Here is a 72,089-nt window from a genome sequence, read left to right on the forward strand (position 1 = left end):
TCTGACGGTAGAAACATATCACAGCATTAGCACCCTTCCGAGACATTTTACTAAGGTATGGTGACACAGCAATTAAGAGTGCTGCAGTGTAAAACTCTCTAGTGTCGGTCACCATTCATTTGATCCCATATTCAATAACTCCCCACCAAATAAGCTAAGATATAGGTTTAGGACCACCATTTCTTCAACCAAAGCGTTCTCCAAACAACAAGAGGATGGTAACAAATCAGCCAAGGAGTTCAAGGACTCTATTTTGTTTACAAAACTTGAAAAATTTAAAAAAGATCTGGCTAGATTTGCTATGGATAAAGTGTATCCCTACACCAGTGAGCACTTTGTACCCCCAACAAACACTAGGAATGGACAAAAGGGAGCATCCAATTATGGGAGCACTAGTTCAGATGGCATCTCAAGTGACTCGGAGGGCTCCACCTCTGGTAACTCACCACACCAGCAAAGAGGAAGAGGTAACAACAGAAGAGGTTGGAGGGGCTATAACCAAGGCTTTGCCTCTCAGCCACAATATCCACCTTGGTGGCAACCCACTTCTTGAGGGCCACCCCTTACCCTCCTATGGTGAATCCATATGGTCCACCACAATTCTTTGGTATTTACAATCAACAGCCTTTTTTAGGGTCAGGCAGGAGAGGCCGAGGCCGACAAAGAACACCGGGGCAGGGACAAGTTTGACCTACCTCCACAGACCATGGACCTGAGGAGCGGGAAAAAGATCCCGCAGGACCAAGCAGGGAGCTCAGCAGCTCCAGTCTAGTTGTAAATTTGAGCTCCGATTCCATCACAGATATTCAGGAACAGACACTGAACAAAGGGCTGGGTTTTGTTTCTACCAATATCTACGACACTTTCCAGGCACAGATCGAAATGGGCAAATTTTTCAGAAAGATCCGACTCCACTATCTTTTTGCAAACAAATCTAATGAAATAGAACAGTCTAATTCCAACGACAATACAGGATTAAAGAAACCATCAACATTCAACCCAAGCACCATGGGTTTACCACCTAAAGTTCTGACATTTGAAGAGGCAGTTGACCATGATTTACAGGAATTGTTTAAAACTAATCAGAAGGTTTTTTATAATCTCTCACGACAGGAACAAGAATCAATAAAGGCACTTGCTGAAAATCCCTGTATCATTATTAAACCTGCGGATAAAGGGGGAGCGGTAGTGATCCTAGATGTAGAGACCTATCGTGAGGAGTGCCTACGTCAGCTCAGCGATAGTAGATCCTATCGCAAACTCTCAGTTGATCTAACCGAAAGGTTGACAAACACAATAGGACACATCGTTGAAGAGGCGCTCAACGAAGGGTGGATTACACCCAAAGAAGGACAATTCCTTCGCACATCCAATCCAATTGTACCTTACTTTTATCAGCTGCCAAAAATTCATAAAATCCAACGCCCACCGGTGGGGCGTCCCATAATATCTGGGATAGGCTCACTTTTGGAACCACTTTTGACTTTTGTCGATGTATTTTTACAACCAATGGTGCGAGAAATGCCAACCTTTCTCATGGACACAAAAGATGTATTGAGGTTATTACCTAATATTGATTTTAATCCTCAAACTGATATCTTAGTGTCATTTGACGTTGAAAGCCTGTATACGTCAATCCCTCAGGCAGAGACATTGGAAGTTATAGAAACATTACTGTCAGCCAGAGAACTGAATTCTATAACACCAGTCAGTGTCATCATGACTTTAGCCACTTTGGCGATGACAGAGAACTTCTTCTGTTTCGAGGACAGTATCTACTTGCAGATTAGCGGGACTAGTATGGGCAGCGTTTTTGCCCCTAGTCTCGCTAATCTGTACGTGCATCACTTCGAGCAGGAGCACGTGTTCGCAGACACCAATCTCCATCTTAGTTGTCTGCGAACCTGGAAACGTTACATTGACGATATTTTCGTGGTGTGGCGTGGAAGTGAGAAACAGCTAAAGGAGTTCCACACTTGGCTCAATCTGAGGAACTCATTCTTGAAATTCACCATGGAGTACGACACTCAGAAATTGGCCTTTTTGGATTTGCTTATCCGGAGTACACCTACCGGCCTTGCCTCGGAACTTTACCGAAAACCGATGGCGCGCAATTCTTTGCTCAACTACAACAGCTGCCACCCGAAGGCCCTACGGACAATCTACCCTATGGGCAATTTTTGCGCATACAAAGAAACTGCTCAAACCAAACGTCCTTTGAGACACATGCCCAGCAACTGTCTCTAGATTTGTCACACAAGGAATATCCCAAAAGACTAATTCAGACATCAAAAAAACGAGCGGCTAATAACAACCGAGCCGGCCTTCTTCAAATCCTACCACCTAAGCCGAAAACTGAACGCATGACCTGCGTAAGCACATTTGGAACTTTCTCAAATCAGATCACCAAGATTGTGAAGAGGCATTGGGGTATACTAAACACCGGCAAAGACACTCTGCCCCTTCCCTTCTTTGCTTACAAGAGAGCACAAAATTTGAAGGACAAACTGGTCCATACGAGACCCAAAAACGAGGGACCAAGAGCAGTTGGAACCTTATGGAACATGCCGGCAGTTCCAGGGCAACACCCATGTGGACAATGTGCAGCATGTCCCCAAACAGCAAGAACAACAACCATTGACATCGGGACAGAGCGAGTTTGGGAACAACGCAGATTCACAAACTGCAACAGTACAAACTTGATATACTTAATCAAATGTCCCTGTAATAAGATGTATGTGGGCATGACCACTCGTAAGATTAAATTACGAATATCAGAACATAAAAGTTCCATACGATGTAGTAGACAGGCTACCAAGCTTACAAATCACTTTTTACTGGCAAAACATCTTCCCACAGATATAAGGTGGACAGTCTTGGAGCAACCCACAATACCGGCACACATTGCGGACATCAGTACATTTCTATTTAAACGTGAACAAAGATGGGTTTACAAGTTACAAACTCATAAAACAGGATTGAACGAAGACATCCCATGGATGTCATTATGAATCACTTCTCTGTTGTTTGCTCTCAGTTGCAGGAGATTGCAGTAATCTCTTCTACTTAACAAGTGAGTGGACAAGGTTAAAACTGAAGGTTTATGCAACATATGTGCACCTGGTCAATCCGATCGCTATTCAGATGGGGTCCACATTTTAGAAATGCCTATATGGTTAACATATTACAAACATCAGGCACCCCTTTGACATGAAATTGGTGCATTATTCACTGTACATGTATATGTAAGATACAGTGAACAAACAATAACGTCATAAACACCACCTAACATACAGACATCATTGAGACTTTATTTATCCTAGATGCTCCACTCCATACTAGACAACAGCATATTGATACACCCCGTTTTCAAGGGGTCTGTCACATCTTGGAGTAAAAATAGTTCTTTTTTGCACATTGCTACTACATTTCCCATCATAGCCGGCAACCACTACGTTGTCTTGCGTGATGCTGGTCCCTCCGTAACACCACAAGACGCGTTCCTCCAATCGCGTCCCTGATGCTCGGCAACCAGGAAGTACAAGACGCGTTCTTCCAATCGCGTCCTCAGTGCTAGGCAACCAGGAAAGAAAACAACATTGCCTAGCGTGACGTTGCTCCTGACGTAACACCACGTGACACGTGCACTCAATCGCGTCTTTGACACTCGGCAACCAGGAAGGATAAAGACCCGCTCCCTGTCCGTCACGGTACCTCCCTCCATGACAGCCAAGACGGATGTCCGGAGTACCGACGGACAGGTAAGCAGGGTAGGGGTGTGTGGTCTTTTCTAAATATATCGAGAAAGGGAGACGCCTTGTGCAATAAAGCTCGCACTACCCTCCCTGTAGTGTTCTAGACATGCTGGATGATCGTTTCTCCATCACCTCATAGACTCAGGACGTGCATGCAATTTATGACAAGCTTAAAAAGCAAAACACAGCCTTGTGTGCCAGAACTAAAGACAAGCGCTGCAGACAATTTTCCGTCCTCTCATTTTATAGACATCATTGATAAGTGGGTACAAATGACTGGGTGACTATCTTATTAGCTACCACCGTTTTATACTCCCAGATACTATGAAATATACGTTCTATACAGAAATGCTATGGACTTCCTGTCTTTGATTATCGTGCTACCAACACAGATGCTATGATCACAGTTTATGCATCTTTCCTTCTTTATTTCCTTCCTCCTTCTCTCCCTCAGAGCGGTGCTCCGTTTTTACCTGAGCTGTAGCCAGGTGAGGTGGAGCGTATATTCCCCACACATTGGGTGAGTAAAAGATAAATATATCTTTTCTATAGGTCCCACATTAAAAGGGCAACTACATCTTATGGTCTATTTATTGAGACTAGCTGACCAATAATGATTGGCTTTAAGTAAATAACACATTCACTATGTGCCCTGTAAACTGTTGACTATAATTATGTGTTTCTTTTGTTTTTCATTTGTTTGTTCGTCCCTCGTGATTGTATGAGCATGCGAATTTCAGGTGACATTCATTTCACTTTTCAGTAAATGTTCACACTACGCAGTAGCATTGACACAAGGTCCTGATGAAGCTGGAGGAGATCTCGAGACTCCAACTACCGCAGAAACATGTTGACCTTTAATACATCTGAGTATTTATATGTTTAATACTACCATGCACTGTTTTTATTGTTGGGTGTGGATAGGATATTATTAAAATAGTTTTTTCCACTTCTACAACCCAATCTTAAAATCACTCACTGTTCCAACACTGTTACTTTAACACATTTGTGCACTGCTATATACTTTTACCCTCCTTATGCCATACAGACCAACCCATCACATTTGAGTTTTTTCCACTTGATTAGGTTACAGTTCACCTAATCTTAAGTGGTTTTACATGACTTCCTTCGGGTGAAGGATCCCAAATGATGTAGGGCGGCACAGGATGGGTATCTGATGGGAATCATTTGATGGCCACCACGTACTATTTAAGTATGGACTTGGTGACTGTTCCCTAATCAACACATTTTTTAGACAGTTTACTTTCTTTTTCTTCTTGACCTACTGGTATCTTTTGTTATAATTATGGTTAAAAGGTACCCATAATAGGATCATGTAATGCCAGATATGTGGGACACCAAATACACACAGCATCTCACAATGTGAACCATGCACACTACTGTCACAGGGTGGACACTGTCATGTTGTCATGTCTGCAATACACATAAAATCACATGCACAAAACATGAACAATGTAGGTGTTGCATATATAACACCATCATCCACTTAAGTCTAGGACACAAAGATACACTAGTAGTTCATATCACAAACACAGGCTGATGTGGTTGCATAATGTCACGGTCTACTCATTCAGAGGTAAATGCTTTATCCATGCCTTGAACACCAAATATTTACAGTCAGAAATCACACAGATTGCGTACTGGGTAACACAGTCCCCAAATGCAGTGAATATCTCAAGAATGGACTTGTAAATCCCTTAAAACACATTGGCACTGAGACCAAGCCTAGGGCAGTAAATGAAGTAGTTTTGTATCATGTTGGTATTAGCCTCAAAATCAGTGTGTCATGTGCCCTTCAAGGTTAGCTCTTTATGGGAGTGTGAGCTATTCATTTAAAAGGCCCATTTCATCTTGAAAATACTGCCATTAAAGCATCAATTCCAGGAGTGTCTGTTCTAACCAATTCGGACAGGGTCATAGGCTGCAAGTTGTTATGGTGACAGACGTGGGTGAGTATTTAAAGGACACGGTAGCCACATCCTAACCGATTCGGAGAGAGCCATTGGCGGCAAGTTGTTATGCTGACAGATGCGGTGTGTATTCGAAGGACACGTTTTTAGGATTGTGTCCAGTTGAAACCGACTCAGTAAACTTCCATCACCAATATATCAAAGTCAATCACTGTCCGATGATGAGTTTTGGAAGGTCGCAGTAGGCGTGTCATCTGCAAGCAATTTTATGCATTGGACGGATTCAGAAAATGCGATCAACGCGAGCCTATCGCTTTGGCCTCATGGAATTAAGACAGTCTCTGCTGTTCAGATAAAATTCTATCTGTTCCTTAGAGACTTCACTTGCCTCTACTACCTGCATCATTCCTGCAGCTCCCCATAACTCTGCTGCCAGGTCCACATATTCTAGGAGATACTATGGCACGTACAGTTGGCAGGGCCCCAGATTTCACCGAGGAGGAGAACAAGGTCCTGCTGTACACCTTCCAGACACTGTACTGTACATCCAGCTGTATGGCAAACCAGAGGAGCAGGGGAGTGATGATTACTGTCACACTGCATTTTTGTTGGACATGTGCAAATACCACGCACAACTAGCATTTGGAATCTCATTGGCAAGCATGTAAACAGTTTTTTGTAAGCGTAACATTGTATAGGTAAGTGTTCTGGGCAGGTACACTGCTGTTGAAGTGTGTGCACTGGGGTAAACATCTTATCACTATTCTCATGGGACGAAGTCATCATTAAACACAGGCAAACTGCACATCATGCCATTTGCCTACCCCGTAGACATTGTTGCCAATCTGACCATGACCTATGTGTGTAAGTGTCTGACTCATAAACATGCTGCATGTGAACTAAGGGTCTGTCACCATGTCATCCTTACAGGTCAACTCGCATAAGAAGGCCAAACTGTGGAGGACCATCTCCTGGAAGGCGGGCTCCATGGGCTTGGAAACACGGCTTGTTAGTCATTGCCGCAAGAGGTGGCAGGAGCTTCGAGGCTGGACCAAGAAGATCGCCGATGACCAGCTGGGCCTTTCATTTGCAGACAAGAGGGGTGGGTGCCAAACCCTGACCCCCCACATGCTCCGCATCCTAGCTGTGGTCTTCCCTGGTCCAGTTGGGAAGTTGAAAGTCACACAGTAACAAGGAGGCACACTTTGTAAAGCTTACATTGCTCTTTTTTCAATCTTTTTTAGTGAACTTACTCCAAAATGATGCATATTTGGCATCTCTGCATATGACAGTGATGCATCATACACATATAAAGCCCTCAAGTATGAATAGTCAAGAGGATTTACACACATGTCAACCGTTGTGAATGTGCATCTAACATCATACCTTACAATTTCTGCCATGTTTCCACCAGTGAGCATCTCTGTTTGACAGTGAATGGCATGTGTTGTCACTGGTATAGAGTCAGACACATGGACTCACTCTTTTGGATGAAGTGAATGGAATCTTACACACAATCATGTGAAAAGTCAATGCGACTGGCTACCAAAGTTAGCTTACCTGTAATTGGCCCATGGGACATGTTTGATTACACTGAGCACCACGGCTGGGACCTAAAATTGGCACACTGAACAAGCAAAACTCACCAAGGCATCAACATTGACGCCACTTGTTGCCGGAATGTATTGCATAGGATTTTCACACTTGAGTGCTCCAATAACACCATACTTCACAGATTTGTTTAAACCACATTGAGAACAGGTCATACATTAGACAATGTTCTGACACATGTCGAACAATGGCATTACTCATGAATGATATCTCCATTCACATGTTGTTGTAATTTGTGCTGAACACATGAGCATGGCACTACATTCACTACCCTGAACATGACTTCCTCATATGTCCCTGATAAAAGGGGCATAACCGGGCATCTAATAATCCTTGAACATATGCATCTTTTAAAACTGAACAGTGGTTTTGGCTGACTTCTGACCTGTAAAAGGGCCAGCAGGTTAAGATACTACAATATGCATGTTCAATATGTCTAAGAGAAGTGAGGGACATTCAGCCTCGGCCTAAACAAATGGGGACTTCTGCAGTATAGACAGGATTGGTACACATTGTTGACTGGACTCATGAAGAATAGAGGTTCAGTACTAATAGTCTGTACAGACAATACACCCAGATGGGCCATTGCAGGGTGTTCCACCAGAAGCATTGTGAAGATACAGTCATCAGACCTGGAAGCGTGTTGTCCATTGTTCACATCTGAAAATGGTGAGCTGTTTACAATGTGCACAACATACTGATTCATCTTCATGACTGTGTGTATAGATGACACAGCTCAGTGTGCCACATGCCTCTCACCCTAGCTATCACTACTACCTTGGTGTCTCCACATTAAGAGTCAGATATGTGACTTGACAGTAGAGAACCTAAGTTGCAAGACAAAAGAGCACAATCACTGTTATCTGTGTGACATGACTCATGCAATGACTATGCAGGCTTACATTTTGACAAGGCAGTCATTTGACCTGCAACATTAGAGCAAATGGTTCCCAATTTGATGAGTGGGGACTGCAAAATGGATACCATGTCTCAATATAATTTTGTGAATCATATTTCCATTGTGAGCTCTAAACTCTCTTGCAGGAGATGAGACAGGTATGTCAGGACACAAGACCATCAAGAGCAAAAGACGATACATTTCCTGCTACATAGTGAAGTAGCTGACATTGTGTTTGTGGCATTTAATGTTGATACACCCAATGTTGCAGACAACATAATGTGTGATGGAGCAATGGTTAGCTGGCAGACTAACAAGTGCCATGTATGTAAATGTATCAACAGGCAATAGCAATAATTAAAATGATGTATTTGTTTGATCTGTGAAAATTTATGATGTTACCTATGTGTCAAGTACATACGGATTACTTATGTGATTCTTTTTCATTCTTGTTCACAGCATCAGCACTGGCCAGCAGAGGAGGTAGTGCCATGAATGAAGGGGAGCAGATTGCCAGTATGGGTCCAGTGCTAAGTCTGAGGAGGAGGGCCCAGTGGTGCTAAGGGTGAGGGGAGCCACACTGAGGACATGTCAGACACAGGAATCCGATTGGCGCAGGCATACTTTCACTGAATATACCAACCCCGATGTATGGATACCATCCCACGACTTATCTGCCTCAGGGCCCCATGTGGTATTGGGGCTTCCAAGGACCACCTCCAGGCTACCCCCAACTGGGCTACCCTCAACCTTTCTTTCCGAACCCACCACCTCCTTTTCAGTACGGAGGCAGGGGGCGAGGCAGAGGAAAAAGAAGAGGGCAGAAGCAAAGGCATTGGCAAGACGGAGGCCAACAACAACAGAGACAAACCAGGAGCATGACATACCAAAGACCTTAGTGGTCAACCTGTCCAAAACAATTCTGAGTCAAGACGAGATCGCAGCCCTGGAACTAGGACTGGGCTTTGTCTCTACCCCAAAGGAAGACAAATTCAGAATGAATCAAGAGCTCCACCAACTCTTCAGGAAATTCCAGCTGCAAACTTTTTTTCAAGGCAGACCGGCCCCTGAACGTACGGATTTAGGACTATGTCACCCTTTCAAATTTACACCAACGGTGTCGATGGTCCCCAGCGAGTTCTTGACGTTCGAGAAAGCGGTCCTTAAAGAGGTCCACCACTTGCAACAGGTTAGTACCTTTAACAACCTCCCTAACACAGTACGGCGAGGTTTGGAAGCACTGAAAGAGGACAGGACTATCACCATCAAACAAGCGGACAAGGGGTGAGCTACAGTCCTCCTCGACACGGACAACTATGAACAAGAATGCATGAGACAACTGACCAACACCAGATACTACATGAAGATGAGGGATGACCCTACAGAAAAACTATCACAACAGATCCATATCAAGGTGAATGAAGCAAGCACAGAAGGATGGATCTCTACACATGAGGCAGACTTCTTGGTGAATGACAACCCCACACTGCCATATTTTTACATTCTTCCATAGATACAAAAAGGTGTCATCCGGTAGACCTATTGTCTCCGGCATCAACTCTCTCCTGGAACGCCTCAGCCAGTTTAGCGACCATTTTCTCCGCCCACTTGTACAGGCAACCCTAGTGTACCTCAAGGATGCACAAGATGTATTGAATCTCATCAACACCATCAACGAGGACAACATCGAACCCATTGACCTCCTCCTCACCTTGGACGTGGAGGCACTTTATACAAACATTCCTCAGGACGCCACCATTGACGTGATTGGGCAACTTCTCAGAGACACTGATCTACAATCAGACACCCCAGCAGACTTCATCCTGGACCTGATTACCTTAGCCCTCAAGAACAACCTCTGCATGTAAAATACCTCCATATATCATCAAGTACAGGGTACCAGCAGGGGCAGTACATTTGCGCCGAGCCTGGCGGGCCTGTACATGTTTTCCTTTGAGGCTAGGAACATCTTTTCCAACAACAACCCTACAAAGAGAACCTGATACCATATAAAAGATATATAGATGATGTGCCGATCCTTTGGAAGGGACCCAAGGACATCTGTGACAACTTCCTCGAGCGGATCAACGGCCTCGATGAACACCTCCGTCTTCACATGCACCATGAGTGATTCTGACATCCCTTTTCTGGACCTAAGAATCGTACTGGAAGAAGGGTTGTTAAAAACCACACTGCACAAGAAGAATACAGACCGCAACAGTCTACTGGATTACCAGAGCCACCACCCGAAGGCTCTACGCGAGAACCTCCCGTATGGCCAGTTCTTACAGATACGCCGCAACTGTACCACCACATGAGAATATGAAACAGAGGCTGAGAACCTGGAACAAAACCTGTTGGACAGACACTACCCGTCCCGCGTGGTAGAAAGATCACGTAAACGTGCCAAAAATAACAATAGACAAGCTCTCCTGGAGACCAGAGAAAAAGAACCCAATCACACTCTCACATGTGTGACCACCTTCACACCCCTATCCAACAAGGTGAGGAACATCATCAGATGGAACTGGAGAACTCTTAACAGCGATACGCTGGAACTGGCACAACCACGTTTTGCTTTCAAAAGGACGGCCAACCTCCAGGATACATTGGTTCACACACGCCCCCTGAGAAGGTAAAGACTACTGGAGACACCACCCTATGGAACTTACCCCGGGTATCGGGTCACTACCCCTGTGGTAATTGCCACGCTTGCTCAACCACCAAACAGACAAAAAACCTCTGTCTAGGGAGTTTTAGATGGGAACAACGGAACCATACCAATTGTAACACCAAAAACTGTATATATCTCATTACGTGCCCATATGTCGGCATGACATCATGCCCAGTCAAGACAAGCATTAGCGAGCACAAGAGTACCATCAAACGAGAGAGAATGGCGACCAAACTCACTAACCACTACCTAGAATCCAATCATAAATGTGAAGAGATGGTCTGGACCGCCCTAGAAGCAAGACCATGCTGGGACCAACGGGCACTGCTTCACCAGGAACAGCAATGGGTGTTCCGCCTCCAAACGCACATTCATGGACTTAATGATGAAATACTGTGAGCGGAACTATAATCCTTGCCCACCTTTAACTTTCGCTTCTTTTACAGGTTAACCTAGAGTAATCACTGACCGAGCAGGGTGTTAGTTTCCACCGGCACCCTAGTGTGGCAAGAGGTTACCGGACACCCACCAGCTGGCCTACATCCATGATACCCATGGCAGCTTCTCAACCTTCCTAATATGTTTGGTGCCTGTAGTGTGCCTTTTTAACTTCCTTTTAAGCCCAGCTGACACTTCCCTGCAGCCACGGTAACATGGGCATTATATATCATACTTTGGGCCCAGTGCAACATTTTTTTACTTTAACACCCGGGATCTTCACAGACCCCGTACGTCCACCCCGGGGCTGTTCTCAGCAGTGCTTACCACAACCGGCCCAGCTTTGCACGGGACATCACGGTAGCACCCCACTCTTTCACATCAGGCACTTAGCAACGCTCCCGTGAATACCATGGCCCGCACTTTCATGTCCATAGTAGCTGTGGGAAACAACCATCACAACACAACTTTTACAACGCACTACCATCACAACGCAACTTTTACAACGCAGGATCCATTACAACGCATGCCATTACAAAGCATGCCATTACAGTGCAGATGCTATTATAACGCATGCCATTACAACGCAAGTATAGGTAAGCATAACCAGCGCAGCTTAGCCTGAGGAGCCAGAACCTTTACTAAGAGGGCAAGCCACGCCACTATCCTCATACGATATATTATGTGTCGGAATATGGTATGTCAGTAACTTTGCCGGTTTAACTTCCTCACAGCATGGTCCCTCCCGTCCCCAAGACAGGAGGCCCGCGTGCCGGACGGGGGTCGCTGGGGTTTCCGCGTGGTTTGGTTTCACGTACCCTATTACATTATCAGAATGCCTGTGTCCTGCAATGGACCAATCTGCTAAGAAAGTTTTTTCATCAGCAAGTATGGCCCTCAAATCTACAAATGCCACTTGCCTCCTGGGTCATTATATCCATGCCTTAATGGATACTGTAAAGCAATTGTCCCCTAAACTTCCTAAAAAGGACAGAACATTTTTTAATGAGGTGCTTGCTAACACTCAGGCTGCTGCTCGGCAGATCATTCAGAGCGGAATGGACACAGAGGATTCAGTGGCTAGGGTCATGGGATCTTCGATTGCCACAAGAAGAGCTTCATGGTTAAAGACTGCCGAATTCTCTACAGATATTCAATTCAATTCAATTCAATAATTTATATAGCGCGCTACATACCCAGAGGGTCTCAAGGCGCTTGAAGAAGGGGGAATTACATGTCGAATATCCAGGTTTTAAGTTGCTTTCTGAATGCTAGGTGGTTCTGAGTGAGGCGAAGGTGAATGGGAAGTGAGTTCCAGGTTTTGGCCGCTAGGTAGGAGAAGGATCTTCCTCCCATGGTGGTTTTGTTGATGCGAGGAACAGCAGCAAGGGCTTGGTTGGAAGAGCGTAACTGGCGGGTGTAGAAGGAAAGTCGTGTGTTGAGGCATTCGGGTCCAAGTTCATAGAGTGCTTTGTGTGCGTGGGTTAGGAGGCGGAATGTTATCCTCTTATTGACGGGGAGCCAGTGGAGGTCTTTCAGGTCACCAGAAATGTGGTCTTTACGCGGGATGTCTAGTATGAGTCTAGCTGATGCGTTCTGGATGCGTTGGAGTTTTTTCTGAAGTTTTGCGGTGGTACCGGCGTATAGGGTGTTTCCGTAGTCCAGGCGGCTTGTAACCAGTGCGTGGGTGACTGTTTTTCTAGTTTCGGTGGGGATCCATCGAAATGTCTTTTTGAGCATGCGAAGAATGTTGAAGCAAGATGATGAAACGGCGTTGACTTGTCTGGTCATCGAGAGTGATGAGTCCAGGATGACGCCCAGGTTCCGTGCGTGGTCTGTCGGGATGGGTGCTTTTCCAAGGGCCTCTGGCCACCAAGAGTCGTCCCAGGCGGAGGGGGAGGTGCCTAAGATAAGGACTTCTGTTTTGTCTGAATTCAGTTTCAGACGGCTTTGCTTCATCCACTCGGCAACTTCTTTCATTCCTTCATGTAGGTTGGTTTTGGCGGTGTCAGGGTCGTTGGTGAGTGAGAGGATCAGTTGAGTGTCATCGGCGTAGGAGATGATGTTGAGGTTGTGTTGGCGTGCGATGGTCGCGAGGGGGCTCATGTATACATTGAAGAGGGTGGGGCTGAGTGAAGATCCTTGTGGCACACCGCAAATGACTTCAGTGGCCTCTGACGTGAATGGTGGGAGGCGGACTCTCTGAGTTCTTCCGGTAAGGAACGAGGTGATCCATTCCACTGCTTTTCCTTGGATTCCGATGTTTCTGAGGCGTTGTAACAGGGTGCTATGACAGACTGTGTCGAAGGCTGCGGAGAGGTCGAGGAGGATGAGGGCGACTGTGTCTCCATTGTCCAGTAGAGTTCGAATGTTGTCTGTTGCTGCGATGAGTGCGGTCTCAGTGCTGTGTTTGGCTCGGAAGCCAGACTGTGAGGAGTGGAGGGATTTGTTGGTTTCGAGGAAGGCGGCGAGCTGGTTGTTGACAGCTTTCTCGATGACTTTGGCCGGGAATGGAAGGAGCGAGATGGGGCGGTAGTTTTTGAGTTCGGTGGGGTCAGCTGTAGGTTTGTTCAGAAGGGCGCTGAGTTCGGTGTGTTTCCAGCTTTCCGGGAAGGTGGCGGAGTTGAGGGAGCAGTTGATGACGTCTCTAAGGTGTGGTGCTATGATTGAGTCTGCTTTGTTGAAGATGTGGTGAGGGTATGGGTCTGTTGGGGATCCTGAGTGGATGGAGTTCATCAGGCGGATGGTGTCCTCAGTGGAGATAGGGTTCTAATTATTAAGGATGTTCAAGGGGGGTGAAGGTACGGCAGAAGGTTGGGTGGGTTGGTCTCCGGATTGGTTGTCGAAGCTGTTGTGGATGTCTGCGATTTTGTCGTGGAAAAACAAAGCTAGGGAGTCGCAAAGTGTTTGAGAGGGAGTGATGTCGTTGGAGTTGGCAGTAGGGTTGGTAAACTCTTTGACGATGCTGAATAATTCCTTGCTGTTGTGGGCGTTGTTGTCTAGTCGGTCTTTGAATGCGGCTTTCTTGGCAGTCCGGATCAGTTGGTGGTGTATGCGGGTGGCATTTTTGAAGGCGTCCCTGGTGCTGGTGTTTGGGTCTTTTTTCCAGGCCTTCTCAAGGGAGCGACAGAGTTTCTTGGATTTCTTAAGATCATCGTTGAACCAGGGGGCGTTTTTGCTGCCTAGTTTGATTTGACGTTTTTTCAGAGGTGCTAGGTTGTCGGCGCTGTTTGTTAGCCATTGAGTGAGGTAAATGGCTGCTTGGTTGGGGTTCGTAGAGTGGGCAGGGGGGTTTTGAAGAAGCGATGAGGAGATCTGGTCAATGGTGATTTTGTTCCAGTTTCTTCGCAGAGTAGGTTGAGGATGGTTGTGGGTTGTGGCCTTTTTGTAGACAAAGTGAACGCAGCTGTGGTCCGTCCAATGGAGAACTGTGGTGTGACTGAAGGAGATATGTTTGCTGGAGGTGAAGATAGGGTCGAGTGTGTGACCTGCGTAGTGAGTGGGGGTATTAACAAGTTGTTTGAGTCCGAGGTTGGCGAGATTGTCCAGAAGGGTGGTGGCGTTGCTGTCGTTGCTCTTTTCCAGGTGGAAATTGAGGTCTCCCAGTAGAATGTAGTCCTCGGAGGGGAGGGCGTGTGGGGTGATAAAGTCAGTGATGTCTTCACTGAATTGTGCACGGGGTCCTGCTGGCCTGTAGAGGAGGGTGCCTCTGAGTGTGGTCTTGGGGTCGGTGTGGATCTGGAAGTGAAGGTGTTCGGCGTTAGCAAGGTTGACGTCTGAGCTGGTTGAGATGCGGATGGAATTCTTATGTACGATAGCGATGCCTCCTCCTGTTTGGTAGGTGCGGTCTTTTCGGATGATCTTGTAGCCTTCCGGGAGGGCAATGGTGATGTCTGGGGCTGAGGAGGCGTTCATCCATGTTTCTGTTAGGAAGGCGACGTCCAGAGAGATGGTGTCAAGTAGATTCCAAAGGTCGATGGCGTGTCTGTGGATCGAGCGGGTGTTGAGCAGGATGCATTTTAGGTGGTTGGTGTCAGATCTCTGTTAGGTGTTAGTGGATGAGGAGTTGGTCTTGGTGCTGTCATACTTGCAGGAGTTGCATGTGAAGGGTCCATGGGTGTGTCCAGGAGCGGCTTGGGCGCAGTTGGGGAGTCGACCGGGGTTTAAGGCTGAGAGGGTAGAGGCGTCGTATGTAATGCGGGTGGGGTGGGTGGGACGGGGACCAGGGGGTCTGGCGCTGGGCGCGGTCCAGGCGCGGATGGGCGTAGATGGGCTTACCTTTGGCGCACCTTCGGCGCAACTGGGGCGCAACCGCTGCGCGCAATAGCATCTGACATAAATGGATAGTGGAAGGGGAGGGGCGAGGGAGGAGCAACTGGGAGGCGGGTGCGTCGTGTAGGGAGCGGGCTCCGGGCACAACAACAACAACTGTAGTAATGGCGGCTAAGAGGGAAGTGCAGACCGGGTTGGGGAGACAGACTTATTTATTTATATTGTGGTGGGTAGCGGGGCGCAGAAGCAATGGTGTGCCCACAGTAACAAGCAGACAAACGAAGAGCAAATGCAATCTAAACACAGGTCCTCTAAATTAGTGAATCAATGCAGGCACTGTCGAGCAGATACACCGGGCGCGTGAAAATAATTAATTAAGCAGCTATGTTCAAGCGCTAAAGAGGTCAGCAGAGCAGCGCTAACGATACCCAGCCAGCGTGGTCAGGAGAGAGCAGGGCAGAAGGGAGCGACCGTTTCCGACAGAGTCAGGACGGTCACAGCGCCTCGATGTCCAGGGAGAAGCCTTGCCTCTTAGTGGGAGGGAGGAGCAGCTGGGAGGCGGATGCGTGGTGTAGGGGGCGGGCTCCGGGCACAACAACAACAACTGTAGTAATGGCGGCTAAGAGGGAAGTGCAGACCGGGTTGGGGAGACAGACTTATTTATTTATATTGTGGTGGGTAGCGGGGCGCAGAAGCAATGGTGTGCCCACAGTAACAAGCAGACAAACGAAGAGCAAATGCAATGTTCAGGCTGCTTTAACCTTATCACTGCGGCGCGAATTCCGCCGCAGTGCTGAACATTCCTATCGCTGGCGTGGTCATTACGGCTCCCGGCCATCATCAGCACACGCCCACCGTGACTCATGACGACCGGGAGCCATCATGAGCATCGAAGAGGTTACTGGTGTCATATAGATGCTGCTTTTCTATATACTGTGTTAAGTTAGCATGAGTTTCTTAAGTGTTTAAACAACATATTTTCCTTTGGCTTCAGTTTGCACACGACACATAATTGTTATTGTAGCTTTCAACCTAGACGAAAGATGTGATTTATTTGAGAATAATATGTTATTGCCCCGATATCAGTTGTGCTTGGTACACTGTCTGAACAGTGAGTGCTGAACCCTCTAAGAATAACCTAACACAAGGTTGCTGGGAGCTCTGATCCTCGCACCACTAGACATAACACAAATACAGTTGCTGCCAACATTGGGCTCTAAGCGGGTTTAAGATAGAGTTACTGAGAATGCAAAAACACACTTGATGGTGCTTCGCATGCAGAGAGCTGGTAGCTGATGATGTGATCCTCTCCTCCTGACATTTAGAGGTATGGGGCCGCCCTGCTAAAACCCAATTGAGACCTTCTTAGATATAATATAGTATGCTAAATAGGGAGCGCGAAAAATAGGTGATACAAATTTCTATTGATTTTTGCATTATAATATGCTAGCACCATTTGCTTATTATGGATTAGTGATTATGCTGATAACTCTGGTTTTTATAATATGTCTTCTTGTATTATATAAGATACTGCATTTGAGAACTTTGCATTGAATAATATATATTTCAAAATTGCACGTGTCCTCTTTTACTCCACGTTCTGGTTTGAAATAATTATAGAGCGAAAGAGTGTTCATGTGTTCCACAATACCTGAGGTAACCTAAGTTCATGTTCTGGTTTGTCTAAATCATTGGTAGTTTGTTATGACCAATGAGACACTGTAGCTAGCTCGGTAAGGGGATTTTGGATACTGAGGTGAGTTTTGGGTTACCTTAATTCACTGAGGTTCCTGATCTCTATGCACAGTTCTGTAACAGAACGAATCTCTGCGACATGGCGCCCATACGTTGTTGGCCTTATATCATGACACTCGAGTAGTATATCATTCAAACCTTAACCCCTTCATTCCTGTTTCCGGAAAACGGTGGTGTCGGAAAAACCTACCTATTTTTGGAATAGGTCTTTTCAAGCTTGAATCTTACTAAAACGGTTTCCTTGAATTACTACCCAGTTGTGCTACAAAGTACTCTTTGTTCTTTCTCCTTCCTGTGCAGTCATGGCACAAGCCGTGGACATCCCGCTGCATAGTCGCATTGCGGTGCGTGATCATTTGCGGGCTTATGATGTTCCTGTTGAAGGCTTGGCTGTGGTTCTGGTGGTGAGTGCGGAACATGCTTACCCATACGAACTGTTTTATTCGTGGGTGACATTTCCGGCGGTGGACGCAAATTCTGGTGTGTTCCACTCGTACACTGCGTCACCTGTACCTGCTGAATATGCTCTGTACAGAGCACAGGAAGTACCTATTGATGTTTGGCAGCATGGAGTTTGGTTTGGTGGCGCCCTACCCCACTCTTTAACCGCTCCGAGATTAGGTCCTTTGTCCATTCCGAGTGCAAATTGGCCCGCTTTGGCTGGATTTACTCCTCACCCTAATCACGGCAATTGTAACTTAGGTGAGCTTCGGCGACTTCATGTAGTTGCTATTGCCGTGATTAGAGCCCTTGTGCATTACACAAGTCGTAATGTTCATGGGGCAGCCCCTAGAGGTGCAGCCCTTCCGGCAGGGCAGGTTGGTTTGAAAATCAGTCCTGTCATGGTGAATTCTGTAATGGGCAAGAAGCCCCAGGATAAGGATGATTTTCCTTTCTGACTTGCCGAGAAATTCAACCAGCTGGAAGCGGTATTTCCGAATACGACTCCTGGTGAAAAACACCGGATTCTAACGCTTAGCTTGCCGAAAGATTTGGCCCCTGAGCTTGTTGACTGTGAGTCCTGGGGTAAGACTTTTGCAGCGGTCTATTCGAGGTGCTATGGCACCCCGTCTATGTCCAATCTGTCTACGGTCCTTATACGTGTTCAAGATGATCACGGACCGGAGTCTGCGGTTGAATTGGGTATGCGGCTGTGTGGCACCTTTGATGTAGTTTGCGATCTGATCCTTGCAAATGTCAAGGGAGATGCAGTGAACTTTCAGGTGGCTAACGAGTTAAAGGCGATTCCCGATCCCGAGAAACCCCGACAGTTAGCAAGGATAATTGTGGCGGCTTATAAAACTGTTGGCCGCAATGCAAAGGGTCTCAAGCCTTTTTCTGATAAAGAGAAAAAGCAGCCCCAGGGACAGACTTCGATGGCGGCGGTTCAACCCAATTCCAATAAAAAACAAAACAGAAACAGGGTAAGCAACAGCAACAACAGGCTCAGACATCTCGTCCTGCGTCTCCCTTGCCTGCGGAGTCGGAACGTGTTTATGATTTGCGCGACCGTGCGATGATTAAATCTCCTGATTGATTTCAGGCTTCTGGCGCTCTCCTCGTTCCTTTCAGGACTCATCGGCTCCGTCAACCGGTGGTGGAGGGGGCGGCAGGGGCCGGGGTGGCCAGGAAGGACGTGGTCAGCCCCGCCCGCGCAACGGTGCAGACAAGCAGGAGGGCTCTACTCCTCAGAGACCGCAGTTTGCCAAAAAGAAAGTTGCAGCCTTAACAGCGCATCGATATGCCCCAGATTGTGAGAACGCGGCTTCGGAATCTGACGTGGGCTCTGACCTTGCTGGACAGCGCGACGGAGATTACCATAGTAAAAGAGGCCCTCCGTCCACTACTGAAGGTGACAGCGACTGACACTTATGTTGTGATTTAAACAGCTGATACAAGAGCTGCCCCCCCGATAGACTTTTTGAAATTGTCCTGTTAATTGAAGGTGACATACAGCGTACCATAAAAGGGGTATTTTGGGAAAATCTTTCGTCTACGTATGACATTTTTTGCTTTCAGAGGCTGACTGGCCCCCACCTTTTGTGCTCGCAGCTCCGAGAGGGGAGGAGGTAATCCTCCCCAGTTTCGCGAACACTGTGTCGAGAGTGGAAGCGCTGCACTTTGCAGAAGAGTGGGCTCTGGCGCTTGCACCGGCTATGTACCGCAATCAATGTGGCTGGGATAAATTGTCCCCAAGCCACGAGATTCCTTTACGGTCTCAGCCGCAGCCTCAACCTCAATATCCCATACGACGTGAAGCCAAAGCTTCGGTCGCAGCGATCCTTGAACAATTGGAATATCAAGGTGTAATTGAAACATGTGTGTCACCGATGAATAACCCCCTTTTTACTGTGAACAAGCCGGACGGCTCATATTGTTTGGTTTTGGATTACCGGCATTTAAACTCGCATTACCGTAACTGTGCAGTACAGAATACTCACGGTTTTGCCCTTGTAAATAGTCTTGTGCGTAAGCGGTTCAAAACCACGCTTGACATTTCCAATGGTTTTTATGCCCACTCATTGGACAGTCTAAGTTCCCAATGGACTTCATTCACATGCGGCGGTGTCCAAAAAATGTTTCGGCGTCTCCCAATGGGCTATAAGAATAGTCCTGGAGTATTTTCCGCCCTCATTGTCTCTCTGTTGGAGAGAGTCGACCCAGATGTTTGTTCTTATGTGGATGACATCTATCTCACAGACGAACTTTGGGAGCATCTGTGTCGAGGGAACAGTATTATTTGTAACTTTGCAGACATGGGTTACAAGTTTAACTTTGCAAAATCGCACATTGCAGAGTACACAGTGTTGTTTCTAGGCTATGAACTCCACAATGAAGGAAAAGGCTTGGCTCCTCACTTCCTGGAGAAATGCGCCAAGTTGCGCTCTCCGACAACACTGAAAAAATTACAATCTCTACTGGGCTTTTTGAATTTCGGAAGAACATACATTCCGGAATATGCCCAGCGTATCAAGCCTTTGTATGCTTTGATACAACCATCTTTTTCCAAATCATGCTGGCTGCCTGAGTATTCAGCTATTCTGCAGTCTTTGCAAGCTGATTTGCTCGCTTCTGAATATTTACATACTCGTGATAACCAGACCAACCTGGTGATAAGAATTGTCCCTGGGACGGTAGATTTCACGTACCTAACTTTTAATGAAGGAGATACAGTACCTATGGCTTACAAGTCACACTTGTACACTTCGGCGGAAATGCGATTTTCCACTGTGGAAAAAGTTTTGACGGCTGTGCAGATGGCAATTCTCAAGGAACGTGCCCTGTCACAGGGAAAACGCATGTTGGTTGTTACCCCGTGTCCTGCCTTGGAGGCAGTTACGAAAGCCAGTGTACCAAATTCCAAAGCTTTGCACCCTCGGTGGATTCAATGGGCTGCATCCTTGACATCCCAGGATGTCACGTTCATTTTTGACGCCACTTTACGGTCGCAGGAGTATTTGCAGTATGAATTTGTTCATCCTGCTCCTTTAGCAATGCGGCCGTCGGAGGATTTCCATTGCATCATTTACACTGATGGTTCAGCGCAGGTTGCGCATGGCTCTAAACATGCCTACGTTTCCGCGTGCGCCATTGTGGTCGGTGCCATGGTGAACGATGAGTTCAAGTCCAGTGTCGTGCACACGCAGACACTTGGGGACTGCACAGCACAATTGGCAGAGCTTTGTGCTCTGATGCTTGCATTGGAGTACGCAGATCCTAGTGTGACGACTTTGATTGTAAGTGACTCTTACTACTGTGTCCAGTCTTACAATGAAAACTTGTTCTTTTGGATTCAGAATGAATTTCGTGATTCCAAAGGTAGCACAATAAAACATGAAATGATCTGGGTTCGAGTGGCGGAACTTAAAGAAACGTTGCCACTCGTGTTTGTGATTCATACTCTTGGCCATCAGCGCGTGGGAGTCCACGCTGTCGGTAATTCGCTTGCTGATGAAGCGGCGAAGTCAGCAGTATCAAAATACTTAGTTGCAGCAGTCACGAGGTCCAAAAGTAAGATAGATGATGACATCTTGGCAGCTGTTGCTGCCACTGAGAAGGGAGGTAAATATCCGGCGGGGTTCCCTTCGAAGTACACATACCACTTAAGTCCCGATAAGGTTCCTTATGTGAAAATTCCTGATGTTGGCGAACGTTAATTTCCCAACTCGGATCGCAGAGCTACTTTGATTACAGCGGCTCATGAGGGTGTGGCGTCTGCGCATGCGGGCGTCTCAGCCACTGTAACTCAGCTACAACAGAGGTTCTGGTGGCGGGGACTGTAGAAACAGACGCGCGATTATGTCCTTCAATGTGACATTTGCCAGCAGATTAAGCCTTCAACTGCTGCGCGTCCACCTCAGACACAGTTGTACATTTCTAATAAACCACTGGGGTGCGTTTATTTAGATCACTGCGGTCCTTTTTCTTCTGATACTGCGTATAAGTACATCTTAGTAGCAGTCGATTCATGCACACGCTTTGTGTGGGTATGGCCTCATCGGAGCGCTGATTCACGGACTGTCATAAGAGATTTGCGTGTCTTTGTAGGGATTTTTGCCTGTGGTACCTTCCATTCGGATCAGGGTCCAGCTTTCACCTCTAAGGCGTATAAGGATGCTATGATTTCGTTGGGGGTCCAAGTCAAGTTTTCATCTCCGTACAGACCTGAGGGTAACAGTGCAGTGGAACGAATGAACCGTGACTTAAAGCAATCTTTGACAGCTCGAGTTATAGGCACTGTCAGAAACTGGTTGGCCCATCTCAATGGCGTGCAGCGTGCGCTTAATAATCTCCCTAGAAGGTCTCTGGGTGGGCGGACCCCATACAAAATGCTCTTGGGTATCAAGATGTATGTCCCTGACCTCGACGGTCTAGACTGCAAGGCCCAGGCCGCGGCCTTTGACGTAGATGAACATTGCAATGTTTTACAGGATCTACAAAAGACCAGAGACAGTCTAGCTAAGGAACATTTGCCCTCCACATCGGATGACGCGTTGCAGATCCCGGTAGTTGGCTGGCTACCCCAAGTTGGAGAACTGGTTCGAGAGAAGATCGATAACAAGAAAGAGTTTGGTCCCTCATATCGTGCACCGGTTCGAGTTCTTGGAGTGAAGGGCACGAGAACAGTCATATTACCACCACTTCCAGGTCGTAAGGAAAACAGATTTATCTCAATTGACAATGTCAAAATACACAGGGTGGCCGATTCTTCATAGTATGACACCGGCAGTATCCTGTCCTTCAATGGTGAGGCACTCTGTGTTGGCTATTACTTCTGGTGCTGAACCGGAGGTGTCCCTAGAGATGCCTGCTATTTCCAGTCCTTTATTAAATACTATTCCTGTTACTAACATTGATGAGCTGAACTACACCTATCCAACTGATTTATCAATGCCAGATTTGCAGACTCGTTTGGCCGACCAGTCCATTTTATCTTTTTATGTCAATTGTTTTTGTGTTTTATTTTTTCCGCCTGATCGATGGCCACTATGTCAAAGAAAGAACAGGAATTCGGTACCTTAATGGAACATTGGCTCCTCTTTCCTCTTCACATTCAGCACACAGACTGAAAAGAGACTTGAATACAGTTAACATCACTGCTTGGCCTGTCCTTGATGGGATTGTGTGGGATGCGGTTAGGTTTCAAATACATGGCCCCACTGAAGTGATTAATGTTCCGAATGTGCTTAGAGTAAATATGGAGGATGTGGTAAAACAAAATATACGTTCTGATGATAGGGATATTCAGGCCGTTGAAGCATTATTTTCTGATTTGAAATACTATGCTGCATTTGATGCTGAGGATTTATACTTAGATTCTGTGAATTATGGTGATTTGTTTTGCTTTCAACATTATGGTAATCATTTTCTACATAAAACAAATTTCAGGAGGTTTGCTGTAAATTACACACAGTGGGAACATTGCCCAGCTCCATTGGGAAGCAGCTCCAGTAAATTCCCTCATATCGTGCACCGGTTCGAGTTCTTGGAGTGAAGGGCACGAGAACAGTCATATTACCACCACTTCCAGGTCGTAGGAAAACAGATTTATCTCAATTGACAATGTCAAAATACACAGGGTGGGCGATTCTTCATAGTATGACACCGGCAGTATCCTGTCCTTCAATGGTGAGGCACTCTGTGTTGGCTATTACTTCTGGTGCTGAACCGGAGGTGTCCCTAGAGATGCCTGCTATTTCCAGTCCTTTATTAAATACTATTCCTGTTACTAACATTGATGAGCTGAACTACACCTATCCAACTGATTTATCAATGCCAGATTTGCAGACTCGTTTGGCCGACCAGTCCAGATTCTCTTTTGACTCTGTTTCGGAACATTCAAAGAAACCCTCAACTATTGCAAAATATGCCACTTTATTAAAAAAACATTTTTTAATTCCCCCTTGGACATACATTTGGATGATTCTATTTTCATTTTATCTTTTTATGTCAATTGTTTTTGTGTTTTATTTTTTCCGCCTGATCGATGGCCACTATGTCAAAGAAAGAACAGGAATTCGGTGCCTTAATGGAACATTGGCTCCTCTTTCCTCTTCACATTCAGCACACAGACTGAAAAGAGACTTGAATACAGTTAACATCACTGCTTGGCCTGTCCTTGATGGGATTGTGTGGGATGCGGTTAGGTTTCAAATACATGGCCCCACTGAAGTGATTAATGTTCTGAATGTGCTTAGAGTAAATATGGAGGATGTGGTAAAACAAAATATACGTTCTGATGATAGGGATATTCAGGCCGTTGAAGCATTATTTTCTGATTTGAAATACTATGCTGCATTTGATGCTGAGGATTTATACTTAGATTCTGTGAATTATGGTGATTTGTTTTGCTTTCAACATTATGGTAATCATTTTCTACATAAAACAAATTCCAGGAGGGTTGCTGTAAATTACACACAGTGGGAACATTGCCCAGCTCCATTGGGAAGCAGCTCCAGTAAATTCCTGAAAAAATACACTTACTTTACAGACTTTAATCAATCAAATCATGAGTCATTTTATTTCAAAATGACACAAAAGTCCATGTCCAAAGTTAGACTTACCGATACAAAATTGTTTTATTCAAAGTCCTTTCTAGACAAGTTAGCTGTAGATGGCTACGAGCTGTGGAAAGGAACAATTGACCTTAAATCGGTTTGGGGTACCAAAGATTGGCAGGTACAAGGCACTGAGGCTTTGCACCGTGCATGTCTCGTCCCGAATCACATGTTGTTTCTAAATTCTACTATTTCCCAAACAACATGCTTTGGATTGGCTACTTCTAAAAAATTAAATACACCAATTATCCCCGAATTGGAAGAATATTCAGGTTGGGGTAATTATACTGAATTGTCCATTCGTGAGTTACAAACTCTATTGCATAATTCATCCTTTTATGTATCCAGTTTGGATCCGAAGGGTTGGCTGATGTGGCATAGAAGTGCTGATTCTTGCCAACGTTGTTTTCTGGGTTTGGCTGAAGGGTTTACACAAGTAAGACCTGATCCCCGTTTTGAAACTGATTATACTGTCAAAACTTACTCTGTGGGGAAACTGTGTCAGAATTGGTTACAACATTCCACGTTAGCTGCAGTTAAACTCCATCAATCTCAGTTAAATGATAATGTGGATTTAAATGATTTTATAAAAGGCCCGGCTAATGGTAGGTCTAAACGGTGGATTTATGCGGTTTACAATGAAATTTAGAAATTTTCACAAATTGAGGCTGCTAAGCGCCTAAGGGCGATTGACCAAGCAAATTTGGAAAAAGTGCTTGCAGTTGTCGATAACAGTATTAACATGCTTTCTTCCCGAATTTACACGTTGAATAATATTGTTTCTTCTGTAGTTGACATTGTGAATGATGAGGTGTCTGTATTGTACCATGGTCAAAATCAATTGCGTTCTGTAATGCAGTTTGCGTGGACACTACAGACTCTTAAGGCGGGCCGCGTGCCCTGGAGTTACATGAACGTGTCCTCCCTATTTGCCCCTTTTAATTTGACTGACAAGCAGCGCTTGCTTTCGATGCGAGATGCATCATTTTCCATGTTACATATTGAAAAGTTAGAATCTTTACCCTTTTCGGTAGCTGAAGCCGCTGCTGCAACATGGCTTATCCCTGGAGTTATTACGTTACCATTTGCTTTGTATAAATTTACTAATTGTATGCGGTATATTGCAATAGGGCGATATGAACCACTAGGCAGTGCATTCCTCCATGAGGCATGGTCTTTACCATACACGTACAGATGTCTGAAAGATGGAAAGGAAGTGAATCTGAATGGTGAAGAATGCACACAATCGCCTGACCGTTCACTAATATGCAGACACATCCAGTTGCATGGTTCTTGTAATCAGGACCGGCCTAATTTGGCCTGTGTTTTGAAAGGCACGCCAGTTCCAGCAATAGTTCCCACATTTACATTATTGACAAATGGTAGTTATTTACTTTTGAATAACGAAGAGTGTTGTGGGTTAATGGTCGGTATCGCTTATGTGGTTACTGTATCAGAACGTGTGGTGTGTTGCAAAAATGTGCTATATCCTCCCGCACATGGGAATTCAGATGTTACCATCTGGCCGCGCATCCCAACCTTGAAAGCGGAGTTCAATGGTATGAGCAGAATAAGGGCTCTTTTGTCTCAAAAGGAAGTGGCCCTGAGCTCGGCCCGTGAAACTTATGTCCTTCACATAGCTAACACAAGCACAGAGGTGCAGGCACTTTTAAATACTGACTTGCCGTTTCATTTCTGCAAATTAGTTCATCAAATCTTTAATGCCTCCTCCACGTCTGGCTTAGCTCATTTTTTTAAACTGGTTAGCAGGGGTCTCGTGACTACATTTGAAAAGATTTTTGGTGTCATCCCCGCTTTCTTCCATTCTATATTTTCGAGTTTGTTTGGCGGATTCCCTGTTTTGCTGGCTTTGGCTGCAGGCGTTTTGATATTATTCTGCTTCCTAAAACATAGATGCCCATCCTGCACAAGAAGCCGCTCAGTTCCTTCTGACACTTTTTCTGAACATAACTCTCTTATCAAAGTAACATAAATTTGTGCAAAAAGTTAATAACAAAACCATTAAAAACATATCAATACAATAAAGCATATCATTGCATTAATGCTTTTGTAGATTTTACAATAGTTACACCAGTCAATATTATAAATCGTCTGCCTGCCTGTGCTAAGATTATTCACACTTTATTGTTTTACGAAGCACACAAACAGACTCACTACGGGGAATTACACGCTCACATGAGTCCCACTCAATACGGTTCTCTCATAGGCGAAAAGGGAAAAAGGCTGACGAGTTTCCAATCCCCTTCTGAATTTAGTGATTACGTCAGGGCTGAACCACGGTGTAATCTGTATATTTTAAATACAAAAATGGGGAGGGTAAAGAGAACCAATACCATAGATTAGAGCTCTGTTTATACCCTTCTCTTCTATATGTAATCGATTGTTTTTTAAAAGACAGTAGATGTTCCTGTTATTCTTTAACTTAACTCACTCTTGTGGTACACATTCTTTCTGTTGCTTGTGTAAACCTAAACACATTAAAATACATTGATAAGTGAATAAGTGAGTCTGGGATTACATATAGTGATTGTCATGGCAGATTAATCTGAAACGTAATAAATATTTTCATGTGTGTTACATTCCGTATTTCCGGTGGATGTTTCTTTTTGTTTTTGATAACGGCTTGAAGTCCGCCCTACAAGATATGTATTATATTTTATTACCTTATCTGTTGTTCAAAATGTATTACAGTTAGGTCAAAACAACATTAGCCACCCCTCTTACTTGGAAGTGGCTTCCTCTTTTGTCCACTATGTCACTTTAAGCTGTCAAGACGTACATTTTCGTTTGGGACATTAGTAGAATGAGCGTTGAACCATCGTTACCTGCCAAAACAATTGAAGTGCTCATGAATGCGTGTTTTTGTTTTGGCCACCGTTTTAGCTATCAATGCGCGCTATGCACTACTTCAGCAATGTACTGCTTGCTAGAATCTCTTATGGAATTCACCACTGTTCGTTGTTAACACACGCCTTTGTTCTCCGTAGTTATTCAACAGTTTAGCAAATGCCCGTTAATTATTCTGGGAATGTGACACTGTTTGATGTATGTTGTGTTTGAATCTGTGGATGCATATTTTTTAGAAATGACAATCTGTAGAAATTAAGTAGAGTAGGGTGGGTGTATGGTGATATGCGAATGACTAAAGACATATTCATTGAGCGATGTAAGTGTCTTGTTGAGAGATTTGGTGATGTGTTAAGAGTGCATGTCAGACTGGGCTGTAATGCTCCTCATTGTGATATGAGTGTAGTCCAAGACATTACTGAGGGTGCAACTTGGGATGAGAGGGGTCCATTTGACATATTACGTTTGACGTCTGCTGAGGAGGTGATGAGTACAGTACATTGTGTACATATCATGTATATGAGAGGTGTTGTGTATATAGTCATAAAAAGTGGTGCTGTGAATGTGGGTGTGGATTTAAGAAGGGCAGTGCCAGTGTGAGATTGTAAGAATCAGGTTAGAAGAGTTTGAGTGCAAGGCTGAAGCTTGTGGGGCAGACATGATTTTCTGACTAGCTGCACCAGCAGAGGCTTATGACGTGCTTGTGTGTGTATGATAGTTTTGAGAGATGAGCATGTACTTTGAGGTAGATGTCAGAGGGGTAATGCCCGCACAAGTAAAGTTCATGCAGGCCATGAGGTATTGTTGAAATGTACCTATGTGTAGATTATGTGTGTTAGAAACGGGATCCCTGGCCGGCCAGGGCTCGCGCCAAAGTCAGTCAGAGATCACCATTCCTAAGTCAGGGCAAGGGAGTTACACACCAAGATAACCCCTGCTCACCCTCTAGGTAACGTGACCCGAGCAGCAAGGCTAATCTCGGAGGCGATGTGTAAAGCGTTTGCGCACGCACCCAGTAACAACACCCAAGGCCCACCATAAAGGAAACTCCACACAAGGCTATATAAAAAATAGCCTTTGTATTATAGCAAAACATATTAGATAAAAACACACACTTTACAATGAGCCAACAGGAACGGTCAGAATTTACAGGGGATTATGTACAGGACAGGGCCACATGGACCAATGTCAGGAGTATGCACTTTTAGAACTAGCACTTGTTGTAATTAGCACTTTGTAGGAATAATAATACTTGCAGGTATAACACTAGTACATAGAACATATAATGACTGTAGCACCAAAATAGTACATGTAGGACACAACCAGTAATCACTGGTAAAAGGTAAGTACCTCCTACGCAACCCTAACTACCTTAGGAAAATCACGCAGGGAACCAGGACCTTACTAGCAGGACCTATAGAAGGAAAAACAATCACCTAAGCCTATAACACATAGCAAAGGGAAAGAAGCAAAACACATGATGCATAAAAACAATCAGAGGTGTAGGTAATAACAATTGCGCAGAAATCACATTAGCAAGTAAATCACAAATTGCGCAAGGTGCACATAGGCACAACACTAGAACTGTCCCCTAGGCCAACTGGCCTCTCAAGGGCTCAAATGCCCTTGGTCCAAAATGTCAGGGCAGGCTACGCAGGCAGCCAAGAACAAACCTAAACGTGGAAACTCCCCACTAAGTGCTGGGCAGCTGTAAGGCAATGGGAACACACACGTTGGAGCCTCGTGGGCTCAAGAACAACACTGGGGCCAAAGCACTCATGTCCCCCAAGAGCCTCGTGGCTCTAAACAAACAGAATGGCCCTCAAGAGCCTCGGGGCTATAAAACAACCGTGGCGCCTGGAGCCTCTCAGGGCTCGAAGAACAAATGGGGAGCCGGGAGCCTCTCTGGGCTCGAAGAACAACTGTGGTGCCTGGAGCCTCTCTGGGCTCCTCAACAAAGATGCCGGGTCTGAGCCTCGCAGGCTCTGAAGAACAAATGCCCCCAGCAACATAGGAGCCCAGCTCGGGGGCTCGAACACAAAGATATGCCCCCTGAGCCTCTTAGCTCTAATGACACAAATCTGGGCCCTGAGCCTCTTGGGGCTCAAACAACAAATGCCCCCGGGATCATGGAGTCCCGCCTCTGGGACTCAGAATGACAATGGCCCCGGGATTCGTTGAAGCGGCCCGCTGCCTTCCGGGGCCGCTCGACAATGGGGTCAGAGCTTCCCTCCCACTTCTCCGAGGCGCCTGCACCTACCAGGCCTCTGCTGGGGGGCTCTTCTCTTTCGGCAGGGGCTTCCTGGCGGACACACAGGATGGCTGGCACTGGTGCGGGGCTGACAGGCGGCGGGGCAGGTACCGACAATGTACCTCGGGCCCCCATTCCACCTTAGTTCCTTGTTTGCTGGCAGCTCCTCCTTGCCTGCAGCTGCGGGGCTCTCTCCACACCACGGGAGCCCTGCTGCAGGACAGGCGGCTTCTTCCCTCTCACCGGAGCGCGTGGTGGGCTCCCGTCAGCTTCCGGTTGTCCCGCTTGTCCCGCCCCCCGGCCTTCCTGACTTCCTGGTCGCGGGCTGGGCGGCGATTTTCGGCTGTCCCGGGATGCGGCGGTGATGCGGGGAGACACACGAGGGGTAGGCTCCCTCTTTAATTAAAATATAAAGCGAGGTGGGCACTCGCTTGGGGGGCACAAAAATGGTACTGAAAATGGGTCAAATGCCGGGTAGGCACCGGCTGAGAACGAGAGAAGCGCTCTCAAGCGCTAAGGACAAAATAAAAGCGCTCCCAGGCGCTATAAGTAAAATAGAGCGCTCCCAGGCGCTATCAGCAAAATAGAGCTCCAGCAAAGTTATGGAGGCAGGCAGGGGGGCAAGGCTGGGCCCAGAGCCAGCTCACTGGGCCTCCAGGCAGGGAGGCAGTCCAAGTGGCGGTCCTCCTGGTGCCCAGCAGCAGCAGCAGCAGCAGCCCCCCTCAGATAGGATCCTGGAAGAGAACAAATTGTAAGGGGACACAACCCCTTCTTATACTGTAAAATCCTTTGTCTTTGCTCATGGTGAGGGGAAAAAACAGTCGCAGCTGGTTTGTGAGCACTCTTGATATGCTCAGCCCCTCACTCTATTCACTGGCAGGGCTAGGGTTATTAGACGCACGGAGCCAGCATTGTGTGGGGAAAGCCCAGCCCTATTCAGGACCCAGGTGCACCCCTCCCTCACATCACTCATGCTAATCACTCCACTCACCACCGGGAAGACCCATCCAGACTCCTGGAGCCAGGCTCACCAGCCAGCTCTAGCCAATCACACGCCAGCACCCTTACTGCACACACACACCAATGTCTAGAAGTGGCACTTCCACACTAGACACATACACGCCGCACACATCATTGCGCACATTCAATCTCACGAGTTCGCACATACCAAACTCGAGCCTGCACTCCCCACACATCAGAAATTAACATGGACACACACATTCCCAATGCATTCCTATGGGAGGGCAGGCCAGCCTCACTACACGCACGCACTTTACTCTGGGACACAGGGAAAAAGTGCGCAGAGACCAAAAATCACTAACACAGATCACAGACTTAAAGCAAAATGTTTAGGGGTGAACCTGCCAGAAGGGCCAAGTCCAACACAACCCCTTTCCAGCCAAAACGCAGGGCAGACCAATCACCACCGTGATGGGCTTCCCTGCTTGGGGCGATAAAACACGGACGCGGGCCCGCAACTGCAGGGACACCCTCCTGTTCTACACCACGGAGAACCCCTGGGATTCCTTTTAAAACTACTGTAGGGACTAACGGGGCTACCCCACTGGTACTCCCCAGCTGTCCTCGGCCAGGACCAGGCCCTAGGCCACCCAGGTGCCACTGGTTCCTGCCTAGTCCCAGAGTGGGGGGTAGGAACCCGTGGCACATAGTAGCCACTCTCCACTCTTCCTGTCTGCAAGACAGGGCTAGACTGCCACTGGTTCTCCAGCCTATGGTCTACAACCTCAGTCGGACCAGGAGTCTCAGGGAAGGCTCTCCTCCCCCTACCTCTTCTTCTAAGGTTCCTCCTCCTCCTGCGAGGGGTACCCTCAGAAAGCCATTCTCTCAACCTAGGGTTTAACCCCTCAGGTTGCACCGGGGTCAGAGGTGGGCTCTCCCACTCTCTGCACCCCCTTCCAGAGTCCTGCTCCCTCCCAACCGGGGCGGTACCTCTGGAAGAAGAACTGGTCAGGACACTGATTACAGTCGTCCCACCCTCCAGGTCAGGCTGAACCTGAACCTGGCCTCCCAACCTCCGGTCTAAAACCTTTGGTGGAATAAATACCTGGCACTCCAGGACTTCTAGGAACTCACACACTATTCCCCAATCAATCCTTGTGCTGGACTCCTGTACCCTTCCTACCGGAGCCGTACTGCCAGACTCTTGAACCATAGAAGCTCTGCTTACAGATGCTCCAGGTCCTTTACACACTAGGAGATCTCCCTTAAGTGGACTAACAGGAAAGCCTAGGTCCCCAACCTGGTGTCCCCTAAAGAAACCACCCAGGCTCTGAGGCAGGGCTTTGGACGTCTGGGGACTCTCGGTAACACACTCACTCCTGCTCCACTGAGACAGGTAGTAAGCCCCTACACCCTCTTCACTATACTGGGACCTAGCTGGGCTACTCTGACCCTCCTCTACCACGCTGGGCTGGAGGACACCTGAACCACTATTGTTGGAATCACTCACTAATGACTCTATAGAACCTCTCGCACTTTCCAAGCGGTCTGCTTCCTCTGCAAGGTCCCAAGGACTAAAACATTCCAACCTCAACAGGTGCTGGCGCAACTCTGGACAACAAATACTGAGGAACTGCTCTATGAGAATCATATACATTGCTCCCCCATCCTTCCAGTCTGGCCTAGTCGCCAGCCAATCACACTGTGCATCCGAACAGTCATCCACAAACTCCACCCAATCCTGGTGAGGCAGTCTCCTAAGGTTCCTAAACTTCAACCGATTACTCCTCTTCTCGGGAAACAGGTGCCATATTTGGGGAACTGGGAGTGGGACCTCCTATACTGAAATCTAAATAGCTGCCACCACTGGACTCAACCCTCCCTGGGGAATCCAGAAAATTAAAACTGTGTGAAGGGGATAGTCTACCCTCCAGAGCTACTCTCTCTGGCGAGGGCCCTTTTCTTCTCCTCTATCCTCTCCTGCACTAAGACCCTCTCAGTCTCTACCTGTTGCTTCTTAACACCCAGCTGCGCCATAGCCTGGGCATGCTCTAACTTGAGTTTTTCCATGGCCAGCTGATGCTCCCTTTCTTTCATCCTATCTTCCCACTCCTCTGGGGACAGAAAAAGGGATGGGGCGCTGGTACTGACACTGGACCCAGCAAGGGACTCCCAATCTATGGGGTCCTCCCTATCTGCTGGTGCCCATTCACTGTCATCTTCATCAACTTCATATTTTTCAGGGCTCACCTCAGACTCACCACCCTCATGGCGTGCGGCCCGGGCCCTATCTTCCTCACTGCGCTCAAGATCCTATTGACCCTTTTGCCATTGGATCAGGCTGTACCTAAGCTGGGACTGAGTATCCGACTCACTCACCTTCATGCCTCCCTCTTCACAGAATCTGACCAGCTCTAACCTACTGTATCTAAAAAGACTACAGAGATCAAAAGCAGGCTCCATTTTGGCGGACGTTCTCAAGAAAAGTTTTACACAGGGAACCTAGGGGTCTGAGCTTAACAGGAGTCTACAATTAAAAAAAATCAGCAAGCTTCCTAACTCAGAGAACTCATACTCACTTGTCCAGCGCAACACACCATTCATCCACACACACCCTCCCCTCGGACTGGTAAGGCAGTTTCTACCACCCCTGACTTCTCAACCTGACCATAAGGGACACAGGTACCAAACTCTGGGAGCAGGGCTGGGAACAAATGTACAGGACACAATTACAAAATGACACTCTTCCGGAGAAGAAATACTGGAACTTCAACAAAAACAACAATCCCCCAAAATGTGGTTATGCCGAGTTTTGTAGTGCGGCCAGTTGCTACTGCGGTACAGCGCAAACGCACGTCCATTCCTCACCGCTTGCCACCAATGTTAGAAACGGGATCCCTGGCCGGCCAGGGCTCGCGCCAAAGTCAGTCAGAGATCACCATTCCTAAGTCAGGGCAAGGGAGTTACACACCAAGATAACCCCTGTTCACCCTCTAGGTAATGTGACGCGAGCAGCAAGTCTAATATCGGAGGCGATGTGTAAAGCGTTTGCACGCGCACCCAGCAACAACACCCAAGGCCCACCACAAATGAAACTCCACACAAGGCTATATAAAAAATAGCCTTTGTATTATAGCAAAACCCATTAGATAAAAACACACACTTTACAATGTGCCAACAGGCACGGGCAGAATTTTCAGGGGATTATTAACAGGACAGGGCCACATGGACCACTGTCAGGGGTATGCACTTTTAGAACTAGCACTTGTTGTAATTTGAACTTTGTAGGAATAATAATACTTGTAGGTATAACACTAGTACATAGAACATATAATGACGGTAGCACCAGAATAGTACATGTAGCATACAACCAGTAATCACTGGTAAAGGGTAAGTACCTCTTACACAACCCTAACCACCTTAGGAAAATCACGCAGGGAACCAGGACCTTACTAGCAGCACCTATAAAAGGAAAAACAATCACCTAAGCATATAACACATATCAAAGGGAAAGAAGCAAAACACATGATGAATAAAAACATTCAGAGGTGTAGGTAATAACAATTGCGCAGAAATCACATTAGCAAGTAAATCACAAATTGCGCAAGGTGCACATAGGCACAACACTAGAACTGTCCCCTAGGCCAACTGGCCTCTCAAGGGCTCAAATACCATTAGTCCAAAATGTCAGGGCAGGCTGCGCAGGCAGCCAAGAACAAACCTAAACGTGGCAACTGCCCACTAAGTGCTGGGCAGCTGTAAGGCAATGGGAACACACACGTTGGAGCCTCGTGGGGTCAAGAACAACACTGGGGCCAAAGCAATCGTGTCCCTCAAGAGCCTTGTGGCTCTAAACAAACAGAATGGCCCTCAAGAGGCTCGGGGAACTAAAACAATCGTGGCGCCTGGAGCCTCCCGGGGCTCGAAGAACAAATGGGGCGCCGGGAGCCTCTCTGGGCTCGAAGACCAACTGTGGCGCCTGGAGCCTCTCTGGGCTCCTCAACAAAGATGCTGGGTCTGAGCCTCACAGGCTCTGAAAAACAAATGCCCCCTACAACATAGGAGCCCCGCTCGGGGGCTCGAACACAAAGATATGCCCCCTGAGCCTCTTGGCTCTAATCACACAAATCTGGGCCCTGAGCCCCTCGGGGCTTAAACAACAAATGCCCCCAGGATCGTGGAGTCCCGCCTCTTGGGACTCAAAACGACAATGGCCCCGGGATTCATTGGAGATGCCCGCTGCCTTCGGGGGCCGCTCGACAATGGGGTCAGAGCTTCCCTCCCACTTCTCGGAGGCACCCGCACTTACCGGGCCTCTGTTGGGAGACTCTTCTCCTTCGGCAGGGGCTTCCTGGCAGACACGCAGTATGGCTGGCACTGGCACGGGGCTGACAGGGGGCGGGGCAGGTACCGACAATGTACCTCGGGCCCCCCTTCCTCCTTAGCTCCATGTTTGCTGGCAGCTCCTCCTTGCCTGCAGCTGCGGGGCTCTCTCCACACCACGGAGGCCCTGCTGCAGGACAGGCGGCTTCTTCTTCCCTCTCACCGGAGCGCGGGGTGGGCTCCCCTCAGCTTCCGGTTGTCCCGCCCCTGGCCTGCCTGACTTCCTGGTCGCGGGCCGGGCAGCGATTTTTGGCTGTCCCGGGCTGCGGCGGTGATGCGGGGAGACACACGAGGGGTAGGCTCCCTCTTTAATTAAAATATAAAGCGAGGTGGGCACAAAAACTGTACTAAAAACGGGTCAAATGCCGGGTGGGCACCAGTTGAGAACGAGAGAAGCGCTCTCAAGCGCTAAGGACAAAATAAAAGCGCTCCCAGGCGCTATAAGTAAAATATGGCGCTATCAGCAAAATAGAGCTCCAGCAAAGTTCTGGAGGCAGGCAGGGTGGCGAGGCTGGGCCCAGAGCCAGCTCACTGGGCCTCCAGGCAGGGAGGCAGTCCAAGTGGTGGTCCTCCTGGCGCCCAGCAGCAGCAGCAGCCCCCCTCTTATACTGTAAAATCCTTTGTCTTTGCTCAGGGTGAGGGGAAAAACCAGTCGCAGCTGGTTTGTGAGCACTCTTGATGTGCTCAGCCCCTCACTCTATTCACTGACAGGGCTAGGGTCATTAGACGCACCACAGGTGGCAGAGCCAGCATTGTGTGGGGAAAGCCCATCCCTATTCAGGACCCAGGTGCACCCCTCCCTCACATCACTCATGCTAATCTCTCCACTCACCACCGGGCAGACCCATTCAGACTCCTGGAGCCAGGCTCACCAGCCAGCTCTTGCCAATAACACGCCAGCACCCTTACTGCACACACACACCAATGTCTAGAAGTGGCACTTCCACACTAGACACATTCACGCCACACACATCAATGCACAGCATTCAATCTGACGGGTTCGCACATACCAAACTCGAGCCTGCACTCCCCACACATCAGGAATTAACATGGACACACACATTCCCCATGCATTCCTATAGGAGGGCAGGCCAGCCTCACTACACGCACGCACTTTAATCTGGGACACAGGGAAAAATGCACAGAGACCAAAAATCACTAACACCGATCACAGACTAAAAGCAAAAAGTTTAGGGGTGAACCTGCCAGAAGGGCCAAGTCCAACAATGTGTATGTAAGTAGGCAACAAAAAGGAGCCAGGGGAATTATGAAGATGTCGAATGTGTTTGCTGCAGCTTGCGGACTGCCAATGAATGCTCATAACTGATTGTTTTAATGCCCACTTTGAGTACAATGGCATATATAAAACCTATTGACATCACAGGACAAGTAGCCTCCAGCTAGCTTGCGTTGTCTGAGTTGTGTGTGTGCATAAGTGGCGAGTTACCCTTTATAGGTAGTTGTAGTCACTGATTGGTCACTCTGGCCCTTGGATTCTTCCCTGGGATGAAGGTGATGATTGCTTATATTGTAATGTCATGATGCTGAAACATTGGATGGCAGTCCATTGCTTGAAGGGCAATAGCCCCCTCAATCGAAAAGTCAAGAATGCGTGTTGTTGTGCCACTTGAGTCAGACTATTCCAGAAACAAATCCCCACACTTCCCAGTAGACTGCACACACATGGGTATTCATGGCATTCTGACTTTAAATATCTGAGGTATAGAGACACCAAGGGAGATGTACTCATTGTGATGATATCGCTGGTTGTGCTGATGAAAACACTGTAAGCAAGCACACAGGTGACACTGGAACAGTACACCCAGTTTCATAACTCTTTGCATTGTCAATATTTTTTTAACCTCTGTAACCTGGTTTGGCAAGGGCAACCCTAGTGTGTGTCAATTAAGGCTCCCATTTTAACCATTAAAGCCTGAGGGCAATATGTCTTTGTTGAAGGTCTCCTTAATGCTTTCATAGATTTTGAGACAGTGTTTTAGTGCCAAATGTGGACAAAGCAGACTTCATTCTGCACATATCCCTCATCCTCACAAGAAGTACCCATTTCCCCTGGCTTGAGGATGGCTATGTCAATGGTGTGTGACATCCACAGATTGAGCCCCCCCCCCCTGGCATCCTCACCAGTGCTGGCAGCCTATCTAACACAATAGGCTGTGCACTAGACCCTCCAACACTATTGGTGGATCCTATGTCCTGAGACGCATGCGTACCCCTACTTCTTTGCATGACACAATCTGCACATTCAAAGTGGGATTATTATTTTGCAGCACACACTTACAGCCTGAGAAGCTAGATGCTGAGTTTCTGTGAATGACATTCTCCGAAGATGACCATGTACACATACAGATTGGAAGTTGTGTGCAGCATCCCCAGTCCATACTTGGTGACTGTATTCTACATTGTTGCTGGCCCATGCTTTTTTCAAAATCAAGATGGATTTTGTCTACAAACATTTCTATGATGACTGTGACACAACCACATCTAAGTTGTTGTAGTGGGAGGTACTGAAATTAGTACTGAGTGGCTGGGTCTGTGTACTTGTGTGTTGTCTGGGCTAATATCATCTGGGCTTTACTGTACACAAAGGCATCACAATGTCATACATTTGTGAGTACATTGGAGTTCTGATCCTCTGTGATGTTAAATTGTCTGTTGTGATGGACTGATGCATTCACTTTGTGATACATACATACATGTGGCTATCTGCATTCCTGTTCCATCATCAAATGTTTGTTTCTCCCAGCATTTAGTGGGCTAACTGTGCCTAGCTAATAATGGCATTTCCTGATTGTACATACACAACATACTATGTAACCACGGTTGGATTGGGATCACAATGATGCTCGGCAGTCGGGAAGTAATTGGCACACATTCCGTGATCATCTCTTTGATTGTAGTCTCTGTGCTTTTACCTGTAAATGGGGGTTTCAAAAAGCACACTGCTGCTCATCAAGGGGGCAGGGGCGATAGGTCAAATGAGAATTGCCTCCCTCAAAGGCCCCTACATTCAACGCAACCTCCCTGCACCTGCCATGATGTAAAAGTAATGGGCAAGTGGGGAAGATCACACTGCGTCTGGCAAGGCACGCGAGGCAAGGCGCCAAGGTGAGTATGCGCCAAATACGTGCCCTCAGCCTCAATTTGCAGAACAGCTGGTGAGTGCACAACACTTTGCAGTGGTGGCCTGGTGGGGACTGAGGAAGTGAGTCAGTCTCTTGGTGTGGTTTACAAAGCCCCCAACACCGCAGGTGACCCTAGTCCACCGGCCCATTGACCAATGTCCAATTGCCCGCATAGCCAATCCAAGCCAATACAGAACACTTTCTGATCAAACTCAACACCCATAGGGCTCTATGGGCTTAAAACCCCCCACCTCCCCCTTCCCCCACATACAGTCCTTGAGCTGCTCTGGGTGGTTGGTCGGTCATCTTTGCTCATCAGCACCCAAGCATTTCACAAGTTTTTAAGGGACCATTTACTAGATGTTTAGGCATTGTTTGTTTTTCAACAGTCCCTAGAGCACCTGTATCTCTACTCTGCCCATTCTTTAAAGTTGTCAGTTACTTTTGCTGCCACAGTGTGAGAATGCATTTCCAGCAAAGTGCCATTTGGCTTTGATTTTGGGAGGTAGGTAGGCATTGAGGCACTTAGCATGAGCACCATTTACATTGTACAAGTACAAATTGCTGGGAGTGTTAGCTCCCAGCCCCCAAATTGGCTCTTCATTGCTGGGAGTATTTGTCCCTTGACCCCCAAATTGGCACTACATGGCATGGATTATTAGCCACCTAACGCCCAATTGGCACTAAATTGCTGGGGGTATTTGCCCCCAACCCCCAAATTGGCTCGACAGTGCTGGGGGTATTAGCCTCCCAGGAGCCCAATTGGCTCTACATTGCTGAGAGTTTTTGCCCCCCAACCCCTAAATTCACTCTACATGGCAGCAGGTATTTGACCCCTGCTCCCAAATTGGCTCTATGTGGCTGGGGGTATTAGCACCCCAAATCCCCAATTGGCTCAACATTGCTGGGGGTATTTGCCCCCAAGCACCAAATTGGCTCTACATTGATAGAGGTATTTGTCCTCACTCCCCAAATTGGCTATACATTGCTGGAGGTATTAACCCTCCAAGACCCAAATTGGCTCTACATTGCTGGGGTATTTGCCCCCCAAACTTAAAATTGGCCCTACATTGCTAGATGTATTCCCCCCCCTAAATGTACCTGTAGTTTTGACCCTGTTTTCTCTTGTGTTGTCTTTCATGGGGTAGTTGTGTTATTGTGTAGTGGTAGGTGTCTAACTTACTTTCTGCGACGACTGCATCGGTTGGGGTTGTAGTATTCATCATAGATGTAGAGTAGAGGGATGACATGCGTAATAGGATGCATAGCTGGACAGTCTCAGTCGCAGTAATCGCGTTGTGGCACGAATCGGAGATGAAATACTCCCCTTCCGACCGCTCTAACATGTTGTTTGTGGCGTCCGATTCGGCTCATAGGAAGCACGCATCGTACTTGGGTGGTGAGATTCGGACTGTCAAGTGCCTCCGAACATCTTCATTCTGCACTTCCGGAGGCTTCTCGTTATTAAAATCCAGTCTGATTCGGAGTCGTCGAGTCGTTCGGTAAGTAAACAGTTTAGGGCATCGCAATGCATTGTTTGGGAAACCGGATCCCAGTACGTGTTTGTTGGAAGGTCCGACTCCGGAAGGCTCTGGGATGGCCTTCCTGACGAGATCGTAATCAGCCCCATTGTAGCGCTTGGACACCCTTCCAGCAGACAGACCATAGGAGTACACACAATTGATTTCTTTTTTGTCTCATTTATACAGAATATTACTTCCCTCCAGTATTCCACTAATAATGTGAACGACTGTACCATGTGCAACATTTCTACACCATGTTAACCACATCTTGAGCATGCCACATTTGTCTGATAAATTCGAGCAATTTTTCCCAGAGTTAGATACACTCTGTGCAAGTAGAAAAAATATATAGTTTTAAAATTCATATTTCTAGACATCTGCGCTGGGTACAAGACTACAGTCGGTGTCCCTGGCCATACCCTGTGTGTGGTGGTGGTACTGTACTGCGTACTTTGTGATCAGGAGCTGAACAGTCCTTTTTACCTGTTCAGGGATATGTGCGCAATGCGTACAGGCCAGCTCTAGTAAAGATCACTCATGTTTCATGACCAGAACATGCCCTGACATCCCTGGTTTAATGACGACTGCATGCACATGTATTCGCACTAATGTTGCATGGTAGCACAACACCATAAAGTTTGCGTGTGAGTAGGTATACTGTTACCAGTAGGTTCCATTTCGGATTACTCTTGATATGGCACAAGTTGGAGGTTGTGAAGAAGCTCGTAGGCAGTGCGAGTGTATTGACTACATTCCTGTAGTTGAGAAGTGTTAGAGGATGGAAACAGGACTGACTTTGGAAATTCTATGTAACCATTTTAGTAAGGGATTGCTGAATCCTTCTACCTGGGCACTGCAATTTAGTTAATGGTGTGGGTTTAAGGTGTGTCAGAAGAGAGAGTTTCTAGTGAAAGAAAAATTTCGAGGGAGAGTCTGGGTCCTTTGTTTCCCTTAGAGTGGCATATCTTGGAAGCCTGATGGAGCCAAGTACAAAACTTCAATCAATCAATCAATCACAGCATTTATATAGCGCACTACTCACCCGGAGGGTCTCAAGGCGCTAGGGGGGTGGGTCCGCTACTGCTCGAACAGCCAGGTCTTGAGCTGCTTCCTGAAGGCGAGGTGGTCCTGGGTCAGGTGGAGGTGGGTCGGGAGGGAGTTCCAGCTCTTGGCGGCCAGGTAGGAGAAGGACCTTCCTCCTGCGGTGGCTCTTCGGATGCGGGGGACGGCGGCGAGGGCGTGGCTGGTCGATCGAAGTTGGCATGTGGGAGCGTAGAAGTTGAGGCTGCTGTTGAGGTATCCTGGGCCTTGGTTGTGAAGGGCCTTGTGTGCGTGGGTGAGGAGACGGAAGGTGATTCTCTTGTTAACCGGGAGCCAGTGCAGATCTCTCAGGTGTCCGGAGATGTGGCTGCGACGGGGGATGTCCAGGATGAGTCGTGCTGAGGCGTTCTGGATCCGCTGGAGTCTCTTCTGGAGTTTGGCGGTGGTTCCGGCGTAGAGGGAGTTGCCGTAGTCCAGACGGCTGGTGACGAGGGCCTGGGTGACCGTCTTCCTGGTCTCGGTGGGGATCCATCCGGAAGATCTTACGTAGCATGCGCAGGATGTTGAAGCATGATGAGGAGACGGCGTTGACTTGTCTGGTCATGGAGAGGGAGGAGTCCAGGATGAAGCCCAGGTTGCCTGCTTGGTCTGTCGGTTTGGGTGCGCTGCCCAGGGCGGGGGGCCACCAGGAGTCGTCCCAGGCGGAGGGTGAAGATCCCAGGATGAGGACTTCCGTCTTGTCCGAGTTCAGTTTCAGGCGGCTGCTCATCATCCACTTGGCTACGTCTGTCATCCCTTCGTGTAGGTTGGCTCTGGCGGTGGCGGGGTCGTTGGTGAGGGAGAGGATCAGCTGGGTGTCGTCGGCGTAGGAGATGATGTTGAGGTTGTGTTGGCGTGCGATGGCTGCGAGGGGGCTTCGGGGCATATTAGCAAGAACCTCGTTAAAATTATCACTGTTTTAGCGGCAGGAAAGTGCCGCTAAAACGGCAATAATGGGCTTGCTAATATGTGTTATAGAATTCCAATAGAAGCCCAGGTTAGATGTCCTGCATATTCGCTGCAAGGAAGTTCAATAGGAAGATACGCCTCTATGTGGACCTTAGGTATCTTAACGTAACTAGTGCATCGTGGTTGAAAGATATCCCCTCCCTAATATCTCTGAATTCATCTTGCTGTTGGGAGGCACCACTGTCTTCAGTACCATTGACTTAACTAGTGCATACCAGCAGATCGATCTTATGGGGATCTTACACGTTTATAATGCCCTTTCGTACCTTTTGATTTGTTTGCCTGCCCTTTGAGCTCGTATACAGCCTTCTGTCTTTCAGCGTGCCATTGAAAGCGTTCTTGATGGCACAACTGATGTTTGTGTTTATCAGGATGATATCTTGATTTTTTTAAAGAATTCTTGGAGCACAATGTCAGACTAAGTGAGGTGTTGAACAGGTTATCTGAGTGGAATCTTGTGGTGAAAGCTGAAAAATGCAAATTGGTACCAAGTCTATAATATATCTTGGTCGCATTGTGTCCAGTGTGGGAATTGTTCCCAAAGATGAGTTGGTCAGCACTATAATGCATGTGAGTTCTCCCACTTCTTGAGAAGAGTTATTGACATTTTAGAACTGATTGAGTTTCATTCAAAATTTATTGAAGGATTGGCTGGACTCAGTGCCAACATGAGCTCACGGTTGAGGAAAGGTTCTGGGTTTTCTTGGGATTCCTTATGTGAAGAAGAATTCCAGTCTCTCAAACTTCTTCTCAGAATGGCTCCAAAGCTAAAGAATTTTGATCCCCAGAGGAGGTATTGTTACTACTGATGCTAGTCGCAAGGGCTTGGGTGCTGTCCTCCAACAGGAGGGAAAGTTTGGAACGGAGACCATCATGTTACTGTCTAGAGTATTAAAGGACACAGATGCCAACTACTCTGTTATTGAAAGGTAGGCTTTTGCTGTGTTTTGGGTATGTGAGGAAATGTACACATGTTTTGTGAGGGTCTTCGTTTGTCATATGGACTGATCACAAACCTCTTGTAGAGACCTTCACAGAGAAGGGTGTGGACATAATACACAGTTGTATTACCAAGTGGGTCATTGCTTTACAAGAGTATGATTTTGTTGTTGAGTACCTGTCTGGTGTTTGTAACACAGTCGCTGACACTCTTCCTAGGTTGGTCCCCTGTTTTGAATGTGGTTTGGATTCTGATGAACTTACAGATGATGACTCCGTCTGCGTTTGTGCGGTCAGCACATTTTCTGAAGATAGATGGCATGAGGAGTTAGCTAAATACGATGTGCTGGTTGAGGTAATGAGGTGCACGATTTAGAGTTGGAGCAAGAAAAAGCAAGTCTCTGATTTGTGTTGAAATTACTGGGTTGTCTTTTCACAATGGCCTGTTGTTCAAGGGGGCCAAGCTTATTCCACCCTCTACCCTCAGGTGTGAAATAATGGATCTTACTCACGAGGCACATCAAGGTATGACTAAATGCAAAGAGTGTGCCCAAATGTCATATTGGTGGCCTGGCATGGACAAGCACATAGAGTGTTTTGTGCGTCACTATTTCATATGTGCTTGGAGCTACAAGTCAAAGCAACCAAGGGTTTAATCCATGGTGGCGAGGAATTTGCCTTCCAGTCCTTGACAGGATATCGCTTTAGAAATTGTGGGCCCTATTCATGATCAAGGAAGGTTATCCTACCTGATTGTGGTACTGAATATGTTCTCCAGATGGTGTGAGGTTTTCTTCACAAGCTCTACAGAAAGCAGAGATGTAATTAAATCTTTCAACTATTTGTTTGCTAGGGAAGGGTTTCCCCACTCTATCCTTACTGACAATGGGCTGCAATTGTCATCGAAGGAGATGGTTGATATCTTTAAGTAAAGGGAATTACTCACAACAAGTGTGCATTGTACCGTAGGAGGAACGCCTCAACAAAGTCATTAAGGAGACTGTCTCTTTGGCGAAATTCAATGCTATGGATTGGAAGGCTGAGATTTGCAAAATGAGTGAAATGTACAGGGTTACTCCACATTGCACAACCAGGAAGACCCCATTTGAGGTGCTTCGAGGAAGGCCTCTCAACACCTTCATTGAACCTTCATGGGTGACTGTGTATACTTTACAGTCCAGTCGTTGTGTGGGTGATTTAGATTGGTGCAAATGCAAGGAACGCAAAACTTGTTCAAAGAAGGTTGTCTTTGATTCCAGAAAGCCTGTGAAAGTAACAAAGGTGTGTGTGGGGGACCTCGTCATGATTGAAAAATCCCAGGAAGTGCAGCCTTTCAAAATTTTCAAAACCTATTTGTGTCATTAACATTTTTACCAATGCTGTGAAAACCTGGGGGTGTGGCCTGGACAAATAGAAGGCTAGAAGCGTTTGCCAGAGCTATCGCCGGTGGTGAACAAATCCTTTAACATCCTGCAGTAATATTTTGCCGTGAACTCAGCAACCCTGGTGGGAAAGTTTGCCTGGGGTGTGAGACTCATCAAGGACGCCGTACATCCGGTGAATACCGCTGAACGGGCCATGGAGAGGCACGATCAGGCAGGGCCTTGGGACACCATATTGGTGGGCGGCCGGATGGGGCGCTGGAGGCTGGCAGTCCCATGCAGAGTGCCGGTCGGGCGACTCGTGAAACCAGAGGAAACAGCAAATCGCAGTAGGGGCCAGATCCCTAAAGGGAAGTACTCGAGACTCCGATTGGGCAGCCGAGGAATCTGTGCATGGCAGAGAGGATCCCCCTGGAAGCCTCAGAGATGGGAGGCCATGGAGCGAGTTGGGCCAACTGCGAGGTGACAAACTCTGCAGTGCTCCGTGCCGAAGACAGAGAGGTGGGCCTGCCGCAGGCGGTCAGCGCCCACCCTGCTCCGCCCTGGAGTGAAGAATGCCGAGGAATGGGTCTGCCATCCGAGGGGAGATGCGACGTGGCTGGTGAGGGATCCAGCTGTGAACTGCAGAACTGGTTGGTGGCTTGGGCCACACTGGCTGGAGGACCTGAGTGAGAATCCTGTGATCGGTGGCATCTTGTGGGTGCTGGAGTCCCCTGCTGGAGCACCACCAATGAGCCAAGGGATGGCTTTGCGAGGGGGTATTCACTGCTGAGACCTGAGTGGCAGTCGGCCCATATATAGGCCTGGTCTGGTCTGTAGTAAACCTGAGAACCACTAGAACTGAGAGCATATCTAAAGCGATATAGAGGTTGCTCACACTTTAACATGCTCCACTCAAGTCAGGAACCTCTGGCAGGGTCCCCGGTGCCCTGACTGGTTCCCATCAGGCAGTGCCCTGGCACTCTCTGGTGGATAGGAAAAAAATCAAGAAGGTCCGGGGGCCCCAGGGGATATGTGATTGTGTTTGTGTACTGATGAGTCTGTGACTGAATCCGGGAGTGTGCTGATTGCAAGGAGAGGTGCTCTTGGGACTAGAGCTGCCTGAAACGAGTCTGCACTCCCTTTGAAATTGTTGGTCATAGAGCAAAAGAGAGAAATACAGGAGTGCCTGCCCAAGCTGCTCAGCAACGAACTCTGAGAGACAGGCAACCTTCAAGCGGTGACTGAGGGTCACTCGGCACAAAAAACTTTGGAGAGTACATACGACAGATAATTGACATCCTACAAGGGTTTCAGGGAAGAAATAGATCAAGTGCAAACAAACAAAATCTCAAACTATGAGCAGTCGTGCCCTCAGGTCCTGGGTGGACCAGACTCAAACCAGGATGGGCCAGGAGAGGACTCTCAGAGCATCCACGATCCGAATCTCTCTCTTGCAGACATCATGGCGGCAATTCACTCCACTAGAGAAGACATGGTCCACAGGATCTACGCAGTGGCGATAGACATTCATTTATTGAGATTCGATCTCAATACAGTGTTGGACAGAGTGTCCTCCATTGTAAAGGATGTGAAGGCCATGCAGCAGGAGCTTTGCTCCTCATATAGATAGAGTTGCGTTGCTACAGAAAAAGGTGGTCCACCTGAATGACCACGCAGCGGATGCAGAAGAAAGATCCAGAAGGAATAATCTAAGATTCACATGTTTTCCCAAGAAAGCTGAAGGCCTGTGTGCTGAACTATTCCTGGAAAACCGTATTGTCAATGAGCTGGCCCCGAAGAGACTCTCAAAAGTTTTTTAATATAGAAAGAGTCCACAGAGCTCTTGCTCCACCACCTCATCAAGGAGCACCACCAAGAGTCATCATAGGCCTTTTTTTTATTATAGAGATAGAGACATTATTCTGCAGATCATTCATTCTAAAGGGCCACAATCATATCAAGGACACACCATTGCTATATATCCTGATTATACACCAAAAATAAAGGAACAAAGGAGAAACTTCCTGGCGGTGAAGCGCTGTCTCCGAGACGCCGGGCTGAAAGGTCCTACAGGGTCAGAGTCACAAGCAGGGAGCTACAGACTTGTCCTGGCACCCTGCCGTCTGCTTGGTTGTTTAGAAGTTAAGACTGGGGGAGTATTGACTTAAAAAGGCACTAAGCCTGTGACCAACATAATGACAGGGAAATTTGAACATTGGTGCACTAGTTATTGACATCTTGTTATTTTCTAATGTGGGGCGGTGTGGGGCAGCATCGATGAGCCATAAATCTCTATGGTCAGCAGATGAAGGACCAGCAGTGCTGCACAGGGGGTGGGAGGATTGGGCAGTTCAGTTTGTTCAACAAGTTGGGGAATGGTGGATGTCCTTCATGAATGTGTTTGGTCCATATGTCATTTACGCAGGTTCAATACAACTCACAAAAAGGAGTCTGAGAGTGGTGGCTGATAGTGGGATGGGGAAAGCAGAAAAGACGAAATGGCAGGGTTCACCTCTAACTACTTGAAAATACTCATTTGGAATGTCCAGGGACTGGCAGCAATCGAGAAATGTAGGCAGGTATTTGCCTACATAAAACATTATAAGGTCCCAATTGCATGCTTGCAGGAAACGCATGTGTGGGGGGACTCATTGCCATGTATTAGACGCAGGTGGAGGGGGCAGATGTATGCTACTTCCTATTCAGGATTTGCTTGCGGAGTGCTCATAAAGGTGGCACTGAGTGTCCCCTTCCAACATTTACATTATGAGATAGATGCGGGGGAAAGGTATGTGATCCTGCACAGGACGCTGATAGGGAGGTAAATGTGCATTACAAATGTGTATGCTGCCAATGTTATATGCGAGATAGCAAGGACCCCCTGATACAGTTCAACTTCCTGGGTCAGGGCAAATAGCATGTGTAAGTAAAATACCCAGGAAAATTTTTGCAACCAGCTAACACATAAAAGGTGGCTGAAGCCACATAAAGAAATGATATTCTACTACTGTTTGTACATATTAGGATACAAATTTAATACTTATTACAATAACATGATATTTGATAAAATTGATACATAATTATACACAAAAGATAAAAAAGTTTTTGTAGCATTATAGCATATGCATAACTTCAATCATTCAAATAGTTCATAAATATAAAAACTGTTGGATGATTTCCTGTCTCCTGTCTACGCGTTTCGACACTGTTTAAGTGCCTTCCTCAGGACTGTACCATCGTGCTGTAAAAGATATTTAAAAAAAATATATATATATACATATTTTTACAATATTATATTTCTATGTACAAAACAGTAGGTGTTTTGGCTTTTATACCTTGTGCTAGATACTGGTTGTAGGCATGATTTGATAATACCGCTTCCCAACATAATAGTGTCTGTCCTATACATGGTTGCCATGGACTCCACAATTAACAAAATGTAACCATATCTTTCCTTTAACATGTAGATAACAATTATTCAGTTGCAACTTATTTCATTTAGATAATAGCATACTGTTCATCTCATTTTATGGTTGTGGTATATATATAAGTGACCTAACTTTGACAGAGAAAGGGAGGATGCAGAGAAAAAGAAAGGGAGAGAATTGCATAACCAGGATAAAGCAGCCAGGTCTATACGAAAGACAGCAGAAATAGATATAAGTGTAGTGAAGTGAAGAGTTTGGCTCGCAAAATGGCTGTTCACAAGGGATCATTGGCTGTTATTACTTTCCTTGATCACTATGTTAAGATATTGACCTAATGTCCATTGCACTAGATGAAATATACATTATTATATCTAAGTTCATTTTTAACATACTATAAAAAAAAGTCTCTTTTAGATTTGTTAAGATTCTAGTGTAGACCTTTTCTAGTTATTCATGTCTGAAGGTATCGGATGTGCTTACCTATTTTAAAGACAGAATAAGATAGATATCAAAGGTCAGGACAGAATAAATGCCAAGATACCGTGGAGATTAATATGAGTATCGATAAAGGCCAAATCTGCAATATGAAAAAACAGTATTTACTGATCATATGCTAAGACTAAATAGTTGTAATCATTTGTCAAATTGAATGAGTATGCTTACCCGACTTTTAAAGAAGCTCAGGTTAACTTAGTTTTCAAAACTTTGTATGTAGATATAGTGGACATCAAGACTTGCTTAGCATCCAGTAGGCTACTTCAATTGCGGCAAACGATTGTTATAGTCAAGCCAAAATGTTTAAATCACTGTAAGTAAATGAGGTGAACCTCATTATTCAACAGGCAATATTGTTGTAAGTTTACAGGTATTACTTATTTTTAATTTCTAACATAGACTTTGACTAACTACATTTAATTACCTTATTCATATTTGTATACTCATATATGGTTGGTTTCACATTTATTTTCATTACTCGAGGCATAGAAACGAATATCTACCGCTACAAAAATACATGATCATCTAAGAACTCTATTTAGTGCAGTACATGTTCTGTAGAAGTACCACTGTTTTAGCTTTTCTATTACAGTTTTAATCTATATAGCCACTGGTCGTAAATGTAGTAGGTAAAATTTGGTTTCATACTGCATGCGTTTTATTTTTTTAAAGCATAAGTTGCAATAAATCACACTAATTGCTTGTTTCCTGTTGGCATATACATGTCCTTCATAACAACACATCCTTTCCTTACCGTATTTAACAAGAAAATCCTTAGTTGTCGCTGTTTTTGGGTGCCATACTTGGTGTATGTCTGATACGAATTAAAACTATAAAGAAAAAAAGTTTTGTTCACTGGTTATATTAAGTCTTCGAGGTATATTGCGGTTTTATTATTCAGATGTGACTTTATTGTTTACCTAGATCGTTTCTCGGAGAGGACGACCTGCTTCGTTAAGTGCCAATGGTTGATTTCAGCGTTTATACGGCATAAGCGGTCTGAAAACAGCAAAGCGAAAACCAACAAACGTTATATCATGGCCAGCTTGTTTGAAACTACTAAAGGCTGTACACGTATTATGCAGGGCTGCTGAAGTTTTACCTGTGTTTATATTAACAGGAACAGACCGACTACGGTGGCGTCCCGATGATGTCTGATATTCGGGCACAGAGTTTGTCTCGCGCTTTTTTATTGGTCTAAAATCAACGCCAGCTGAAACGATAAAAACGAACGTAGCTACCGTTATATCTAGGCCAGCTTATTTTATCTATGGAGAGCTTTACGCGTTTGCTGCAAAAGTTTTACCTGTATTTCTATTGTATAAGACGGACCGGCTAAGGCGGCGTCCCGGCGGTTCCGATATTAGGGCAAAAGATTTCTTTGACGCTTTCGTATTGGTCTATTTATCCAGGCAGCTAATTGGTTCACCTGGTTTCCTCTTGTATCTTAAAGCAACAGTGTTTCATATCGTTAAATGCCCGGTTTTTACCTGTCATGAGTGTTTTGTTTGTCTAATGTTTATTTATCTATCAGAGAAAAAAAAAAGAATGAATAGTGAATAAATAAATACCATAAGACAGATGGGTCTACCTTCTACTAGTGTCATATATGGAAAGGTCTTATTGTACGGGGGACTATTTATTGTTTGACCAATACTATCATTTACCCCAATTTTAAGCGATATCTAAACAGAGGCATCTATCTTTCTTGTTATAGGATAGCATTTATCCAAGGTAAGTCATTATTTAAGCCACGGGTAAATGTATTAAGAGTAAAGATCCAATAAACCTCTCTTTTTTTCCTAATTTTGTCTCCGCCATTGTTGTTGGCTATATGAATCTTTTCTAAGATGCGCCAACGCATCTGAGACGGGGAATGATGGAACTCAGCAAAATGGGATGCCAGTGGTGCTGTCAATTTTTTTGTTTTATTCGCAGATCTATGCTCCGTTAGGCGCAGTTTCATAGTTCTTGCAGTTTCTCCAACGTAACCTAAGTTACATGGACACAATATCAAATAAACAATATTGGTTGTATTGCATGTCCATAGTTCCTTAGCCTGTATTTGTATTTTGTTGAATGTAAATAACAATAATGCTGCGCCGTGATTTCTGTACAAAGGGGACAGTATTGGTAGTACCACTGAACCGTGATCTAACCACTAGATCTTTTAGATTTTTATTGCGTCGATGCGCAAACATGGGTTTTGGTAGTTTTGGTTGTGTCGGTTCTAGGTTTAATAGATGCCAGTTTGAGTTGATGATCTGCCTGACTGTGGCATTTAGAGGAGAGTGCTTTGTTATACAGACCAATTTTTGTTCTATCTGTTGTCTATTTGAGTTCAAAAGAGCATCGCGATCAAAATATCTTGCTCGTTTATATGCCTCACGTATTAAACGGTTCGGATATCCGCGAGCAAGAAACTTCTCTTTCATTTTTACAGCCTGAATATCATAATCTTTAATGTTTGTGCAGTTTCGTCGCACTCTCAAAAACTGCGAAAAAGGTATCCCATCCTTCTGATTCCTCAGGTGATAGCTACTGAAATGGAGCAGCGTATTCCTTGCTGTTGACTTAGTATATAGGTCAACCGTCAGATTCTCAGATTCATTTTTGATATATATGTCAAGAAATTCCACTTTTGTAGCATCAACTTGTGCAGTGAAACGGAGATTGCTATCTGCCAAATTAATCCATTCTAAAAATTCATGTAGAGTCTGTTCCCCATTGGTCCATATAAAAAAATATATCATCAATAAAACGGTACCAATGGGAAACAGACTCATAGAATGGTGCCATCTCGTTGTGTATGTGATGAAATTCGAACCTAGCCATGTAAATATTGGCTATCGATGGGGCCATTGCTGCCCCCATGCTTACGCCCTTTGTCTGTTGGTACATATCTTCTCCAAATCGGAACACATTTTCTTCAAGTACCACTGATAGACATTGTAAGATAAAAGGTTTATTGCATGGGATCTTATGCAAGTCAATAAACCAGCTCGTGGCCTCTATAGCTCCTTTCTGGGGAATGTTGCTATAGAGGGATTCAACATCCAACGTGACTAATAGATCTTTATTTTCATCAAATGGTAGATGTTCAACCTTTGAGATGATTGCCCCGGTATCTTTTATATAGGAAGGGGTGAGCTGAATGTATGGTCTTAGGATGTTATCTAGATATTTTGATAATGCTTCAGTGGGAGTTCCAATAGTTGAAACAATCGGACGGTAGGGCGGATTTTCTTCATTTTTATGCATTTTAGGAGTACCATAAATGCAAGCTACTTTTCTTTGTGATTTGTTAAGAAATTCATGCTCTTTTTTAGTAATGATGTTGTTATTTAAGGCTTGGGTAGTTATTTTTTGAATGGATTTATTACTTTCTCTGTGGGATTCTTTGTGACCTTTTTATAAAAGATCGGATCATTCAGCATAGCGAGCATATTTGCTTCATAATCGATAGAGTCAATCAGGACAATACCGCCTCCCTTGTCACTACTTTTGATTGTAATTAATTTGTTGTTCTTCAGATTAAGGAGGGCTGTGTGCTCATCCCTTGAGATATTATATACAGGCTTGGGTACATATTGGAGAGCTGATTTTAATTTGTTAACAACAACTTTTTCAAAAATGGCCATCTCAGGACCAAGCTGATCCAGAGAGGGGGTAAAGGTGGATGGTAAGGATACGATATTGTTCATACCTATTTCTGGTTGTAGCTCTTCTTTGTTTATGAAAAACTTCTGTAGTCTAATCTTTCTAAAGAAGGAATGTATATCCTGATAGAGTTTGAATAAATTAACATTTGAGTGGGGTACAAATGTAAGACCTTTTGTTAGAATAGAGACATCTGACTCAGAAAGGGTATAGTTAGAAAGATTAAAAATGGGTATTATAGCCATTGCCTTTGATACTGTTTGTTGCGAGTCTCCAGATATTGTTGGGGCTCCGCAGGATATTGATGGGGTTGATGGGCTTGATAATGGCCTCGCGATTGGGGCTGAAATCTCACTCGTTGTCGCCCTCGTTTCGCTCCGCGATATCCTAAAAAAGGTTGGCGCTGGTTCCTACGTCCATTATTGGGATTATATGGGCCTTCTTCATGATAGTTAGAATCACCATCTGATTCTGGATCAGAATAGTCTGAAAAAGTATTAATCTTTGGTTGGTTGTAGTTACTCCCTCCTTGTTGGTATTCTGTTTTATAAAAACTATCTCCCAAATATGGATACGTACGTTCTGTTGTATAGAATCTTTTATCTTTAGAGAACTTCTCCTGCTTTCTTTTTGCGAGATATTCGGAGAAAGATACAATATCCTTTTTCAGAGCTTCTAATTGTTTTTCAGCTTCGTCTAGGGTGGTTGATTTTTTTATCTTATCCTCTAATTCCTCTATTTCTTTTTTCAGTTCTGCATCTAATTCCTTAGATGTTGCTATAATAAGGATCATAAGATCGCGTGAACACCTGCTCGCGATCATACTCCATTTGGGGAGAAATGTTTTGACATCAACGAATAAACCTGGAATGTTTCTAATTTTAAGGCCTAGTGGGATAATGCCTGCCTTCAAGTAATTCAACATGAACTCGCCATGTGCTTCTATTCTTATCAGTTTCTTTCTTAAATTAGATAACTTACCAATGTCACTGTTATTTTGAAAAACTGGAACTGAACTTTGATTTTGTGGCACTGTAATGCCTACTAATATGGCAAAATCCTCATCTGAAAACCCAAATGTTTCCATTTGTGCCATGATCTAATATTGGTGTAGAGTGTATAGGAAATAAAGTAAAAAGAGGAAAGGTTTAGATTGTATTAAGACAAAGACAAATACTAATTTTCAGACACAACTTTCCACAATAATTCAATTCAGAAATGTGGCAACCACTTATTATCTATAGCGGTATATGTACTATAGAAAAACCTTTCGGTCCCACACGGATGAACCGTGGGTAGCAATATGCGAGATAGCAAGTCCCAATGTTGACTGTTCTAACCTTTTCCCTTCCGGCATAACGGCAGCGACACAGTTTTCAAGGGGGCAGTGTTTTTGTTGGGAGATGTTAACTGTGTCCATGAGGGAACTCTAGACTGTGAACACCCCAACTGCAAGCAAAACCACACATGACTGATACATTGACAGAAATCTTGCAGGGCAAGCAACTTACAGATATCTGGAGAGTGAGCAACCTGGGACTGAGAACATTCTCATGCCACAAACCAGCAACTAACACATTTAGCTGTCTAGACAACTGTTGTATCTCACATGAGCTGGTTCTGGATGTCGAGGGGATAACATACCAAGCACGGTATATCTCTGATAATTTGCCGGCCTTGCTCAACTTCGAGGACCGCAGGCCTAAACCGGCAATCCCTATGTGGCGTCTCAAGACAGAGGCGCTATTGGATCCTCCTTTTATGGCAGCGATGTTCAACTCGTTGGTTAGATACTTTGAGAAAAACTGGGGATCAGCTTCAAGTAGGGCACATGAGTGGGACACCATGAAAGTGGTTCTCAGGTGAATCTGTATGCACAAGACATATGTGGTGCGGCAGCAACTGGAACAGGCTATAGATACTCAGGAGTGCGTTCTGGCTAAACTCGAGGCGGAGATGCATGTCTCCCCGCAGAAAAGGACTGCATGGGGCGAAGCTCGTGCTGAGCTGTTGGAATAATGGAAACATCTAGAAAAATAAGACTACACAGTCTAGAGACAACGCCTCCACTGAGAGAGGGTTAGAACTGGGGCCATGTTGGCCAGGTTCCTAAAGAGAGAATCAACCACATTGCCGATCTTACAATTTCAAGATAGTGACAGGAAACTGGAAATAACATAGGGAGCAATCCTAATAAACTTGCTAAACACCTGGCTAATATCTATGGGAGACACGCTGTACATCCTCTGGAGGCCATGAAGGAGTTCTTGTCCTCAATTGAGCTGCCCCATCTGGAACAGGAAGCGGAAGAGATGTTCAGGGCTCTGATTACAAAAGATGAGATAACGAAGGCTATCAAACGAATAAAAAATGCCAAAACCCCGGAAAGTGATGGCTTCCCAGCGTAATTTTATCAACATTTCGCACCTATACTGGTTAAACGATTAGTGGATGTCTATAACAAAGCATTACAGGTGCACATCTTACCGGCTTCCATTAGAGAAGCTTTGGTAATAATGATCCCAAAGCAAGACAGAGACCCCAAACTGCCTAATTCCTATAGACCCATATCACTTTTAAATGTAGATGTAAAACTATTGAGTGGCATAATGGCGGGTAGGCTTCTCCCTCAAATGACTCATCTGATCTATTCAGACCAGGCCGATTTCATGCCACAACGTTTCACTAGGTACAATCTAAGGCGGCTAGCTCATGTTTGGTACGCACCTGACCTAGCAGAGGAGGACTATGCTTTACCCCTCCTGGATATAGAGCAGGCATTCAATTCAGTGGCCTGGCCTTATGCATGGACGGTATTATAATGATTCAGGGTGGGACAGACCTTTCCTAAATGGACTCAATTTTTATACACTGATCCCCGTGCCAGGGTCAGAGTAGGAGGCAGAGTATTGTTAGAAGTAATTCCAAGGATGACAAGAGGTAGCCATGAAGTATTACCTTGTAGAGGTTTATTAGTTGCTTTCGTAGATATAAGTTATAAGTCAGGTTAAGTTCAATTGAGGTCCAAAGGGAATCCCACCAGGAGCTATATGGTTGTTGCTCAGCCTACACTCTTCAACTGTCATTCCTCATGTACCAACACGCACACTCACATTCCAATCACACTGTCATCAGGCATTCCAATATTCTACGCAGACATCACATTCATTCTGGCTGAGCAACTAAGAAGAGGATGCACTAGGGAGAATTAAGTCACAACATATGCTCTTCCCTTGGGAACAACAAACAATAAAAATTGCAACAATGCAGCAAAAACAAGAGAATGAATGTGCAAGAAACATTGTGCATAATTCATCTAAAAAGTACAGAAGAAAAGTTAGATGTGAAAAAATACAAAGGAAGAATTTGTACAGATTAGAGCTCGGGATGCAAGACAGCACTTCCCCCTTCCTAGGGAAAACAATAGAAAAGGTGCACAACTTAAATATTCAAGCATCTTGTACTAGTGAGGAATTAAGGAAAGAATCAGAATCGAGACAGAATAGGAAAAGAGTAAAAGGTGCAGGTCATAAGTGTAGCCGGAGGCTGAGTGAAATAGATACTAAAAGTACCACAAACAACCATGTCTCTACACATCGCACCATGGAGGTATGGTGTGGATTTCAGAGAGTGGAGGACACAATAGGAAGAGAAAAATATCCAAACACTTAATCTATGCCACACACCTCAAACACAGTATGGATTATCATGTAATATATATATATATATATATATATATATATATATATATATATATATATATATATATATATATATATATATATATCCACAAAAGGATACAAAGCCCAAAGTACAACTAAGGCACAAAATAACAATAATGCTGCGCCCAAGGTGCAATGCCAACCAAGAAGTGGGTAAACCCCCCACAACGCACCTCAGAAGAACAAGTGCCAAGGCAAAGTGTAGGACATAGAAAGATGAGGACACCCAGGAAACCCACGAAGTGTAAATTCCACACAACTGTCACTGTCAAGACTCGATCACAATAGCTTTATTGACAGTCAGAAGCGTGTATTCATGTTTGACATACAGCACATTTTGTGCTGAAGGTTGCTGGGCAAAACAAAGTTTGAGATTGCTCAAAATGGCGGCACGCACCAATGACGCCACACTGGATGGCTCCCGGCGCTACTATGCTCATCAATTATGACAGGCAGCCACTCCTCGTCGTAACCAACATAGAAGAGATCAGCAGACAACACTGTAGATGCGAAGCGCTCGGACGTCACCGAAGATGCGAAGCGCTCGCTGGAGAGGGCACAGAGAAGACTGCACGCGCTGTGTACTTTTTGAAAAAACACAAGGTAAGCGTGCAATGTACAGATTTAATCTGAGCGGTTGAACTGCCACGCATGGAGAGTAAATCTATGGCCCAGTACCAAATCCAAAAATTGGGCCCACCTTCCCATGTCAATGGTATGACGACTTCAATATGCAAGTGAAGTTGAGTGATGGCGAGTCTTAGGTCATAAACAAAAGATGCAGTACAATGCAGTTCTAGTCTCAAACAAAGCGCTGCTCTAACCACTCTTCATGTAAATTGCCCCTCACAAAGTACAAAAGATGTACATGTGCTAGTGTCTTCAGGAGATGACAATTAAAGAAATCATTGCCAACATTTCTGCTCTTAAGCACCGTCTTTGAATGTCACAGAATGACCATACCTGCAGCCATATGAGAAAATAGGCCAGTCATAACATGTGCAGGTCAAAGCTGTATTCTTTTCTTTTTTTTAAGAAGAAAACCACAGTCACAAGGAATATGAAAAGCCCTGGGTAGGCTGTCCAGGTGGTAGAGGACACTGGTGGGACTCTTGAGGGTGTCATTTTCCTTGTTTTTACTTTACTTAAAGTTGCTAGTCTTTTTTTGGTTACTTGTATCAATAAAGTTCATTTAAATGATGGAGATTTTCTCACCGTCAGTAAACTTCAGTCCACAGCACACAGGGTTTCTTTCCAAGCGTCGCCAAAATGTTATAAGTAATTCCAAAGCTGACAAGAGGTAGCCATGAAGTATTACCATGTAGAGGTTTATTAGTTGCTTCCGTAGATATAAGTTATAAGTCAGGTTAAGTTCGATTGAGGTCCAAAGGGAATCCCACCAGGAGCTAGATGGTTGTTGCTCAGCCTACACTCTTCAACTGTCATTCCTCACATACCAACAAGCACACTCACATTCCAATCACACTGTCATCAGGCATTCCAACATTACACGCAGACATCACATTCATTCTGGCTGAGCAACTAAGAAGAGGATGCACTAGGGAGAATTAAGTCACAACAAGTATCAGAGGTGTTCCCTCTGGAACCGGGTCCCAGACAGGTATGCCCCGTCACCCCTTATATTTGCAATGGTAATGGACTCACTGGGGGCGCACTTAGAGATCGGCTGAGTGCTCTGGTGATACCGGCGGGCAACACCAACCATGTGGTTTCCCTCTATGCCGACGTTACACTAGTGTATATCCAGCAAACAGAACGCTCAGTACTTGCCCTCTTGGAGGTTCCAAGGGACTTTAGTGCTGTGAAAGGTCTACAAATTAATAGTGAGAAGTCTAAATTATTTCCGCTCAGGAGACTAACAGCCCAACCAATTGCCCTGCTTCCTGGAGAGGGGCTACACTGGACGTCCTCGGCTCCAAGATATTTGGGGATTAAGCTGGCACATATGCCTGAAGGATTCCTGGAACTTAATATAGGGAGGGTCGTGGAGAGGATTTAGGGCTCCATATGCTTCTGGAGGGAGCTGTTCTTATCCCTTATGGGTAGGGTTGCGATCACTAAGTTGATCATTTTACCAAGATGCCTTTATGCCTTTCAAAACTCATTATATAAAATTCTGGTCAGTTACTTCAAAACACTGGATAGCTTAATGATGGACCTTCTTTGGGGCCCCAGACATAAGCGTATTGGCCTATCTACCCTACAGAGACTCTGGCAGCAGGGTGGGGTAGATGTCCCATATATTGAATTCTATTATATGGCGGCACAACTGCAACATGCCATTCACTGGTTAGATGATCAGGATAACTGGGAAAAAAGATTGGTGGCGGGGACGCATGGGGTAACTTCCTTACCAGGATTACTGATGCGTGGCAAGGGTGTCCCAAGAGAATGTCCGTACATTATCCTTCATGTAGCCAAGATATGGGAGACCATAGTAATAAAAGGGATAAGACAGCACCATACATGCCGGAAATGCCTCTTTGGGTGATACCTCTTCTTGCTAAGATTGCTGACTCCATGTCAATATGAAAATGGAGGGAGGGAGGATGTGCAACTCTGGGGGATTTATACAATAATGGCCAATTTGTAACAAGGGAGTGTGCGGAGGTTTTCTTTGATCTGGGAAGAGGACAATGTTTGCAATATGCACCGATTTCCCCAGTGGCTAGTGAGCTCTGGCCGTCTTTCCCGGAGGAGCCCCTCATAACAAAAACGTTGCAGGTATTGCTGTAAATGGCCCAAGATCGACACCCGATTGCTCGCATATACCGAGCACTACAAGATGATTTTTCAAGTAACATACTCCCCATACAGGTGAGATGGGAAGAGATGGTGGGTGAACCTATGACTACACAGGAATCGGTCAGGATACACAAAGGGGCCAAACTGGTGAGCTCCAACGCTCAATTTAAACTAGTCCAATATAATTTCGTACATCAGGCTTACCCCACCCCCCAAAGTGCTGAGTAAAATATATCCAGACAAGTCCAATATCTGCCCCCGGTGTGGAGATATAGAGGGGGGTTTTCTGCACGTGGTATGGACGTGCCCCCTTATGGTTTAATTCTGATCGGAAGTGTTACGGAAACTCCGAGCACCACGGGGTGGGAGGTACCCAGGGAGATACGTGTAGTACTGTTATGACTACTGCTCATGCCCAAGAATAGTAAACTGAGCAGGAAATGTGTTTCTATTAGGATTAATACTAGCCAAAAGGTGCATCGCGATAGCATACCTAAATCCGACACCTCCGAAGTCTGAATTGTGGTTAAAGGACGTATGCAAATGGGGAACGACAGAGAAAATTATGAATAAACAGGCCTGCAAAGATGACAAGATAGAAGATGACATCAGGGCTCGAAAATGATCAGTGACCTAAGGACCCCTCCGGAATAAATATATAGAGGCAAGGCTAGGTATTAATAGGGGAAAAACACAAGACCTCTGTTTATTTCCTGTTAGACAAGATCAGACACAACGAAGATACGAGGACGTAGAGCAGGCATTCACTAGGGTAGGAGGGGGAGTTGAGGGTTAATGTTGGCCCGAGTTACAAACGAACAGGGTATAGTGCTAAGGAATTAGAATAGTGGGAACACTATGCAAAGAGTGGAATATCATATATGTATAAATGCGAAATGTATACTAGCTTGCAGCATTACTGTTTGTCATGTATTCTCTGATTTAAAAAATTGATTGTAATACTCCTGGTATTGTATAAATGAGAAACATAAAAATGCCAATAAAGTTGTTGGAGAAAAAAACAATGCTATGAAAACCCAAGACTACAGAATCTGCAATCTGGACCGTGTGGTGGTTTGTACTGGCAACAGGGGTGGGGGGCAACAATGAACGAGCGGAACTCACCAGAGCTTCTGTTGACAATACTGGTGATGAAGGCTGCAGCAAATCTTCTGGTGCATCACGTTGTGTGGTCAAAATACCTGGTTATTTGAAGGACCTTGTTTAGTTTTAGTTGCGATTTTGTGTTCTTTTTATTCTTTTTTTCTTTCTTCCTTATTCATTTACATCCTTCCAATTTCTCATTATGTTGATAAGGGAGGGAGGTGTGTGGTATTCTCAGATGCTGCTCTTGATTACTGAAGAGGGGTGTAATACCAGAAACCGGTCCTCGGAAGCTTGTTTCCGGTCCAGGGAAGGCATGGCTTGGCAGTTCGGGCTGGACTGTTCCCATGAGGCACAGGGTCAGACTGATTTGCATATGGCCATGTCTGAACTGGGGTGGCAGAGTGGGCTAAAGAACGGTGATGGATAAAACCCAGATCTTTTGACTGGGTGTGAGTGTCTGATTGGTTCAGATGCTCCGTCCATCACCACCCCCTTTTGTACCACTCTTGATTACATGGCCTGGGCCTGAAACTCCTTGATGTCACCGGAGAGCTGGGCTCAGGCAATGAAATGTGCAGGTTTTGAAGGGATCAGCAGTTGCTGGTTGCCTCCTAACTGGGATGTTGGATTGGATTCTCTCCTCCCAATAAAGCTACTTGCTTCAACACAATATGGATCTCCTTCTCTTCATTGCACCGTGAACCTGCCCTTGTCACAGAAGGCTACCGACTATTCTTGTTGGAGAATACTATTACTTTCCAAACAACTATAGTGTTTGCAAAGGTAAATTTAGACCTGAAGAAGCTTAAGTAACTAAATAAAAAAAAACGAATTACATTGCGGGCACTGAAACGCCATTGGATTTCAGCGCTCGCAATGTCATGTTGGGTACAATAAAAACAGAACAAGGCACTCACTGTAGGGTGGAAGATAATTAGATTACTCACATTTGCATGTATTTAATAAAAGTGCATCCAATCCCCCAATGTTAATATAGTAAGAGGGCATCAATAGCAGACAGGATACCTTGTAACTGAAAATAATTGGACATGAACGAACAGGTAACAAAGAGTTTTTTGAAAGACTGCCTGTTGACTCGAACTCATACGAACTTATCTACCTCAAACAAACGCACACACAATCAACCGCATCTACCTCAGCCGCCGAATACGACGGGAACAAAGGAGAAGGGGCAACAACAACAACCATATCCTATTCCTTTGAATGTTTTTGCATTTCTTTCGCTCCACTCTAGGCGGACAGCCTTTGCGCATGAACAAACTCAGCAAAAGAGACTATGCAAGGACTTGGGGGGAGGGGGAGTGTGAGGACCCTTGCTGTCGCACACCCGATTTTCTACAGGCGGGGGGAGGGGGGAGAGAGGGAGGGGGGCAGACAGAGGGGGAGGGCGGGACAGGTGGACAGGACGGCAGACGAGACAGTAGGCATTTGTGTAACTAGAATTTCCCTTTTCTTTCCTTGCTATATCTTTTCCTCACCTATCATCCCATTTCGTACACTCCAGCCCCCGGGGGGGGGGGGCCACAAGGCACACCACAGAATATGGACATACATGCCAGCACCAAAACATAAAGAAGATAGAAACATCAGCGACAGCACGGCGCCTCCATGACAGACTCAACAAGGGCTAGCCTAACCACGAACCTAAAGGTGGTGTCCATGAACGTTAAAGGCCTGAACCATCCGATCAAACGCAGGAAAATATTAGACCACCTGGCCAAACTAAAAGGGGACATATACACGCTGCAAGAGACCAAACTCTCGGAGGAAGAAGCAAAGCTACTCAAAGCAAAATGGATAGGAGACGTACTATGCTCGCCAGCTAAGGGAAAGAAACGTGGAGTAATAACCATCCTGAGCAAGAGGGCTAACCTAACGATACAAACGACAAACGCAGACGAAGACGGACGCATGCTGATAACAAGCGTCCAGAAAGGTAACGATCGAATACATGTAGCCAACATCTATGGACCAAATTCTGAAGACAAACGGTTCTGGAAAGAAGTGGACAGCAAGCTAACTGACATACCGCAGGAAGACCTCCTACTCGTAGCAGGAGACATGAACAAGAGGATGGATCAGGCTACAGACAGGCACCCAATCAGACCAAGTCACAACTCCCATAACAACAACACCCTGAAAGACCTATGCATCAAACATCACCTAGCGGACCCATGGAGGCTACAGCACCCAACGGCGCGCGAGTACACTTTCTACTCACACCCACACAATTCCTACAGCAGGATCGATTACATACTGATGTCCAACAACCATACGCACCTAATAGAAGAAACGGAGATAGCTCCAATAACCATCTCTGACCACGCGCACATATCGCTCGCTCTAAGCGGCAAACACAACGAGAACCCAACGAGAAGATGGAGACTAAATGACGACATCCTGCAGAACAAAGGAAACGTGAAAGAGATCGAGGAAGCACTAAGAGACTACCTTGAACACAACGACAACGGTGAAGTGGGGAAGAGCACCATTTGGGACGCCCTCAAAGCGACGCTAAGAGGTAAAATGATCAACATCAAATCAAGGATGAACAGAAGTAGGAACAGAGATAAAAGCACTGGAAAGAGGTCACTGCGCAAACATAACAGACAAGAACACACTCACCATGCTCACAAAAAAGAAATACGAACTGAACAAGATTCTGAGCGAACGAGCAGGCTCTTGGCTGACAATATTCAAATCTGTGAACTTGTGCAGAGCCAACAAAGCAGGGAAACAGCTGGCATCCTACCTAAAAGCCAAACAAAGGCAACATACAATAGCAGCAATAACAGACAAAACAAACAAACCCCAAACAACGAACAAAGGAATACTGGAAGTTTTTAGACATTTCTACCAGGAACTATACTCCGAGGATAAGAACCTGAGCAGAGACGGAGGACTCGCTCTCCTAAAAGACACCAACCTGCCAGAACTCAAGGAGGAGGAGAGAAGCCAGCTCGAAGCCGACATAACAGAAGAAGAAATCGAAGCTGCAATCAGCCAGCTAAAACAGAACAAAGCGCCGGGACCAGACGGATACACCTCCATGTTCTACAAAACCTTCAGCCACCACATAAAAAAGCTACTGTCAGAAACTTACTCGGCCTGCATACAGAACGGCAAGATGACAGAGTCCATGAGCGAAGCCAACATCACAATAATACCCAAGGAGGGGAAAGACCCTCAATACCCGCAGAACTACAGACCCATCTCGCTAATAAATGTCGACTGCAAAATCTGCGCGAAGATACTGGCCAATAGACTAAACAAAGTGCTACCAGACATCATCCACAGCTCGCAAGTAGGGTACATCAAAAACAGGCTATCGCAAGATAACACAAGGCTACTATGCCATCTAATCAATCATACAACACAGAGCAGCGAACAGGCGGTCATGATAGCGCTGGACGCAGAGAAAGCCTTTGACAGAGTCTCATGGCCGTTCCTTAGGAAAAGCATGGCTAGATTCGGTCTAGGGGAGAAATACATAGCAATGGTGATGGCCCTCTACAACAAACCCAAAGCAAAAATAGTGGTGAACGGCAGCACATCTGAAACGCTCACAATAGGAAGAGGCACCAGGCAAGGATGCCCACTCTCACCAGGCCTCTTCCTGCTGGCACTAGAACCCCTACTAGCAAAAATTAGAGACAATAAGGAAATAACGGGCGTTAAGGTCAAAGAGAAGACAGTTAAACTAGCGGCATACGCGGACGACATCCTCATCACAACCACAAACCCATCTACGTCAATAACAGCGCTCATGGACACAATAGGAGAGTACGCAGAAGCCTCAGGGTACAAACTCAACAAAGACAAATCGGAGTGCAAACCAATGAACGTCCACACTACAAGAGAGGTCCTCGGGGACTCAGGCCTGGCTTGGCAGACAAAACCACTCAAATACTTAGGACTACACTTTGGGAGAGACCTAACATCCACGCTACAACATAATGAGGACTTACTGCTGAAAAAAATAAAAGAAAGACTAGAACTATGGTTGCCAAAATACATAAGCTGGTGGGGAAGGATAGAAACGATCAAAATGATGATAACGCCGGCGATAAACCACACGTTAAACATGCTGCCACTCCCAATGACAGAAGGCTTCCACAAGAGACTGGACAAACTAATAAACATCTTCCTATGGAAAAACAAAAGACCCAGAATCAGCCTACTCAAACTGAGACTAACCAAAGACCTCGGGGGCCTCAACCTGGCAAACTTCAAAACATACCAAACAGCATGCCTGGCAAGACAAGGGATGGCCTGGATAGATGACACCCAAACCTACAAACCAGTCTGGCTAGAGGTGGAGAAAGATTTCCTGGGAGGCCTCAACCTGACAGCTCTTCTAACAGCAAACAGACACCCCCTAAGGTCCAACCCAATACTGAAACACACCAGGGAAGCGCTGATGAAAATAGACAGGCGAATGATGCAGAAGTTGAGAGGCACAACATGGGAATCTATCTGGTTCAACACAAAAGTAACATACCAAGGGGCAACAATGAACAACGACACATGGATCGAGAAAGGAATCAGCCTCCCCAAACAGATGGAAACCAAGCAAAAGCCGCTGACATTCCAAAACATACAACAACTACATGGCCTTCCAAACCAAGAGCTCTACAACTTCCTCAAGATCAAAACTGCCATAACCAGAGCAAACCTACACAGAGAAGAACCAGGCATCATCAAATACATGCAAACCCTAAACTCAACAGGCCACCAAACTGCAAAGATCTATAAGCTCCTGAGCCCATCCACACTGTCGCAAAACAAGAAAACGATAAACTCATGGGAAACACTCCTGGGCAGGCAGCTAAATGAAAAAGAACGAGCAAAAATGTGGAGCTCAGCAACAACAAACAAAGTCACCCCACAACTAGCACAAACCAAGTACTGGCTCCTCCACAGGGCCTACTGGACCCCGTCCAGGCTCCACAAGGTCGGCATCGCAGAATCAGGCAACTGCTGGAACTGCCAGAAGGAGGAAGGAACCCTCGAACACCTCATCTTCGAATGCGTGAAAGTCAAGAAGTTCTGGACACAGATCAACGCATTCCTAAACGACATGCTCAAAGCAGACCTAACAATCAGCTTCGCAAGCCTGGCAACAGAACACCTGACCGCAAACCTAAACAGCAGAGAAGAGAGAGACCTACTAGACCTGCTGCTCACAGCAGCCCTAAAAGTAATCCTGACTAACTGGAAGAACACCGCCAAAGCAAATTTTAAAACATGGATTAATTGGGTCACCTTCCTGAGAGGAGCAGACAACATCACAGGCAACTTCTCTAAGGAGCATAACGCCAAAGGACACATGTGGAGCACACTCGACGAGCACCTGAAGAAAACCCAATAGGCCCCCCCCCCACAAATCCCCCCTCCCCTCTCTCTCCTTTTCTCTCTTTCTCTCCACCCCCCCCCTTCTTACCTGGGGGAAGCCAAGAAAAAAGCAAGCACAAATGGACTGTATATAAAGAAAATGCCAAATGTATACTCCACTTATATTTTTTATCAATAAAAATGTATTAAATAAAAAAAAACCACAACAAAGACATGAGCAATTAGCAATGTGTTTTTGTTTGAAGCCATGGATTTCACATTACAGCAAAAGTATTATGCAATTATAGTTCATAGCAGAGGGAATGTCATGGGGCACTAATGAAAATGTTTGTGTCAAGCAGTTCAGTGTAGAGTACATCCCAGGTAAAGCACTTAGATGTTGCTAATAAGTCCAGTTTGTCTGTTGACCTTTTTACATTCATTTAACCCTTGGTTCACTGTATCAAGGGTGCGAATCATCTATATTCCCTGATGTTCAAAATGGATGAAATGTCTCCACCTCTGGGGTTACGGCTACCTTTTCAAGTGTCCACCATTTCAGACTTTCTACTCGATGGCCTGGGGTTTGGAAGTGCTCAACCAAGGGTGTCCTTGTACTCTGCATCTAATCCTACTACAATGCTGCAGGATCCTCGCATCATCCCCTGACTCAAACCTTTGGTGTCCACTGTATCAACATGACCAGGAGGCAGCTGTTCCTACTATCTGCTCACCTTGGGGAATAAGCCCACACCCTATTAATGAACTGCCTGTACAATGCCATTGTCTGAATTCACACTGAAAGGTGGAAAATCACTTAGAGATACTTTGGTACTACTTGAAACTAGATCAATACAGATTTGTCTGGGATTTTTGCCAGGGCGAACATGTCAGTGATGGGATAAATTATGTGCTGCATCTAGATTGGGTTTTTAAATGAGGCATAATGGTTTCAGCTGGAAGACAACCCGAAATTAAATCCTCTGAGAACGACCATTTGAATAGTTGTTCAATAAGAGGAGCAGATAGGGGGCAAACCTCTTCAAAAGCCAGTGGGAACTACGGGGCATATGTAGGTAATTTTCATTTTGCGATTCTCAAATTGCGAATTTTAGGGAATCGCAATTAGAGAATGGCAAAACAAAATGTAGGTAGGATTAGCAAATTTTATTGCGAATCCCACTTATTCCTTATTTGCGAATTGCAATTTGCAAATAAGGAACACCTTCTCATTCCTTCCTATGGGCTAGAAGGCCCATAGGAATGACTGGGGAGACATTCTCAATTTGCGATTCTCAATTAGAGAATCGCAAATTGAGATGCAATTTCAGAGTTGTAAGGGTGTCAATAGGACACCCTTTTGCACCACTGAAATTGACATGTGTGCACATGTGGCCCACACTAAGGGCATGTATGTGACTCACATGGCACTTTGAAAAATTCCAAAATGTGCATTTTTTAAAAGAAATCGCAAAATACCACCAACCTGAAGTTGGTTGTATTTTGCTATTCCTTAAGCCAAAAGTCGCACAACTTGGGTGCTTCTTACATTGCATTTAAGGAATCGCAATTTGCGATTCCTTAAATGCAACAGCAAAAAAGGAATCGCAAATTTTTTGATTCCTTATTTTGCATGTGGGTTTTTGTGTGCTACATAGCACGCTGCCCCAATTGCGATAGCAAATGCTGAAATTCAGCAAATTTCAGCATTTGCGAGCGCAATTAGGCTTCCTACATATGGCCCATAGTCCATCAATGCCCCTGTGCGTTTCAGAGAGGGAAGCAATTTTTTCTCTGTTCTGAACATTGGAGGCAATAGAGCACGAGAATGGGAATTAGAGGGAGAGAAAGTAAGAGATGCTGATGGATCTTGAAGCTTATAAGTCTCTTTCAATTCTACAATAATTGTACTTATTTTATCAAAAAACATAGCTGGGACCCTCATAAACCTCTGCAGCAAAAGCTACACAGCGATAACAGATTTGAACAAATCAAGTGCCTTTGATGTGTTTGTGAGTGGCTACATTACAGCGGAGGCTACTTGGGGCTGAACTTCATCCCCCAGAGATCCGTGCAGCAGCAGGAGGTTGGGAAACTCCTTCAACTATTTTAAAAGCGCTGATTTACCACCGCCTTTGATGTGACTGTGAGTGGCTACTTTGTAGCGGAGGCTACCTGGGGCCTGACTCCATTCATATCCCAGAGGCCAGGGCAAGAGCGGGCTCGTCTGTGCCCATCAGCGGCTAGAGATAGACGGCTTGGGCTACCCTCTTTGGCCTGCAGGGTAATGGATACCAGCTCTTACTGCATAGTTGATAAACTGTTATTAAAGGTTCATAAAGGGCAAAAGGAAGTTAAGGACAGGCACCCTTGATGGAGATACAATTACCAGCAGAGACTCCTTTCTGGTGAGGGTGGCGAGTGTCATCACAAAGGAAATTAAACTGACTGAAAGGAGACGTTCCCTGGATACCTTAAGAACTGATTATGGCGGACAACCCAAGATGACATTGTGGTGGTGGACAGCCAATTACCCGGACCAACTTCATTGCTATCTAGCACTCATTTAGCGGCCATGAAGGACCCCATTAATGTAGACAATACACCCCCTGTAGAACCTCTGTTTAAAAAGACGATGGGCATGGTGGTAAGAGCCAAAAGGGGGTGGCAATTACATTGGACATCAGTGATGATCTTAAAATGGAACTGGCCTCAGACTTGTTGCTCTCGAAGTCTGAGGCATTACTAAAAGGTTTATTGGCATCCATATTATTGTGTCTAAAGGGGATTTAGGCTAAGATTTATAAGTATCCCCACCACAGCTCTGGCACTCTAATGGGGATCACTCATAATTAGGACCTATCAGCCGTGTCTAAGGAACTGGGTGGTTCTGCAGATGATGCTTGTGTCAAGGGTGCTCTTCACATGGGTAAAAGGGACCCAAAACATGCAGGGTCTATGGAGGAGCCAGAAGGGTCCAGTTACATTGTGTCAGGAATCTTTCAACATCCGTGCAAGGGAGTGGGGATGGGACCCATCACGCTGCCCAGGTGAAAAGAGCAATTGGGCAGGACGATACTCAGCCGTGCTGGGATAAACAACATGATGCATCTGCTCTTAATAGGCCACCTATTTTATTGACGGGTGTTGCCACTTTATTGCATCTCCCTCCGAATCTGCACCTTTAGTTTGGGTCTAAGCAGGTGTGAGGAAACAATGGAAGCCCTCATGTGTAAGGTAAAACATTGGTGTGATCAGACCTTAGTGAAGGGGCATTTCTTGTCCCCTCACATTATTATGGCAAGAAGAGCTGGATGACTGGGATGCAAAGTGATGAACATTGAAGGGAATTGCATCATAATTAATTTGAGGCATCCCAGATTTGCTAAATACCTTGTGCAGAGCAGCTTTCTCTTTGCAGGGCAAGACCACAGGTATCAGGGTTTTTCACCTGCAGTATTTGTACCCCTTCTCCATTCCCATTCATTCGGCAAAGGCTGGCCCTCCCCGAGGTCCCAAGCAATGGCACAGGGAGTGGCCCCAAGTTTAGTAATACCATTTGAAAATAGGTTTGCACCTTTGTGTGCGCTGGATGATAATGATTGACTGAATCTGCAGCAAGCTGGACCCACTAGCCTCAGTGCCTCAGGGCACTTTGGGTGATCATGCTGCTCTGATTAAGTCCACTCGTCATCACACTGCCCCATTAAAAGTCACAACATGAAATATTGCTGGGTGAAAACCCAAAGTGATGATGAAGGTGGCTGGACATTGTTGGGGGGAATCACATTGTGACCATACAGGAAACATGGGACATTGAAAATTCTTTGTATGTAGATGGTTTTCTTTCTTTTTTTTAAACTGTGCAAAAGGTGGTCATCTTTTATAGTCTTCCTTAATATTCCCTGCACCCCGTTTTTGGTGGTAACTATTTCACCCGATTTGTTGGCAGTAGAGTTGGTATTCAAGACTAATCCTCCCTTGTTGGTAGTGAATTTATATAATTCTTTCTGTAGGAGCACAGCTACATAACAGATCCTTGCGCTTTCAGGAATGTTATGGGGAGAAAGACCCATGTACTATAAGGTTATAATACTTGGTGATTTTAATGTACATCTATGTTAATGAGGTTGTGCTTTTACAAAAGGGCCATTTGAAGTAAACCCCGCAGAGATACAAATAGACTTTCAAAGCAAGGTGATATGCTTGAGAATATCTTGGCAGTTAGTAGCTTGCAGATAGGGTAGGGTAAAGTTATTCCTTCTTTCACTGGCAGGGATTGTTATTCTACTATTGGTTTTTATTATTTTATCTTCACCCTTTGCCTTCTTAGTCAAGTTCCTGAGGGCAACCCGGAATAACTTCAGTGATCCCAATCCCATAGTGTTGGAACTGGATTTGGTAGCAGACATGGATGTTAAGGCAAATAAAGGTCTCCCTAACAGTGTTCTTAGCACTAAGGACCAGACACAGAGATTGAAGTGGGATAGGGGGATCCCTGAGGTATGTTTAGAAAATCTTTATACAGTGAATGGAGGGGATATTGCTCTATGCTTGGAGAATGTTACGCAGATAGAGGTGGTCCTTGATGCATTCAATAGATTGTGTGAGCAGATTGTCTTGAATATTCTGTCCCGAGGTAGACATGGTAACAGCAAGGAGGACAAGTGGTTTGACAGTAATTGTTCCAGGTGTCACAAGAATGTGATGGCTTCCCTGAAGCACAGGCCCAGGGATGAGGATAAGCTTAGGGTTTGTAGGAAAGCATACAAACTGGCAATTTTTCTGCGGAAAAAGAAATCAAGGAGCAAGCCTGGCAGGAGTTACTGCAGCCCATTGTTGTAGGCTAATAGTGTCAAATTTTGTAAGATCGTAAATAATTTTTTTTTCTTTGGATCTGGAAATTTAAGGGTGAACTGTAACATCGCTTCTGATGGGTGGGTTTCCCATTTTGAGGTAATGTATAGCAGGGTTGTAGAAGTTCTGATTCCCCTTGGGAACCAGGGAGTGACAGCTAGCACCTGACTTTTAGAGTACAAGAGGTGTGTAAAGCTATCTCCATTATGGCCAGGGGGAAATCACCGGGCCCGAAGGGGTACTTCCAGTTCTCTACAAAGCCAATCCCCCAATCTGGGCAAAGATATTGACTTGTGTTTTTAACTCGGCCTATAAGCATGGTCTTCCCTCCTCCTCCTGGTTTAAATCAATCATTTTACTAATCTTTAACAAAAGGGGGCAGGGATCCGTTATCACCTCTTTTCCTTCTTAGTAACAGCTGCAAAAATCATGGGGAGGGTAGTCCTGGAGGGACTAATCTCCTGGCTTAATATTACCAACATAATATCTGACCTACAATATGGTTTTAGGCAGGGGAGAGTGATGTTGGACCAGTGTATTAACCTGCAGCTGATTTTGGGCTTGTTTGTTTGTTTGCAGAGTTTTATCTAGCGCTGGCTAGACCCAGAGGTATCGGAGGGCTTTACATGAGGATCAGTGGGTTACAGGATGCGAAAATTACATCAGTTACAGTTACAGTTACAAGTATTGGCTTAGGAGAAAAACATGAGGCTACACAATAAGTGATTAGCATGTAGCATAACCAAGACAGGCATCTTATGGAGAATGGAAGGTAGGGGGGGAGGTAAACAGGGGAGAGGAATGGAGATAGAGTCAGGTAGATAGGAAGGGGGAAAGTACTTCATGCGGAACAAAGCAGTTAAAGAGAAAGACAGATAAAACCGTGAAGAACCGTGATAGACGGTGACGGCCGAGGGGGTGAACCAGAGCCAGACTCCTCTATAGCTGCATTGGATAGCTCCAACAGGCAACAGCCAAGGGTACTCGGGCTTTGCGGTAAGTACAAACAGTTTTGGGTCCACCCATGGGGCTTTGTCATAGTTCATAAAAGGCAATGGTCCTGGTGTTACTGGGAAACGCCGTCTGCCTCATCCTCCAGCTCGCACCATGACAGGAGAGGTGGAAGAGACAGCTCCTAAATCTGCAGATCTTCCCAATTCCCCGAAGCAGTAGTGAGTGTTGGGAAATTGTCCAGGAACACAGTGGTAGGTGCACCTCAGGGTTGAAAAGTGCTGCTCAGTGAGTGGTAGGCCGCCGAATAGAGCCTTATAGCCTCAACCAGAAAACCGGGGTCTCAATGCTTCCAAAGGACATAGGGAGAGATTGCTTGTGGCAGTAAAACAAGGTGGTTCACTGGCGGTGGATGTTATGAAATCAATTTGCTCAGAGGGGTGTTATTGGGTGCAGAGGGACAGTGCACAGCCACTGCCAATGACTACATACCTCCAAGCCGCGGGCTGAGACCCTGATAAAGGTCTGGTCTCTTGGGACGCTGCAGGTCGGGCTCGTGTGCCCCAGTGTTTTTATCTGGCTTCCCCATTTTGGGCACCGAAGGCTTTTGATACTAACATTCCCTACAGCAGATGCCCAAGTGACTGCCACCCCACCTAATGCTAGGCGTTGTTTTTTTAATTTTTATTTATAGAGTTTTATTTCGCGCTAGCTAGACCTGTGGGTATCAGAGCGCTTTACAGACATAAAGGAAAAGAAAAATTGCATAACATCCCAGGACATGAGGATGCATAACAATAAAAACAAAGACAAAACACTTAAGTATCCAATGAGGGAGAAAGACACAGATAATCACCATCCTTGCAGGGCAGAGTGAGGGGGGAGTTCATTAGGTTATTGATGCCTAGGTTGGTTGACTTGGTGGGTAAAGTATTGGTTGAGGAGAATGATTTTCAGGTCTTTTTTGAAGCAAGAGCAGGAGGGGTTCCATCTGAGGTCGATAGGGAGTGCCTTTCCCATCCTGGGTAAGTTACCAGAGAAGCGCCGGCACTGGGTCATTTTCTTTTAGAGTTTCGGTGGAATGAGAGGAAGTGAATTGGTGCTTCTCAGAGTTCTGGATTTTTCTGATTTTACTAGTTTGCTGTTTAGGTAGTTGGGGGGTTGGGAGTGAAGGGCCTTGTGGGTGATCACAGGGGGGAGGGAGCACACTGCCTCTCATCCCAGCACAGTTTACCCCATTGCATCCTGGTAAATGCAGTACACTTTCTTTCAAAGTTGCTGTAGTCTTTCACCAAAGTTGGTGCAGGTAGTGCTGTTATCTCTAGACACGTGTTTCTGGGTTTAGCCCGTCATCAGTAGAAAGCAAAAAGTATTAAGGAGCAGAAAAAAGTCATCAGGGGTTGCTGAAAAGGTGCCCAAGTCGTCACAGGTCACAGTACCTCTCCACAGGCACACAGGTGCATCCCAGGAGTGCTCGTCAGCTCGTTGGCTCAAGGGAGCCTTTTGAACACAGGGGTGGAGGGAACACACTGCCTGGTGTGTGATGTAGGCCAGTTTGTAAATATATTTACCCTCTACGGGAAGCCAGTTGAGAGCGTTAAGGGTTGGTGAGATGTGTTCAAATCTTTTTACACCAGTTATAAGTCGAGCTGCTGTGTTAAGGACTGACCTTAGTGGGGCTAGGTGAGCTTTTGGTGACCCTGTTAGGATGGTGTTTCCATAGTCAAGTTTAGAAAGGACTAGGGATTGTACGATTGTCTTGAGATCATCTTGAGGAATGAAAGGTTTCATTTTCTTTAGGTGTTTTAGAGAGTAAAGCGCAATTTTTGCAGATTAGTTGATGTGGTACTTCATTGACAAGTTGTTATCCAGAGTA

Source organism: Lissotriton vulgaris, chromosome 4_1, assembly GCF_964263255.1.
Source record: "Lissotriton vulgaris chromosome 4_1, aLisVul1.2, whole genome shotgun sequence".
In the NCBI taxonomy this organism is placed as follows: Eukaryota; Metazoa; Chordata; class Amphibia; order Caudata; family Salamandridae; genus Lissotriton; species Lissotriton vulgaris.